The 72089-nt window shown below is 37.9% G+C and overlaps 1 non-coding gene across 1 annotated transcript; it reads right to left on the bottom strand.

Annotated features, from left to right (window-relative positions):
- Window positions 1–35472: 35472 nt before the first annotated feature.
- On the bottom strand, window positions 35473–35579 carry LOC133781041 (small nucleolar RNA R71). The gene has a single exon (XR_009869838.1). It is a non-coding gene; the product is annotated as a small nucleolar RNA R71 (small nucleolar RNA).
- Window positions 35580–72089: the final 36510 nt, after the last annotated feature.

A 72089-nucleotide genomic window follows, 5' to 3' on the forward strand; every position in this document is an offset into this window, starting at 1 on the left:
TAACCCATTTGGGGTCTTGTTAGTCATATGGGTCATATGCCCAAGCCTACAAACATACACATATATCATAACACTTTTAATAACATAAAACATATAGATAACATAATCACATAACATGTTGATTCTAGCCTATTTCCTTACCAAAGTTACCGAGATTATGGACTGAGTTGGGATTGTTGGAACACTCCTAAAACCATAAGAAAGAGTAAGTCTAAAGAAAGGAGATGAAATGAAAGAGATGGAAAGACTAAACCATAGAAAACATACTTACCGACTTATATGCTTAAAAGCTTGGATTCCCTAACCAAAATAAGAATAAGGTTAGGGGACTGAGTAGAAGGTTTTGAGAAAGGAAATAACATAAAAATACAGAAAAGAACTAGAGTTTTGGGTTTACCTCAAAGATTGCAAGATCAGTCTAACATCCACCGAAATACTATAGCACTCACTTACTTCCCAAAGTGTTTGATAAGCTTATGATGTTTAAGCTTATAGTTTTTCCCCAAACCAAGTGTTTACACTCTCACACTCACTTAACACTAGCAGCCTCTGAACTTAGAGCAAATGGTGAATAATGGCTGGGTACTAGGTCCTATTTATAGAGTTTGGGAATGAAAATATCTTGATTTTACTTGAATAAAAATAATGGCTTTTTAAGTGAAAATCATTTGAAAAATCGTTCAGCAGAGGCTGAAGACTCGTTCAGAAGATGCTGGACTGTTGAAGGAGTTTGAATGGCTGAAGGGAAAAGAATTCAAATGTATTTGAATTCATGCTGGTGGAGGCGATATATCGCCCCCTATAGGCGATATATCGCCTGGACCTTTGTTCCCGAGGCGACCGTGCATCGATTCGTGTTTTCCGTATCTACGTGCTGCGACATATCGCCCCCTATAGCTGCGATATATCGGCATACGCTGAATATTTAAACATGAATTTACACATTTTTAGCTGAGTTTGAATGGAGTAAACAGCCTTGACTAAGCCCTCAACGTGCTCAAAGCTGCTGACTGACCCTATACATTCAAACTTTTACCCTTATTTAATTTAATCCTCAAAAATACTTAATCCTTAATTACCATTCAAAACATGTGCTTAAAATCCTATTGGTTGATGTCTAAACCTTATAATATAATAATATAATCCTTAATATCAGACACATTAATCAAACCTTAGGTTATACTTAATATTCTTAAACTATAGGTTAAACTTAGAAAATCTATAAGTACTACTATGAGTGTCCAAATAACTCCCGGTCTGAACCAAAAATCCAAAGTAACAATGATAACACTAAACATACTATAATACTACTAAACAATTAGGTAAGTAAAGTTCTTGGACTCTACAATTCTCCCCTACTAAAAAGAATTTCGTCCTCGAAATTTACTTACCAAATAATTCCAGATACCGGCTCTGCATGTCCTCCTCCAACTCCCACGTTGCCTCGCATTCAGAACTATTGCTCCATAGGACTTTGACTATAGGAAAGCTCTTAGACCATAACTACTTCATCCCTCTATCTAGGATGCTAACTGGTCGTTCCTCGTAACTTAAGTCTTTCTGGAGCGCTATCGTATCGTACTTGAGGACGTGAGATGGATCTGACACATATTTGCGTAACATCGAGATGTGGAAGACGTTGTGACTATCGGCTAGTGCTGGCGGTAGGGCTAGTCTATACGCAACTGTTCCCACTTTGTCCAATATCTAAAAGGACCTATGAATCGGGGACTAAGCATGCCTTTCTTTCCGAACCGCTTGACACTTTTCATAGGAGATATCTTCATGAAGACTTGATCTCCAACTTGGAATTCCACATCGCGTCGCTTGGTATCCGCATATCTTTTCTGACGGCTTTGAGTAGCCAGCATACGCTGTCTAATAAGCGTTTCTGCTTCTTGAGCTTGTCTAACAGCTTCGGGCCTTAGAAGCTGCCTTTCTCCTACCTCGTCCTAGTGCAACGGTGATCGGTACCTTCGTCCATATAGCAACTCATAAGGTGCTATTCCGATCGTTGACTGGTAGCTGTTGTTGTACGAGAACTCGATCAGTGGTAAGTACTTGTTCCACGATCCTCCGAAATCAAGTATACACGCGCGTAGCATATCCTCTAAAATATGAATCGTACGCTCGGACTTCCCATCTGTCTGAGGATGGAAAGCTGTACTAAGGCTTAATTTAGTACCCATAGCTTGCTGTAAGCTTCTCCAAAATCTTGACGTAAATACTGATCCTCTATCTGACACTATCGTCTTGGGGATTCCATGCAATCGTACAATCTCTTGGATGTAGATGTCTGCATATTGGTCTGCCATATAAGAAGTCTTAATAGGCAGAAAATGAGCCGACTTGGTTAGTCTATCTATGACTATCCAAGCAAAATCATGCTGCTTATTCGTCCTTGGCAGACCCGTCACGAAGTCCATGGCTATATCGTCCCACTTCCATTCCGGTATGCTAAGGTTGCAATAATCCTGCAGGCCGCTGATGCTATGCTTTCACTTGCTGGCATACCAGACACTTAGATACATACTCCGCTATGTCCTTCTTCATCCCTGGCCGCCAATAGACTGCCTTGATGCCATGAGTCATCTTGGTAGACCCTGGATAAACTGAGTACGGGGTATTGTGCGCTTCTTCTAGGATCGTCTTCTTGATACTTTGATCATCTGGCTCGCATACCCGATCCTTATATCTCAATAAACCTTGACTGGATATTGAGAAATCTGTAGTCTTGCCTTTTCTGACTGCATCCATGTGTGGTGCTAGCGATTCCTCATGTCTCTGACCAATCCGTATGTCCTCTAGCAGATTTGATTGGATAGACAAGTTAGCCAGCTTGCCTACAACCACTTCTATTCTGGCACTGATAAGCTCCTGCTGTAGCGGCTTTTCTATTCCGGATAAGACTGCTAAGTTCCCATAGCTTTTCCTACTAAGCACATCGGCAACTACGTTCGCCTTCCCTGGGTGGTATAGGATTTCGCAGTCGTAATCCTTTACTAACTCCAACCACCGGCGCTGCCTCATGTTGATCTCCTTCTGCGTAAAGAAGTATTTTAAACTCTTGTGGTCCATATAAATCTCGCACCGTTCTCCGTAAAGATAATGGCGCCAGATTTGCAACGACCACCGCTGCCAACTCCATATCGTGAGTTGGATAGCGTTGTTCATACTCCTTCAACTGACGTGAGGCGTAAGCTATCACCTTGTCGTTTTTGCATCAACACGCATCCTAATCCTAGCTTTGATGCATCGCATTAGACAACGAACTTATCGTCGGGTGTTGGTACACTAAGTACTGATGTTGAGCAAGGCTTATCTTTAAGTAACTGGGAGCTTTCTTCACACTTATCGTTCCAGTTAAACTTTTGTTGCTTCCGGGTCAGGTTGGTGTGTGGAGTGGCTATCTTAGAAAAAGCCCTCTACAACTTTCTATAGTAACCTGCTAGCCCAAAGAAGCTTTTTACTTTAGATGCGTTCTTTGGTCTGGGCCAATCCTTCACGGCCTCTACCTTCGATGGATCTACTGCAACTTCGTCTTTTGATATGATGTGCCCGAGGAACGCCACTTGTGAGAGCCAAAACTCGCATTTCTCGCGTAGAGTTGGTGCTCCTTCAATCGTGTCAAAATCATCCGCAAGTGTTCCTCGTGCTCCACTTCATCCTTGGAGTAAATTAAAATGTCGTTGATGAACACAACGATGAATTTATCCAAGTAGTCCTTGAAGACCCTATTCATTAAGTCCATAAACGCGGCTGGCGCGTTAGTAAGACCAAAAGACATAACCAAGAACTCGTAATGTCCATAACGAGTCCTAAAGGCTGTCTTAGGGATATCTTCTTCCTTTACCTTGAGCTGATGATACCCAGACCGTAAATTGATCTTTGAAAATACAGTCGCGCCTCGGAGTTGATCAAACAAATCATTGATCCGAGGTAGTGGGTATTTGTCCTTAATCGTTACTTTGTTCAGCTCATGATAGTCTATGCATATCCGCATACTTCCGTCCTTCTTCTTCACAAATAGTACCGGAGCTCCCCCATGGTGAATGGCTTGGCCTAATAAAACCCAAGTCTAGGAGTTCTTGTTTAACTCCTTGAGTTCCGTAGGTGCCATCCGGTATGGTGCTTTAGAGATAGGCTCGATCCCCGGTACTAATTCTATCGTGAAGTCTATCTCTCGAGTTGGGGGCAATCCTGGCAAGTCATCGGGAAAAACTTCTGGAAATTCTTGTATAACTCGAACATCTCCATCCTTAAGTGGCGTCTCCTTTTCCACGTTCGTGCTGCTGGCTAAGAACGCTTGACATCCTTTCTCTATCCTTTGTTGAGCTTTGAGAGATGACACTAACGGGGTGCGTAATCCTGAAGCTTGTCCCATGAAGCATCGTCTCTGGCCATCAGGAGTCTCGAACATCACCTTCTTGCGTTTGCTGTCGATCGTTGCGCCATGCCGTGCTAGCCGATCCATGCCTAGTATTACATCGAAGTCCTTGATCACTAGCTCTATCAGGTCTCCTTCTAGTTCTATGTCCTTAATCTTGATCGGTACGCCTCGTACTATTCGTGATGATAGAACTACTTTGCCCGAAGGCAACTCGGTTACAAACCTAGTTCTAAATCTTTCACTAGGTTTGTCTAGTTTTTCTATCATTCCTAACGAGATCTACGAGTATACAGCTACCAATCAAGTGATACTAGAACATATACTATCGAGGATAGGATCTGACCTGTAAATCCTTGTTACTAGCATGGGTTCCTCCTTGGGTCAATGCAAAGACTTTGGTCTGGAACCATCGTTTAATCCTTCTTCTCCTCACTAACATTCATCAGAAACCTTTCTACTTCGATTGCCGTTTCTAGAACATTGGCATAGGTAGTGGTTCCCAGGTTTGCTAACTTAACCCCTAATTCCATCTTTGGTCTAAGTCCTCTGACGGACTTGGTCAACCTCGTAAAGTCGGTTGGGACCAACTCTGGTGCAAACTTGACTAATCTGATGAACTGACGAGCATATTCTTCTACCATTAGCGATGAATGCCGAGGTGTAATACTTCTTGTGGAATGGCTCCACAAATCTTGTCCATATCATGGTGGTGACATCGTTAGTCTGATGAACTAAGTCCCACCATACTCTGGCATTCTTCCTGAGTAATGACGAGACGCAGGACATGCGGTCCGTATTACTGAGGTTCATGTGCGTAAGAATTGGCTCCACATTCCTTAGCCACTCTTCTGCCTCAAAGGGGTCTATAGTCCCTTCGAAGTTTGGAGCGTGCTGCTTGCGGAACCTTTCATACACTGACTCCATATTCGTTACTGGATGTGGCGCGTAGTTCATCACTGGCCATCCCCCATATGGACCAACTTGTTGGGGTGCTAAGGCCATTTGTTGTAGCTGCGGCTGCGGTTGCGGCGGAGGCTGAGGCTGCGCCTGTTGACGTTGTTGCTGCAAGAGTTCCTCGACTTGTTGTCGCCGTCTAGCGATTTCCGCGGTGTTGTCAGCTGACGGTGTCGGCGCGTTGCGGCTAGTAGTAGCACGCACTCCTCTTCTGCGAACTGGAGGGCATCATTGGTCGTTGGAACAACGTTGGAGGCGTTTCCGTTGGTGCGTGCAGATCTTCGGAGCGACATCTTCACCAAAAGTTCTAACAGTCGAGAACTTGTTAGAACTTACCCTAATAGGCTCTAAGGCAAAAACTTATTCTAAAACAGACATATCTCGGACCTATTTATTATGACTTCTTATGAAAAATTATATAGGTCTTTATTTATTATTAGAGTGGGTTTCTATACTTAGAAAAACAAGTCATCTTTATTTTTCTAGGTGTGTTTCTAATCATCCTATATGACTTAATTCTCAGGCTCGAAACTTATCTTTGTTCCAAAGTTAACCTTATTGAGGGAGGGCTGGGATCAGTAAAATCGTTCCCACTACTAAGGCCCCCTAACTCTCAATAAGGAAACTTGGTTCATTGATTTGTATCCACCCTCACTGAACTTGGTCATTATTCATTTTATTTATTACTTATTATGATTGCGAAAATAAAATCAAACTCATACATGATAAAATAACATGAAATTAATTTGGAAAAAGATTTTCACTTATTACAATCATAAAATAAAGAAATAAACAAAACAAACAATGAAAAACTAGCTATTCTAAAAATCGGGATCTTCTACATCCGATCCTTCATCTAGCATATCATTATCTATCTCCTTATAATCATCATTGTCTTGAGCCTCAAAATTTCCTCGGGGAAGATTCAAGAAAATCCTATGTTGTTGCTCATTAGTGAATTGAAACTCTAAATCATAGGTGAACTTAAGTATGAGAGAATAATATCTTAGGGCTGCTTGTAAGTCATCATCATTATTTATATTCTCCCATATTTCTTCTAAAGTTAAAATTGCTGAAGGAAAATCTTTTAAAAGCCTAATTACTAGGACATATTGTTCTGCAGCTCTCATCATGATTTGCTTAGACTCTTGAAGGTGACCTATCTCTTTGTGGAACAAGATCAATCTTCGAGTGATCTTTTCTAGTACTCCTACGGTGTTTCTTGGCTCCCTTATTCTTTTTAAAGCCTTAATGGCTCGGATATCCTCATTGCTTAAAGCTCCATTCATTTTTAACTGAAACATAAACACTAAAGTTGTTAGCTATACACATAGACAAAGTAACTTGTAACTTGTAACTTAAACACTTACTTGGCGGTCCGATTCGGAGCTTTGAGCATGTGTATCGAGGAGAACTTCATGCGAAGGAACCGTTTGCTCTGATACCAACTGTAATGACCCACTAATCTAGACTAATTGGACCATTATCGAAACTATACATAAAACTTACATTTTTACGAAAATACCATAATTTATTGAGTAACTTGAAAATAAGAGTTATTTACAAATAAACAGAATACTAAGAAGGATTTTGGGATCCCATTGTCTTTAAAACAAAACAAGATTTAAAATAAAAGACATTACATAATAATGCGGAAAATACACATAAAAACCATAAAAACATAAAAGGAGACTATATCCTCGAATCGAATAACGCTCGGCCCCTTGACTCCATTCATCATCGATACACATTCTCCAAGCGTCACAAATCTTTCCGCCTCTAAACTTATTTTCCTGCACATAAACAGAAAGGAGTGAGCCTAATGCCCAGTAAGGAAAATCTAACACAAAGTCACATACATAATTTCATAAGAAAACATAAAGACTTAACATAACACATATAACATACACTTATTATAATGGCCATTATTACTTGGGGTCCCATAGGCTAAACAAGCATATGCCCATGGGGTTAATGGGGTCCTACTAGCTAAGTAGGTCATATGCCCATAACCCATTTAGGGTCTTGTTAGTCATATGGGTCATATGCCCAAGCCTACAAACATACACATATATCATAACACTTTTAATAACATAAAACATATAGATAACATAATCACATAACATGTTGATTCTAGCCTATTTCCTTACCAAAGTTACCGAGATTATGGACTGAGTTGGGATTGTTGGAACACTCCTAAAACCATAAGAAAGAGTAAGTCTAAAGAAAGGAGATGAAATGAAAGAGATGGAAAGACTAAACCATAGAAAACATACTTACCGACTTATATGCTTAAAAGCTTGGATTCCCTAACCAAAATAAGAATAAGGTTAGGGGACTGAGTAGAAGGTTTTGAGAAAGGAAATAACATAAAAATACAGAAAAGAACTAGAGTTTTGGGTTTACCTCAAAGATTGCAAGATCAGTCTAACATCCACCGAAATACTATAGCACTCACTTACTTCCCAAAGTGTTTGATAAGCTTATGATGTTTAAGCTTATAGTTTTTCCCCAAACCAAGTGTTTACACTCTCACACTCACTTAACACTAGCAGCCTCTGAACTTAGAGCAAATGGTGAATAATGGCTGGGTACTAGGTCCTATTTATAGAGTTTGGGAATGAAAATATCTTGATTTTACTTGAATAAAAATAATGGCTTTTTAAGTGAAAATCATTTGAATAATCGTTCAGCAGAGGCTGAAGACTCGTTCAGAAGATGCTGGACTGTTGAAGGAGTTTGAATGGCTGAAGGGAAAAGAATTCAAATGTATTTGAATTCATGCTGGTGGAGGCGATATATCGCCCCCTATAGGCGATATATCGCCTGGACCTTTGTTCCCGAGGCGACCGTGCATCGATTCGTGTTTTCCGTATCTACGTGCTGCGACATATCGCCCCCTATAGCTGCGATATATCGGCATACGCTGAATATTTAAACATGAATTTACACATTTTTAGCTGAGTTTGAATGGAGTAAACAGCCTTGACTAAGCCCTCAACGTGCTCAAAGCTGCTGACTGACCCTATACATTCAAACTTTTACCCTTATTTAATTTAATCCTCAAAAATACTTAATCCTTAATTACCATTCAAAACATGTGCTTAAAATCCTATTGGTTGATGTCTAAACCTTATAATATAATAATATAATCCTTAATATCAGACACATTAATCAAACCTTAGGTTATACTTAATATTCTTAAACTATAGGTTAAACTTAGAAAATCTATAAGTACTACTATGAGTGTCCAAATAACTCCCGGTCTGAACCAAAAATCCAAAGTAACAATGATAACACTAAACATACTATAATACTACTAAACAATTTGGTAAGTAAAGGTCTTGGACTCTACATTGGGCTTGCTCACGCTTCTCATCGACCATGTCTAGGGATTCCATCAGTAGTTGGTTGTTTGAGCCTTGATCGTACGTTATTCTGTGATGCGAAGGCGGATCTAACTCAATAGGCAACATAGCCTCATATCCATAAGCTAAAGTGAATGGAGTATGGCCTGTTGCTGTTCGGTGGGAAGTTCTGTATGACCAAAGGACTTCAAGCAATTGCTCTGGCCGTGCCCCCTTAGCTTCTTCTAGTCTTTTCTTCATAGTATCCTTTAGCATTTTGTTGACTGGTTTGACTTGTCCATTATCTTGGGGATGAGCGACTGAAGAAAAGCTTTTGATAATGCCATGTCGTTCGTAAAAATCTGTGAATAAATCCCAATCAAATTGAGTACTGTTATCCGAGACAATTTTCCTTGGCAGTCCATAGCGACAAACGATGTTTTTTATCACGAAATCCAGCACCTTCTTGGTTGTTATGGTTGCGAGCGGCTCGGGTTCGGCCCATTTATTGAAGTAGTCGACGGCAACTACAACATACTTGACGCCGCCCTTTCCTGTGGGCAAAGAGCCAATTAGATCTATGCCCCAAACTACAAACGGCCACGGACTTTGCATCTATTTAAGCTCATTAGGGGCTGCTCGTGGGATTTTGAAGAACCTCTAGCACTTGTCGCACCTCCGTACAAACTCCATCAAGTCTTCATTCATTGTTGGCCAGAAGTACCCTTGCCTCAGGATCTTTTTTGACAAGCTTTGCCCCCTAGTGTGGTCTCCGCAGAAGCCTTCGTGTACCTCTTTCATCAATTCTTTGGCCTTCTCTTTTAAAATAATCTGAGGAGTGGGATTGAGTATCCCCTTCGGTACAAGATTCCATCAACAAGGATATACCTAGCAGCATGCTGCTGAAGGGACCTAGCTTTGTTTCTGTCTGTTGGTAACACGCCTTGCGTCAGATACTCTATATATGTTACCATCCATGTATCCGCCATCTAGATTACCATAGTGGTCTCCTCTGCTCGGATGCTGGGCATAGACATCCACTCAACCGATACTATATTCAAAGTATCAGCATCCTTTGCACTTGCTAACTTGGCCAAAGCATCAGCATTGGAATTCTGGTCACGAGGTACTTGTTGGAGGGTGTATTTGTCGAACTGAGCCAATAGATCTTTTGTTTTGTTTTGTTGACGCCGTTTTTCGTCAACAGTGAATGAAGAGCATGAAAACAATAATTAGTTATGGCCAAATGAAATACGATAATACAAACGAGATTTTTTACGTGGTTCAGCAGTTAAACCTGTCTAGTCCACGAGTCTTTGCTATTAAACTTAAGATGATCTCTAAAAATTCTTCAATGATGAATTCTCCAGAGTTTTCTCTCAAGATCACAAAAATTCGGTCCCTTACAATGGTGCATGACCTCTCCATTTATAGAGAAGATTTCAGAATACTATCCCACATATTTTGGGAAGTTATTCTGTATATGCAAATAAATTAAATGGCATTAAAAGCCTATAATCCTATATACAAGGAAACGTCCCCTGAAGATCAGGGAGCGTATAACTGAACAAATAATATCCCTTGATTATAGGGGATTTATAGCAATCAATGTAGACCGCGTCTCTTATAAATGACTCATTAGGATATTCGAAGTTATTATCCTATATCACCAAGGCCCTATTCACCCAGGTTTCTTATTGACTTTCGAGCTATAGCATCTTCCCGAGGCTACATGACTTCGAGCTCATACACACGTCAGGCTCGGAGCCCTGATCCGAGGCCATCCCGAGAATAGACATACCTCGGGGTCTGTCTTTTGAGCTTGTGAGGATCTTCGAGGCTATCATCTTCGAAGTCGTCTCTGCTTCGCCGACTCGATGCTTAGATTTCGGACATGTTCCAAACTTTACGAGTTCATTTATTACGAATCCATCTTTCGAGGTCACAATCTTTATGGCTCGAAATCTGGGTGTAACATGCTTAAATAGGCAACCATCTTTAAACCTCGCGCATGGTATTCTCCCATGAATTGATTCACCACCAGCTAAGAATCACTGTAGATGTCGAGCACCTTTATATTCATGTCCCTGGCTAACCGCAACCCAGCGAGTAATGCTTCATACTCGGCTTCGTTGTTAGAAGCAATGAAGTCAAACCTGATTGCGCAGTGAAATTGATGCCCTTTCGGCGTTATCAATATCACTCCTGCTCTGGCGTGGTGCTCGTTAGAAGAACCATCTGTAAATAATTTCAACGAGGGAGCTTGGTTTTGAGACTCAGACTCATTAGGATCTTCAGTCTGCTTGCTATCTGTAAGTTCAGTGAATTCTGCAATATAGCCAGCCAGGGCTTGCCCTTTTATCGCTGCTCGCGGTAAGTAAGATATATCGAACTGCCCAAGTTCAACTACCCATTTTAACAATCTACCCGCAGCCTCTGGTTTTTGCAGGACTTGTCGTAGAGGCTGGTTGGTCAAAACTGCGATTGGGTGAGCCTAAAAGTAAGGCCGCAGCTTCCTGGAAGCCAAAATTAAGCAATATGTTAATTTTTCAATAGGTGGGTACCGCAGCTCTACTCCAATTAGCCTCTTGCTTACATAATAAACAGCCTTCTGCACACCTTCTTCCTCCCTTACTGAAACGACACTAGCAGCATATTCCGTGATCGCCAGGTAGATGAACAAAGTTTACTTATCAACCGGTTTCGATAGGACCGGTGGTTGCGCCATATGAGTCTTCAATGCTTGAAAAGCCTGCTCACACTCCTCCGTCCATTCAAACTTTTTGTTGCCTCTAAGTAGATTAAAAAATGGAACGCACTTATCTGTTGACTTCGAAATGAATCTACTAAGAGCGGCAATGCTTCCAGTTAAACTTTGAACATCCTTAATCTTCGCTGGCGATTTCATATCAATAGGGCTTTAATTTTCTTGGGATTGGCTTCAATTCCTCTCGAGTTAACTATAAATCCCAAGAACTTCCCTGATCCTACTCTGAAGGATCATTTAAGGGGATTCAACTTCATTTGATATTTGTTCAAGACGTTGAAGCACTCATGCAAATCCTTTATATGTCCTTCTACCTTCTTCGACTTGACCAGTATGTCATTGACGTAGACCTCCATGTTTGTGCCAATCAGTTCTTTAAACATGTGGTTGACTAATCGCTGGTAAGTCGCACCAGCATTTTTCAAATCGAAAGGCATTACTTTGTAACAGTAAAGCCTTGTATCAGTCCGAAAGCTAGTGTGATCCTCATCAAGGAGATGCATACTAATTTTATTATACCCAGAGTATGCATCCATGAATGAGAGAATCTCATGCCCTGCAGTGGCATCGACCAGCTGGTCGATTCTTGGGAGTGGGAAACAATCTTTGGGGCAGGCTTTATTAAGGTTTGTGAAATCCACGCACGTGCGCCACTTGCCATTTGGTTTAGGAACTAGCATGGGATTAGAGACCCACGATGGATAAAATGCCACCCTGATGAATCCATTCTCCTTCAGATTTTCGACTTCTTCTTTTAAGATTTTTTATCTATCTTTGTCGAGCAGCCTTCTTTTTTGTTGCACCGATGGAAAACTCTTGTCAATGTTCAGGACATGGCTAATGACGGCAGGGTCTATTCCGACCATGTCTTTGTGCGACCAGGCAAAGACTTCTTGGTTCCTCCTTAAAAACTCCACCAGTGCTGGTTTTGTTGTTGTCTCTATGTTTTTACCGACTTTCACAACCCTAGTCGGATTTTCTTCATCGAGTTGGACCTCTTCAATGTAATGCCCCGGATTCCCTAATGTGGTTTAATGGCTGGATTAGTAGGCCGGGAGGGCCATAATTGTTTAATTATGCCATTAAATGTGTTTATGTATGTTTATGAGAATTATATTATAATATAATGTTAATTGTATGCATGTCGATGATATGTGTTGAGACCGCATTATGATGTGGGTTTGTTCGAGCTATTCGACATGAGACGATCTTAGAATATTGATTAGCGGTTTAGTCACAACAGGTTTAAGTGTCGGGACTTGGGTTGAGTCTCGGGGTGATTTTGATGATTAGAGTGTTACCGGGTATTAAAGGGTAACGGGTTGTGAATTATTGGTGTTTGAGATTATTGAGAATAGCGGGAATTGGAGAGCGTTAATTATGATTAACGAGATAGGAGGGAGGTACCAATTATGCCCTTGGGAGTCTTTAGAAACTATTAATTGACCTAAGGGTAAAATGGACATTTCACCACTAGGATAGATATAACCTTTGACAGCTGAAGAAGAAAGTGGAAAAACAGAGTATGCAAAAGAGTTCTCCCGTACCTTCTTCTCTTCACCTTTCTTTGTGGTTTTTGAACCAATTTTGAGGATTCAAGCTTGGGAAGCAAGCCTTGGGAGTTTGGGGGTGTGTTCCACCATTGAAGACCATCATAAGCCGAGCTTTGGGTAAGTTTCTAACCGTGGTTTTCTCTGCTTTGCCCTGTTCTAGTTTTATTTTGCAGCTGAGATTTCTAGGGTGAATTCATGGTTTTGTTGGGAGTTTTGGCTAGGGTTCCCATGCTTGTGATGTTTGGGGTGTGTTAGAATGGTTTTTGGGATCATTTGGCATCAAGAATAGGATTTGGAAGCTTGGAAATCGAGTTAGAATCGAAGGAGTTGAAGAAGGTCGTTCAGGGGAGATTGGGTCTGGAGGTAGCGCTGTAGCGCCCACCTTAGGGCGCTACAGCGCTCCTCAGAAGGCTTTCTGGCACTTGGGTGGTTCTGAGTGTAGCGCTGGAGCGCTAGGGGTTGAGCGCTGTAGCGCTACCCTGTTCCTTCTAAGTCCCGTTTTGAGTGTTTTTAAGGGTTTTTGACTTGGGGTTTCAATCCTTAAGGCCCGGGATCGAATCTACTCACCGTGTGGGCATGTTTCGAGGTCCCGAGGGTGGTGCTTAGGTTAAGACCCTATTATTATGGATTCTCAGTAATGGAGGTTATATTTGGTTGTGACTAGGTAACTGCTAAGGAGCTAAAAGATTGATCGTTCTCAGGGGTCGTTCTTATAATAACTTTCACTCGAACCAGAGGTAAGAAAACAGTGTATGAATATAGTTGCACCCTGTATACATATATGACATGCATGGTTTGATACTGAAGCATGTTGGTTGATATATGTGGACATGGATTGCCTATTAAATGCTAGTGGACGCTGATTACCTGTTTATGGCACTGACTAGTCAGGGACCGACTCTAAAGTCGATGAACACGCATTGAATGGCTCTATGGCATTAATGTGGGACCGACCCTAAGATCGAAGAACTTATAAGTGCTTGCCTGGTCTAAGACCAGATGTTCATAGCCAAGGTGTATGACCCCGGTGACTGTTTGTCACATGGCTAGGGGAGGTTGTCCGTAGTTACGACTCTAGAGTCGGGAGGAAGGTTATGTTGGTGACCAATCACCATGCACCTGTCCTGATCAAACTTATGAAAGAACCACTTATCAGTTAAGCCCTGGTGACCCTATCGTCACATGGCTAGAGGGAGTTGTACCCATCTTTGTGACTTTTGCTATTGTCACCCATCTGTATTAGACTGTTGGTCTTGAATGGTTATTATGATCATTGTTGATATTATGTCATGCTTTATTGTGTTTTCTTGCTGGGCCTTGGCTCATGGGTGCTGTGTGGTGTAGGTAAAGGAAAAGAGAAGCTCACCCAACCCTGAGTGGAGAGCTTGGGCGATGTTGTGTACATATTGAGTCGCTTGACCACCACGGTCGAGGAGTTCTCAGAGGGACTAGGGGTTTACCCTATTTTTGCCGCTTAGGCTGGCGGGGATTATATATTTGAAATAGTAGCGACCATTTTGTATTATGAATAGCTTGTAAACATTTTGAAAGGCTCATGAGCAGTTTATTTACTTAATGAAATGCATCCTTTCCTTTTTACTAGTTTTCCACCTTAACCCAATAATAACACTTAGATCACGTTTTTAACCAAAGGACTCGGGTAGCGAGTCAAATTTCCGGTTCACTATTCACCGTAACTGTTCTGGGGTAGCCAGGGCGTTACATTCAAGGACCTCGATGGGTCCAATTTCTTCCTCAAAATCCCCAATGCGAGGATCCAGGTCTCTATCCTCACTTGGGCAACGCCCTATTTGGTGACATTATCACCTGAGTGGGCCTGAGCATCAATTGCCACTTGCAACTCTTTTCCGGGAACATCTCTCGATACACCCTTCTTTGCCTTGGTGATCGAGGCATTGTAGCACTCCCTTGCTTCCCGCTAATTCCCCAATACGCAACCTACCCCTGCGTCTGTCGGGAATTTCATGGCAAGGTTCCATATTGAAGTGACGGCCCGTAGGTCGACCAGAATTGGTCTCCCAATTACAACATTGTATGTTGAAGGACAATCAACTACTATGAAAGTAGTGAGTAATGTCCTATTAGCAGGTGCAGTACCTGCTGTAACTGGAAGCCTAATCGACCATGTTGGGGCGAGCCCTTCACTGGAAAAACCATAAATGGTTTGGTTGCATGGCTCCAGGTCTTTGACGGACAGCTTCATTCTTTCCAGCGAAGACTTGTACAGGATGTTGACCGAACTTCCTGTGTCGACCAACACCCTCTTTACCATCATGTTGGAAATTTGTACGTATACGACCAACGGATCGGAGTGTGGGAATCACATGTGTCGGGCATCGTCTTCAAAGAAGGTTATCAATTCCTCCTCTGTTCAAGCCTTTTACGGTGCTCGATCCTCCACATTCATCATCTTGATGTCCTAGTCGTGGCGTAGGGTTCGAGCGTATCGTTCCCTTGCCTTCCCACTTTCTCCTACAAGATGTGGGCCTCCACAGATGGTGAGTAAAGTGCCTGCCACAGAAGCTGGCTGTAGAGGTGGTGAGCGTTAGCATGCAGGTGCCTGCTCGTTCCCACCTTGAGCCTCTCACTGAGACCCTCCTGTGACTCGCACATATCTTCTTAAATGTCCCTGTCTGATCAGGAACTCAATCTCGTCTTTCAACTGGTTACATTCATGGGTGTCGTGCCCGTAGTCGTTGTGAAAACGACAGAACTTTGTCGTATCTCTCTTGGAGATATCTTTCCTTATAGCTGCGGGTCATTTGTAAGGCATGCTTGAGCTAGTCGCCTGGTAGACTTCAGCTCGGCTTTCGACAAGGGTCGTGTAGTTGGTGAATCTCGGCTCGTTTCGATTGCCTTTCGGGCGTTTACTCTCAGAAGCTGAGGGTTCATTGTTTGTTCGTTTTCCACCGTTCCTATCATTGTCCTTCCCGTTGCCCTTGCTGTTGCCATTGGGATTTTCGACCTGTTGGCGGCTTTGGCGAGTTCTTCCTTGGGCCCCTTGTCTTTTGTTGGCGATTTCCCTTCATTGGCAATCGCGTCTTGGAGCTTGATATATCGATCAGCCCGATCCAAAAACTCTTAAGTACTTCTTACCCCATTCTTTCTGAGGCTACTCCAGAGGGGTGAATGGCGCCTAACCCCAGCAGTTAGAGCCATAATCTTACCCTCATCGCCCACTGTCTTGGCTCCAGCTGCTGCTCGCATGAAGTGTTGGACATATTCTTTCAAGGGCTCTCCCTCTTTCTAGTGTATCTCGACCAGCTAGTTGGCCTCTGTGGGGTGTACGCAACCCACTTAGAACTGTCCATAAAATTCATTTACGAACATTTCCCATGATACTATACTAGCAGGAGGGAACTTAAAGAACCACTCCTAGGCAGTGTCAGACAGTGTCCCAGGGAAGATCCGGCAGCGGGTGTCTTCCGACACTTTCTGTATATCCATTTGTATCTCAAACTTATTAACGTGACATACTGGGTCTCCGTACCCGTCAAAATTGGCATCTTGAACTTACTGGGGGTCTCACCCGTAGCAATCCTTTGTACAAAGGGAGTGCCCCTCCTATCGTACTCGATATGGGATGTCCGTCCCCCGACCAGTTGCTATACCGCCTGGTTCAGAGCATCAATCTGAGCCTGAACAGCTTTTGGGACTGCTGGGGCCACCGGTGCTGGGGGAGCGTACTCATCGTGCCTCTCACAGCGGTCGTTAAGTACTTCCCTTAAATCATTGTCTCTATGTCTCTGCTCACTAGCTCCTAGCCGACTAAAGACGTTCTGTTGTCTGGGTTGCCCCGCAGCGTTGTGGCTAGCTGGCCTATTTTCTCTAGGTGGGGGGCTTCTGCCTCCACCTATTTCCTCATTTCTCTGGCCAGCATTTCGTCTGCCGGAATCAGCTTCATTATAGTCATGGCCATCTCTGAATTATGGCTGACTACGGCGTGACCGGTTGTTCACGCTATTTCCTCCTCGGGCTGGCATTTCCCAAGCGTCAGGGGGAGGCCTGCGCTGGTCGTTGGGTCCCCATGCATTGTTATGCCATGGGGGGTCCCTGACCGTAGAGCCTGACTCGGCGTTCCTCCTGTTGGCAGGAGGACGCTGCCCCCTGCTAGGTAGATTTGGCTCTTCATCCCCGGGGCATCTAGGGCTATGAGGCGGTTGCCCGGCCCTATTCTGCCTCGAGCGCTGGGGATTTCCTCGACCAGCTTGAGATGGAGGCTGCTGCTCAGGATCCCTCGGTATGACATCATCTTGAGCCATACGTTGCTGCTTCGGCCTTTGAGGGTTTGCCGGCTAGAGCAGAGGGCTTGGATTGGGACCTCTTTGAGGTGGTGCTTTTGGTGGCTGATCTGGCTGGGAGGTTGGCACAGCCTGACTCCTAGCCAGTTGAATGGCTACTTCAAGGGCGGCCATGGCATCTCTCTACCGCGATCCATTTCCGCCTGCCGCTCACTCAGCTCCTGGCCCTAGGGTTCTATTTCTCTTTGCTGCTGCGCCATTGTCTCTGCACCATTCTCCTGATTGGCCCTCAGATTAGCCAACTCATCCTGAAACACTCCTAGCGTTGCCCTCAGTGTTTCATAATATAACTCCTCCTCATCAAACTCCAAATGTGGTTCATTCTCAACCACATTTGGGGGAGGAGGTTGGGATGGTGCAGCGCCAGCAGCCTGTCCAGTCTTCTTGGATGTTTTTTCCATTAGATTTTCTCACAGTTTTTTGTCAAACTCTCAATGAAAGCACCAGAATATTGACCAATGATTTGGCCAACGGCACGAAGTCAAATGTATGACAGAAGATAAAATGACAATTAAGAATATAATCCAATGGAAAAGAAGAAAACACCAAGGATTTATAGTGGTTCGGCCCCAAAGAATGGTAATGACCTACGTCCACTTAGAGTTATTATTGATATTGAATCTCAAAGCCGTGATCAAAAAACTAGGGTTCTTGAGTCTCACAAACCTTAGAAGAAATACAATGAAATGATGGATAATCGCACTATATCTCTCTTTCTCTCTCTATCTTAGCAAAAAGATTCATGCCAAAAAAGTCCCTTCCTTGAGCTATTTCATGCATATTTATAGGCTCAAGGAGGGTTACATGGGCCAACGGGTCGTATCTTTCCTTAATAACCGCTTATCAAGGTAATAATGAGGAAATATTCAATGCAATTATTATAAGATTACAACTTAGAAGGAAACAAATCAAATTATACAACCAGCCTGGTCGTATCTAAAAGTTAAGCCTAACGAAGTGATGTGCTTCTAGTCGATAGTCGAATGGTACTTCTGCCACGTGTCAACCACGTGTGAGAAATCCCTGCCACGTCATCAGCAGCCGCTTTTTTTGGGTAAACAAATGACCGCTCTGGTACCAATTGTTGGTAAATGATTTACCATGTGCACAGCGAAATGCACAGGGTGGTGGGCCTAGAGATTTCAAAAAAAATATATATTTAAACAATCTTTAAATAATCAAATCCATTAATATTCAAAATATTAATCAAAGATATAGAAAAATATGAGGATTTACCAGTTGTAGACCAATCAAGAATCCTTGTTATCTTTTTGTAACTCCTACGAACATCCAATCCAAAGCAGCTTCCAAATACTCATACCACGATCTTCCAAGATGTGTCTCTACACCTCAAGACACGTGTGAGCACGTAGAGTTATGGTGTTAAATTTTCTTATTTACAAGATGTTCTCAACTCATGACATCTTTGAATTTCAGGTTTGAGATAGTTTTCAGGGATAGGAAAATATTACGATATATTTTTCTCTCTCTGAAAAGCTTAGAATTTTCTCTCTAGAATATTCTCTCACTTTAGCATATCCTGAAACAATTTCTCTCTGATAGATTTATAAAAGAATTAATTAAATTTAAAATTCAAATTATAAAATAATTATTAAATGAATAATTAAATAAATAAAAGAAATAACCAAGATCCAATCTTGGACCTTGTTACACGCCAATCGTAGTGTAAGCACTGTAGTTGGCATGTAACATGTTCATGTTTTCAGGGATAAGTTTCAACCACTTTTATTTAATTATTATCTAATAATTATTTATTCTAAAATTTATAACTTATCTTATCATATCAATTAATGAATAAATATCAATTCAATTTGAAATATCATAAATATTTTTTCACATTATTTAAATAAATAAAACTTATTAATTCAAAATTAATTATCTTAAATATTTAAATGACATTTTCAAAAATACCAATTTTAATTAAGAAAATAATTTTATAAAATTACATTAATTAACTTATTAATTTTGAAAATTAATATGTTAATTAATTAATTAGCCTCAATTCCATATTTGACCTTGAAGAATAATTTTCTACCAAATATGCAATTTTCCTAATTTTTCCCAATTTCAACTATTACCTTGAATTGTGTTGATAGAGCCACCTCGGGTACCTATAGACCTATATTTTCAAGCTCCAATAAATTTAGATTATTAATTAAAACTCTTTAATTTAATAGCCTTAATTTATTAATCTCAATATTATTCCACTAAAAATATGAGACTACACTCTTGTAATTATATACATTTTTTTATTGAGTACTTTTTAAATATAAAAAGTATCCATCAATTTAATCACTACATAAAATTCAATCCTCTATTAATGGTTCATATTTAAAGTAGAAATAAGATATCGTTTTACCTCTTTAATTATATCTTATTTCCTTAAGTACCTTAAACTTTACTAGTGAAGGTTAATTCACAAACTGATTTATGAATTTGAGCTCAATAACCTTTCAATTCCAAAAAAGAACCCTTAAGAGAACAATTAGTCAATTCCTCTCGGAAATGTATAGATTCAATATTTGTATATTATGTCCCCAGCCATTTGCACCAATGAATTCCCAAAATAAAAGTTTTCAGCATGATCATTTTGACAAACCACAACGAATGAATCAAAGAACTCAAATGACATAAATAGGTTCATAATAACTTTAGGATTAAGATCAATTTGTATATGATCATCTTATTGATATGTTTGATTAATACTTATAAAAAAACAGTATTTAGTTAAGTATTTATAACATATCGGGTCATGTTCTTGTATAACAACTTTATACAAAGTACATCTACTAAGATGTCCTACTCCACCTGTAACGCCCTGGATAGCCAAGACCGCTACACTGTGTACTTATAAAGGTGCAAGACTTGCTAATCAAGTAATTAGTTTAAAAACGTGTCACTAAACATGTATGAGTTATGGTTAAAAAGGTTTTGGTCTCAAAAGTTTCATTTTATATAGTTAAACTGTTATTTACATGGGATCCCAAAAGAAATAGAGTTAAAAGTTGGTTTACAGACTTCCAAAGGTACGTAAACAATTATTAGCCATACTAAGGCAAAATAGACAATCTTTGGGTCTCGCGTCCCTGCTTAAACCTCAACCGTGGTGGCTGAGCAGCTGTCCATGTACATTCCGCTCACAGAGCTCTTCAATTAAGACTGATCAAGCTTGCCCTTGCCTTTACCTGCACCACATAGCACCCGTGAGCCAAGGCCCAGCAAGAAAACATGTGCAACACAAATAGTAATAACAGATATCAAACTCACTAAGCATGAACTCTCATCAAGTAATCCACATTAACCATTTAGCATATATTCAAAATCATGGATGCAATCAAACACCTATAACATTCATATCACATAATAATCAGGGCCGACAACTTAGGCCGATCCTCTGTTTATCCCACTGACTCCGGCCCGCTTAAACCGAGCTCAGTGCATACTAAGCTGTCCTTGGCTACCAGTGGCCAAGCCGCGCCTTGTGCGCTAGTGTAACACTTGGCACCCTTAGATCGTTGGTTCACTAATTAGCTTGCATGGCATAATACCATCTTTTCAAGCATTTACAATAGGGAGCCCTTAGTCCCGTTATAGATATCCAACCAGGTGCAGTTTTCTTACCTTTAATCTTTACGGTTTCGGATTACGAGCGTTGCTCCTCAGGCACGATCCATTTCCGAGCCTAAGCCTTTATCACCGAGTCACAACCAAGGCAAAGGATACCATCAACAAACTTATATGAGCTTCTGGACAAAGTTTTAATCTCCGGAACATTGAATTTCACCAAACATGGTAAAAGATTCAATCCCAAGCACCCTAGGTTAAATTCCCAAGCCTAGAATCTCAAAATTCCAAAATCCCTTAAGGGTCGCGGCATTAGTCAACCATGCCATGGGACGGCCCTAATCAGAGACCACCCAATGCCCAAAAATAGGTAAGGGTCGCGGCATTGCTTAGACCATGCCGCGGCCCGCCCTCCTTCATCAGCATCCATCAGCTTCGAAGGGCCGCGGCTCACCAAGAACTATGTCGCGGCCCGACCCCTTCGAACCTAGAAAAATCACCATTTTTAACTCCCAAACCTCATGCAAACTCACTCAAAACCTCCCCAAATCCACAACTCAACTATCCACAAACTTCCCACAAGATTACAACAACACAACCCAGCTGAATCCTAGGCTAGAAACCCATCAAAAACCTGTTGGAAAAGCTTATACAAGATCTTTATTTATTTTCATGTATATCTAATATTAAACAAATTAATACGAGATAGCCTAAAACATGTTTCTAAAATTGAATTCAAAGAGAAACAAATAATATAATACTTACATTATATGCAGCGGAATTAAGAGTCCTTCCTTCAGTTTCTCTAACTCTTGTATCCTTTCTGTCGCAAAGTATTATTAAGAAACTGAACCGATCTTCTATTTTCTTCACGATCTTCCAATGTATCCTTAGAACCACCTAGACTAGTGTGGGAAATTCTCAACACATGAGATAGATATAGAGAGAAGAAGAGAAAATAACAAAGTGGCTTAGAAAAGGACTTGTGTTTAGAGAGAATATAAAACTATCAGAAAATTTGACTTGTGACTTATCTGTCGTCTCTTAAATCTTCTCTCTAAGCACTCCTTTTATAGACTCAATTAGGCCATTTAATTTAATTAAAAAATCAATAAAATAACAGCCATTTTAAAGCCCTAGGTCGAAATTATCATGGGCTATAGGCCCGTGAAATTTCTCATTTGATTATAAGCCCATTGGACTTAAAATCAAGGCCTGTATTATTTTCTATTGATTTAATTAATTAAATAATTATTTAAATCCTTTATCAAATTAATTATTTATAATTTGAACCTTGATTTAAATTTATTTATTAATTTAGATACCAATTTATCTTAATTAATAAATCTGCCATAATTTTTCATTTCTTCTCAAAATTACACAACTCTGTGAAACTATCCAAAATTGACCTGGTCAACTTTGATAATTCTAATTGATGATTAAATCAATTAATTGAGACTATCTAGGTGATTTTATCCAAGGTACAATGGGGACCATGGGCCTATGAAATCAAGCTCCAATAAGTTATCATAAATTTAACAAATAAATTTACTAACTTATTAATTCCTCGTGACTCCACTATAGACTTGGAATTACACTCTTGAATTCATAGAACGCTCTATAACAAATATAGATACGCTATTAATTATCCATTGTTACAACCATAATTTTCACTCAATCCTCTATAGACGGTCTACAATGAGATAGGACTAAAATACCGTTTTACCCCTCATTGTATTTTATCCTTAAAACACTTAGTTCCTTGTAAATGATATTTCAGTAAACTAATTTAATTACTGAAATGAGATCTCTATCATTTAACACCTTGAACCAAACTAAAAGGAAACCATCATTTAACTTCTTCATCAGAAGCTATAGATGTTCATATCTATGATTAACACTCCCACTCAATTGTACTACCGAGTTCCCAAGATGTAAGTATGGGCTAGTCCGTAGGGTAAGCAGGTAACGAACAAGTCAAAGAACTCAAATAATAAAATCAGTTAGAATACTAACCACTCAGAATTGAGATTGAATTGACCTATGGTCAACTATATGATATGACTAGAATAGATAATAACGGTATGTTTACTTATCTTATCAACTGTCAATATCGATCCTGTCCGATGTAACAAATACATCTGATCTTATCTACTTTGCTAATGTTCTGGAAAGAACATAACACTGTAATGTGTAAGTAGATCATATCGTAGATTGGCAAGTCAGTGTAAATCCGGTGCACTGACTAATCTTAGGACTAACTTATTTTTGAACATATAATCATATTTATATTCCACTGTGATTACGTCACTATAAATAAGATTAGCTATATGCTCGGGATTTAATAGAAGTTTATATTAAAAAATAATCATGAAAATAAAACATGTGAGCAAAGTGATTGACCAAGTCAAAAAATGATTTCTATTCTTTTATTGATAATAAAATGAGATTACAAAGAATTTGGGTTTTAATTAGGGCATAAAACCCCAACAAACTCCCACTTGCACTAATTGAAACTAATGCCTTAATTCTACTAATCCCATCTCCTTGATATGCTTATCAAATGTAGCTTCTGGTAGTGTCTTTGTAAACGGATCCGCAAGATTGTCTTCAGTTGCAATCTTCATAACCTTCACATCTCCCCTGGCCACATATTCTCGAATAATGTGATACATCATTTCTATATGCTTACTTCTCTTGTGACTTCGAGGATCTTTCAAGTTGGCTATCACTCATGTATTGTCACAAAACAACACAAGCGGTTTATCCATTTCTAGAATAACTCCAAGATCCGATAGAACTTCTTTAGCCAAACTATTTCCATAGCTCCTTCTGACACAGCTATGTACTCAGCCTCCATGGTGGAATCTGAGATTACAGACTGCTTTACGCTTCTCCAAATCACAGCTCCACCCCCAAGAGTAAACACCATTCCAGAGGTAGACTTTCTGTCATCGACATCAGTCTGAAAATCTGAATCGGTGTAGCCTACAGGGTTCAGAACACCACCCTTGTAGCCTAACATATAATCCCTAGTCCGTCTCAAATACTTCAGGATATGCTTAATTGCTATCCAATGTTTCGGTCCTGGGTTTGACTGATACCTGCTCACTACTCCCATTGCATAGCAGATATCTGGTCTAGTACACAACATGGCATACATTAGACTTCCAACTGCAGATGCGTAAGGAACTTTTCTCATTGCATCTTCCTCTTCAGGAGTCTGGGGAGACTGCTTATTTGAAAGATGAATTCCATGGCGGGACGGTAGACGCCCTTTCTTGGAATTTTTCATTGAGAAACGTTCAAGCACTTTATCAATGTAAGCTGCTTGAGATAGAGCTAAAAGTTTGTTATTTCTATCCCTGATGATTTGGATACCTAGAACATAACTTGCTTCACCCAAATCCTTCATCTGGAATTGAGTGCTCAGCCAATTCTTCACATCTGATAATTTCTTAACATTGTTTCCAATGAGTAAGATATCATCTACATAAAGAACCAGGAATACCACTATTTGATTTGCCTTCAGTTGGTAAACACAGGGCTCATCAATAATTTGTTCAAAGCCATAGGTTTTGATTATTTCATCAAACCTAAGATTCCAGGAACGAGAAGCTTGCTTAAGTCCATAGATGGACCTATTTAACTTACAAACTTTTCCTTCTTGTCCAGATACTTTAAATCCTTCTGGCTGATCCATATAAATGACCTCGTCAAGCTTTCCATTAAGAAAAGCTGTCTGGACGTCCAATTGCCAAATCTCATAGTCGAGAGCGGCTGCTATGGATAGGAGGATGCGAATGGATTTGAGCATGGCTACCGGACTAAAAGTTTCCTCATAGTCCACGCCTTCTCTTTGGGTATAACCCTTTGCCACTAATCGAGCTTTATAAGTCTCGATATTTCCATCAACACCTCGTTTCTTCTTGTAGATCCACTTGCACCCAATGGCCCTAAAGTCACTAGGTGCTTCCACAAGATCCTAGACGGAATTTGAGTACATAGACTCCATTTCCTGTTTAATGGCTTCGAGCCATAGTTCCTTTTCAGGGCTAGCCATTGCCTGTTTCAAAGAGAATGGATCATCATCACTAGTGTCACCAACAACCATATTGGTTTCACCATCCAAACCATAGCGAATTAGGTTTCTAGAAACCCTCCCACTACGACGAGGCTCCGTGACTGTTTGCTCAGGAACAGTGGTACTTTCTTCATTTAAATCGACTTGCGTCGGTTGTACATGAAGAGTGGGAATTTCATCATCAACTCGCGTTGATGACGATGAACATTGGTTGGATTCAATTCTTTAACCATCTCCTCTAAAACTGCTTTGCTGCGAGGTTTAAAGTTCCGGACATAGTCATTTTCCAGAAAAGTAGCATTTGTAGAAGTAAACACTTTCTTTTCTGAATGACTATAGAAAAGTCCACCCCGATTACCTTTAGGATAGCCAACAAACATGCAAACTTCAGTTCGCGATTCTAGCTTTCCCTTCTTTTTCCTCAGGACGTGAGCGGGACACCCCCAGATTCTATAATGGCGTAAACTAGGTTCACGACCATTCCAGCGTTCTAAAGGTGTTTTGGGGATTGATTTTGATGGCACGACATTGAGAATGTCATTTGCGGTTTCAATTGCATCTCCCCAGAACAAAGTTGGTAAAGTTGAGTAACTAAGCATGCATCTAACCATTTCCAATAAAGTTCTGTTTCGGCGTTCCGCTACACCATTTTGTTGTGGAGTACCTGGGGCAGTAAGTTGTGATAAAATCCCAAGTTCAGTTAAATGATCTTGGAACTGCATATCCAAATATTCTCCACCCCTATCAGATCGCAAGATCTTTAACCTTTTACCTAATTGGTTCTGAGCCATTGCAAGGAATTCCTGAAACTTTGAAAATGTTTCTGATTTCCTATGCATTAGGTAAAGACATGAGTATCTAGAGTAATCGTCAATGAAAGTGACGAAATACTCAAAACCACCCCTGGCTTGTATATTCAAAATTCCACAAACATCTGAATGCGCAAGACCAAGTGGTTCTTTGGCCCTATCACCTTTTGCAGAGAATGGACGCTTGGTCAGTTTGCCTTCTAGACAAGATTCACAGACAGGTAATTCACCTAAGGTGAGTTCCCTCAAAGTTCTGTCCTTTGTAAGTCTTTGAATCCTATCATAGCCAATGTGACCTAGTCTCAAGTGCCATAAATACGTCATATTATTGTTATCGGTCTTTTGACGTTTATTGGTCCTAGGTTTAGCTACTTTGAATAAACATTATTAAGAGCGAGGGGTTCGTTAGGTCGCAGAATATAAAGCTTATTTTCCAAACATGCAATACACAATTGTGATCCATTGAAAGAAATAGATATATTAAAAACTTGTGAAAGTCATAACAAATCGTTCTAATTGCAACATGGAAACTGAAATTAAATTTCTACTAAAATCCGGAATAAAAAATACATCTTTTAAAATTAAAAATTTATTTCCGAACTACAGACGAGCTCTTCCTCTAGCTTGGACCGCAACAAACGCTCCGTTCCCAACTCTAAGCTTTAAGCTGCCTTCGTTCACTTCCTCCCACGATTCAAGAAGCTTTGTTTTTTGCTGCTAGAAACTTAGGGTAATCTCATTTCCAATGCCCCTTCTCTTTGCAGTGAAAGCACTTATCTTTACCTTTCTTGTTTTTCTTGTTCTTCCCCTTAGGCGTCTGTGCACTTGGTTGTGCACTCGTCTTTGCAGCCTTTGCAGGCTTGGGGTTGTTTATTTTTCCACCTTTCCTCTTGTTTCCAGCTTTCGAAGACAAATCTTGGTTAGCTTCAGCCTTAGCTAGATGTGCAGCAACATCAGTAGTCTTATTTTCACCTCCTTTACTAGGTCCACCCATGACAGGTTCAATAATCTGAAGCTCTTTCATGAGCTGCGTCAGACCATAGTTGAGTTGATCACAAACGTGCAAACACGGTGCCATCCGAGAATTCACGGTGCCATAACTTACGTTCGGAGACGGTGTTATCCAAGCATTTACGGTGCTATTAAGAACATGCGGAGACGATGCTCGTTCTAGGGATTCCTCAATCATGAAGAACTCGGAGTTGTCACCAATCAACTTTATGTTGATATTCTGCTTCCAATTAAGGAAGTTTTTTCTAGTGAGTTTCTCCATCGAAAGTTGAGAAAGGATGGGAGTATACACAGACACTACTTAACTTAAAACTACAAATTACCAATAAAATAGAAATCAATCACATTTGCTCAATAAAACTTCTATTCACACAAATTTCAAAAAATAGCACAACATATACGAAAAATATGTAAGATATGAGAAAAAAATACCAAAAACAATCATATCTCTATTTCTTTAGGTTTTTAACTAATCTATGATATCCTTGTCCCGGTTGGCGAGAGTAAAAAATACCACTAGTTAAATAGAGTTGTAAACTCATTTAATAATGGACACCACTATTAACAACCTACTATTCGATCAAAATAAGAAAACAAAATCTCTTATTTTATGAGCTAGACCCACAGTTTCAATAATCATAGATTTAGTCCTAGTAGTCACCGTAGGGGTGAGTCTAGTAGAATTTGACCTATAATTATCTATCTTTCGAAATCTAACCTTGTCAAAATAACTAATGAACACCTTCCGTAGGGGGACGAATCAAAGTGCCTCGAGGCCCCATTAAGCTATTGACTATGTTAAACCAACGGTGGAGATCGAATAAAATTATTAAAATAAGTTCATTATAAAATTAAAAATAGTATTTGTATTATTTATTTTTAGAAAATTAATGACTATGGTTTCCCCAAAAAAATTAAACAGATTAAAAAAATTTAAAACCAAAGTCCTATAATTTCTTATTAATTCTAAAGTGTCACATTGAAACAAATTCAATTAATTTAGAATTAATTTGTTGCTAATCAATATTTAGGTTTAACTAATATAATGAACCTATACAATTAAGTCCAACTCAGGTAAATGGGCCTTAACAATTGGGCTTGTATGGAGGAGGGCTGGGTCCAGTATGTCGTTCCCACTACAAAGGCCCCCTATCTTCCATACAAGGTCCAAAAGACAGGAATTTAAACCTTCATTTTATTAATTGTTATTAATTGATTAGGCCCACTATAGTCATGCAAAGCAAATGGGCCTTCACAAGTGGAATCACCCACAAGAGAGGAATTTAAACTTTACATTTTCTAATGGGCCCAAATAAAACCTATCATTTTATGAATATTTTATTTGGCAAAATACCATATATCTAACAAACATATGGGCCACTATATGCATCTAAGCCCAATTGCAAAAATACCACATATAGTGCAAACAGACATGTTATAATTGGATGGGCCTAATCATGTTACTATATGAGCAATTCTATGAATTTATGCAAAAATACCACAATTTATTTCATTTGCAAAAATAACACAATTAATTATCTAGAATTTATCAAAAAAAATTCAAATTAGTTAAATTTTTACAAAAAATAAGTCAATTTAAATGAAATTTATCAACAATTAACAATAGTTAATTTAAATTTCATTTATCAACAATCAACTTGGTTTTAGGTTAATTTAAAAAAAATATTAATTTAATTTAAATAGGATTTATCAACAATTAACCAAAGTTAATTTAAATCCCATTTATTAAAAAAATATTTTATTAATTGGCTGGAAAAAATGATATTTTTCAAAATTTAACCAATTTTAAATTTTAAAAACAATATCTAAACTATTTTAAAAAAATATCTTGTGTTGTTACAACTATTATCTAATATTTTAACCATTTAAAAATAATAAAATACAAATAGTTATAACAAGCCTAAAATATCTCAAATAGTTAAACAAATTCAAATATCCATAAAAATATCTAACTAACAATGTTCAAATTTCAAATAATTTAAATATTAAAAAACTATAGAATAAAAAGATATTTATATTTTCAAATAAAGATTTAATAAAACAAAATCAAGAATTTAAATGAAAATATCTTAAATATTTGATATCATAATTCTAATATTTAATATATTAAACGATTTAAAATTGCCCACACTAGTCTAGGTGGTTCTAAGGATACATTGGAAGATCGTGAAGAAAATAGAAGATCGGTTCAGTTTCTTGATAATACTCTGCGACAGAAAGGATACAAGAGTTAGAGAAACTAAAGGAAGGACTCTTAATTTCGCTGCGTATACTGTAAGTATTATATTATTTTTTTCTCTTTGAATTCAATTTTAGAAACATGTTTTAGGCTATCTCGTATTAATTTGTTTAATATTAGATATACATGAAAATAAATAAAGATCCTGTCTAAGCTTTTCCAACAACTGGTATCAGAGCAAGTCAAAGAACTCAAATAATAAAATCAGTTAGAATACTAACCACTCAGAATTGAGATTGAATTGACCTATGGTCAACTATATGATATGACTAGAATAGATAATAACGGTATGTTTACTTATCTTATCAACTGTCAATATCGGTCCTGTCCGATGTAACAAATACATCTGATCTTATATACTTTGCTATTGTTCTGGAAAGAACATAACACTGTAATGTGTAAGTAGATCATATCGTAGATTGGAAAGTCAGTGTAAATCCGGTGCACTGACTAATCTTAGGACTAACTTATTTTTTAACATATAATCATATTTATATTCCACTGTGATTACGTCACTATAAATAAGATTTGCTATATGCTCGGGATTTAATAGAAGTTTATATTAAACAAATAATCAGGAAAATAAAACATGTGAGCAAAGTGATTGACCAAGTCAAAAAATGATTTCTATTCTTTTATTGATAATAAAATGATATTACAAAGAATTTGGGTTTTAATTAGGGCATAAAACCCCAACAAAACCCATTTCAATCACTGAAACTTTCTAACTTAAAAACACAAAACCCAGCCATGAAAACACCATAACTCAGCCTTTAAACCTTAAATTAAAGCTTACCTTAGTTGCAGAACCAATCTTCCAAGAGTTCTCTGACCTAACTTCCAAGGTTCCAGCCTCAAATTCAACCTTTAATGCCAAAACCCATAAACACTTAGAACTCAGCTGTATGCACATAATTTAACCACCAAAAATGAAACTCAGAACTTACCTTAACTCTTGATCAAATCCTTTAGCTAACCCTGAGCTAATCCCCCAAAGCCTCGGCTCAATTTCTTTGAATTTCCCAGCCAATTCCCTCTTGCTTCTGTAATTCCTTTGAGAGAGAAAGAGAGAGAGAAGGAAGAAGGTCAGTCTAATATTTGTTCTACTATTTTCCTTAAGTTTCTGTCTATTCTTATCCCATTGAGTCAATCCAGAGGCTCGGGGTGCCGGAAACGTCCCTGAGGGCAAAACGGTAAAATCACCCAATATTCCCGCCTAGACTTCCTAACCTAAAATATATCTCCATATATTTATTTTTATAACCCGATAGTCTAAAGAACTACCCGATACCTAAAATACCCCTGACTTATCCAAAGTCAACTATTAAGCCACGTTGTGACTTTTCCCGCTATCTAGCTCCCTAGGATCGCCTCAGGTCGCATGCTGCAGATTTACCCACATAATAATGTGGTTCTCACATTTATAACATTTAATCACAATTCAACATTCATATAATCACACAGGCGTTCTTAACATATAATCATGTTTTAAATCAATAAATTCACACATAAACCAATTATGCCCTTCCGGCACACTAATCAAGGCCCTTAAGCCATATTAGTGATTTTGGGTCGTTACAACACCAGTAATCCGAATCTAGATTACATGTATTCGTAATACTAGGGAACCGTACTTACAGTATTAATCCAAAGATTCCATATAACTTTGTTTTACTGTGGCCTATTTAAATTCGTTCCATACAATCTTAATCTTCTCATACCAATACAAGATTATAGTCACAATAATGAATTTGGGAATTTTCTAATATTCATAAAATATTATTCTATTAATAATAATAAACAATCAATATATGCAAAATTTTATATTAATTATTTATTTCATAAAACATTGTTCAACACATATGATTTAAAGGGCACAATTCCCAACACTAACTGTAACGTCCCAAATTACCTAATAAGGCTTAGGGTCTTGATTAGGGGGCCAGGATGGAAAATTATGGAAATTGTGTGATTATGTGACATATATGTGTATCATTATATGAATATGTGCGTTATATTATAATATGACTTGATATGCATGTTTCGGTGCATTAAATATGCATGTGGGCCCATTTCTGATTAAAAAGTAAATTTTTTGTAATTTGGTCCATTATGAGTATATTTGACATATATGTAATATATGTGTGGAACCACATCATTATGTGGACATATTTGGATTATTCGACACAAGACAATCCTAGCAAGAAAAGTAGCAGTTTAGTCACAACAGGGTCAATTACCGAGCTCGGCTTGAGCCTAGGGGTAATTTGGTAATTAGTACATTGCAGGGATTGGGTAATGGGGAAATTATTTGATAATTATTTGAGTATATTGGAAGTAATGGGAATTGTGAGGCGTTAATTATGATTATCGGGATAAGTGAAAAATGACAAATTTACCCTTGATGGCTTAAGTGGGCAAGCCTTAGGCTAAGGGGCATTATGGTCATTTTGTGCCAAATTAGTGACTTAGTCACTCTTCCCTTCAGTAAGAGGAAACCCCAAAAATAGAGCATCAACCTCAAGAAACTCTCTCTCTCTTTCTCTCACTCGATTCCTCTCTTCTCTCTTATACCTTGGGGATTTTGGATTTTTGAGGAGAGTTGGCTGGGATTTGGAGGCTTGAAGCTGGGTTTTAGTTAAGGAAAACTTAAAGCTTGAACTTCATCATTGAGGTAAGCCATAAACCCTATTTTGATTCAGAGTTGTTTTGAGTTTAAAGGTGTTCTTGAGCTTCAAAGCTCAAGTATGGATTTTTGAGTTTTGATGGGTTAGAGATCAAGTTTAAGGGTGGGTTTTGAGGAGGTTGGTGTATTGATGAGGTTTTGAGGTTAAATTTTAAGTTTGGGTTGTGTTTAGATGTGATCGTGATAGCTTGAATTCAGGGGAAAACACAGGGATGGCGCCCTAGCGCTAGGCAGGGGAAATCAGATGTGGCCCTCTGACTTGGATGGTGCCCCTATGCTAGTCCAGTTTCAGCAAAGCTCATTTTTATGGCTTGGGAGGACTTTGGGGGCTCGGGGGATGGTTCCACCGCCCCATTGGGTGGGATTGGAAGTCTCGAGAGCACGAGAGTGGTCCCAAAGTTTATTTTTAAGGATTGAATCTTATGAGATTATTATTTTATGGTTGTGACTAGGTTATTGCTAGGTCTCGGGACAAGATCATGCTCGAGGGTAATTCATATTTAACTGGTGTTGGGACCAAATGTAAGAAAACTGCACCTAGTATGTGGTATATGTGATTATGGCTTGGGTCGAATTATTAAATAGAAACATGAATAAGGCATGGACGCCTGTGAATGTGCATGATTATAATTATGTTTGTCATTGTCGATTACGCATCCTGGATGCTTTATATTTGGATATTTGACATAGGATATATGCTTGTTTGCATTATCTTATTGAGAAATGCTTGACTTATCAGTCAAAGACGGCAATAGCACTGAGCACTGGTCATAAAGAATTGACTTATCAGTCAAGGATGGCAATAGCGTTGAACGCTGGTCATAAAGCATTGACTTATCAATCAAGGATGGCAATAATGCTGGTCTTAAAGCATTGAATTATCAATCAAGGACGACAATAGCGATGGTCGTGAAGCATTGACTTATCAGTCAAGGGCAGCAATAGCGTGCTGAGCACTGGTCAATATGGTTATGCTTAACCAGGAATGCATCATATGCTTGATCGACCTATTGGTCATGGGAAAACTTAACGCCAAGTACGCTAGGCTAGCTATAAGGCTGGTTATAGAGAGGATAGGGCAATCAACCCTGGGGTGACTTATTAGTCCCATATCCTAGGCTAGGGTTGGGCCCCAGACTTGACTTATGAGTCAAGAACAACATTAGCACGTTGAGTTATGGTCGAAAAGCATTGACTTATGAGTCATGGATGGCCTTAGCATGCTAAGTGCTGGTCGAAAAACATTGACTTATGAGTCAAAGATGACAATAGCGCATTGAGCTCTAGTCGTTATGGTTATGCCTGACTAGGAGCGCATCATATGCTTGGCAGACCTATTGGTCGTGAGAAAACTAAAGTGTCAGGTACGTTGGGCTACTTCCAAGGCTTGTTATACAGAGGATAGGGTAAAGGGCCCCGGGGTGACTAATTAGTCCCATATCATAGGAAGTCAAACCTCAGTATGACATATTATTCATGAATTAGGGCACTGAGCCCCAATATGATTCCATAATCATGTATTTTGGGCATTGGACCCCGATATGATTCATTGGTCGTTTATCTTGGGCGACTGGGCCCATATGACATTATAGTCATTTATATGAATGGTATGTATGCATGAGGAGGGTTATTACTTCTAGGCATGCTTATTATGATTTTGTAACTGATAATTTCATTTTAAGGTCATTTTAGAATGTGTTTCTATGGTAATCTTGAGTCTTTATGTGTGTTTTGTGCAAGATTACGCTTTTGTTTGTCTTTGTTGTAGGATGGTGCGATCAATCACGAGAATAATTTAAAAATAAGTGAAAATGGTTGAAAAATGAGGCTCTTGCCAGTTGTTGGACTCAAAATGATGGTAAGGATGATTAAAAGACGAGTTTTGATGAAGAGATGAGTTGAAGACCTAATCTGTGAAAAAATTGAATTAGGGTTGCGACTTGGGCTTATAAGTTGCGACTGAAGGTGAAGTCAGAGACGCATAGCTGCTGGATGGAATTAGTGTTGCGACCTGGACTTACAAGTCACGACTCAAGAGGAAAACAGAGGCTCAACTAAGGGAAAAATTGGACACGGGCCGCGACTTCATGATGTTTAAGTCACGGCGCCTGAGGATTTACACGGAAGCAAAAGGCTAAAAAACAGACACGGGCCGCAACCCAGAGAAGGCCAAGTCGCAGCCCCCATATGAAAAACACTGCTGATGTAATTTTTTTAACTATAAATTCGTATTTAGGGTTTAATTAAGTCATGAGGTCAGCTTTTATTTAAGTTTTTAGAGACTAATTGTGATTCTTAGGCTAGTTATTCTACAGTTTTATATTTTTCTTTCTTCTTTAAGTTTATGAATCTTATGTTTTTGAATTATTATTTTGTTGATTTAGTCATGTCTGATATGAACTAAAAAAAATTTATCTAGGGTTTAATGTAGTCACTTGGATTTCTTTCTAATTTAATTATGATGTTCTGTTGATTTTTCTTCTCTATTCTAATCTATATAATGTGGGTTTAATGCTAGTAAATACTTGATCAATATTTACTTGATTTTATGATTTTGATTCAAAATTCAAAAGATGAGAATTGAATATGCTATCATTATATAGACATAGGTTGCATATTGAATGAAAGTACCTGTATGACTTGTGTAGTAATTAGGCTTCCATGCTTAATGTCTTCTTTATGTTTAAGTTTATCACAGAGATGTAGAAAACCTACGTATAGATTGAGTTCTTATATCTTGAAAAATAATAGGAATCAATTTAGGTTAACCTGCTATTAGAATAGGAAGAAAGAAATCTAGAATTGATTAATAAAATTAATAGAACGAAAAGTTGATGAAATTAACACCCTAGGTCTTTTTAATAGTGATTTCAAATCTTTTAATTAGCTGTTTTTGTTCAAAGTTATTTTCAATTTTAAAATTAAATTCAAAAATAAAAATTTTAGTTGCCAAATAGAAATTAAAAAAATAATTGTTTGTAATTGGAAAACAGTCTATGTGGGAACGATACTCTACTTATCATATATTACTTGAATCGATTGCGTGCACTTGCGTATATATATATATATTTTCGCGATCAAGATTTTGGCGTCGTTGCCGGGAACTTGATTTCCAATATCATGGTTAATTGTTATTTGTTTTAATTTGTTATTTTTATTGTTTAACATTTATTTGGATCAAGGCTATATTGTGTTTTAGGAATTATTGGTATATGTGAGGAAGTAGAAAAAATGAAATCATACAAATAGATCTTGAAATAGAGAGAACATGCAGACATATCTGAAAGATAAAGAAAAAGTTGGATTTTGCCATGGCTGAGAACGCAAATAACATTGTCAACAATGCAAATATGGGGATACACCCTCTTGTTACGGGGATACATTTAAGCATTCTTCCTCCCACTGTTGAGGAAAATTATTTTGAAATTAAACCCTCAATTATTCAGATGCTGCAAAACTGTGTACAATTTGGGGGGTTACCAAATGAGGATCCAAATCTACATATCACAAACTTTTCGGAGTTATGTGCGACATTCAAAATGAATGGGGTCAGTAATGATGCTATAAGATTAAGACTATTTCCATTTTCACAAAGGGACAGAGCTAAGAGTTGGTTGAATTCTTTACAAGCCAACTCTATACTTACTTGGGAAGTTTTGGCTCAGAAATTCCTTAGTAAATATTTTCCTCCTGCCAAGTCAGCCAGAATAAGAGGAGAGATTAAAAACTTCCATCAACTAGATGGGGAGTCTATGTATGATGCATGGGAACAATTTAAAGAGTTGCGAAGGAAATGCCCACATCATGGAATAGAGAAGTGGCAGCTAGTTCATACTTTTTACAATGGTTTGGGGGCAATACAAGGACAATTAAAGATGCAGCATCTGGAGAAGCGTTTATGAGAAAAAGTGCCAATGAAGCATATGAGCTATTGGAAGAATGGCTATGAATAATTATAGTTGGCCTATTGAGCATGAGAATAAGAAAGTAGCAGGAGTCTTAGAAGTTGATCCAATAGCGCTATTGACCGGTCAAGTAGCATCTCTAACCAAACAATTGCAGTAAACTAATCTCGCCGCACAAACAACGCAAGTTCAAAATGTTGTGAGTTGTGAGATTTTTGCAGGACCTCATTCTTATGAACAATTGTAATGACTTGGCTATTTCTAAGACTTCAGACCATTAAAATCTACTAAGACATAGCTACTAATTTGAATACATACATAAGAAACAACATATCTTTATTTAAAACTCAAAATATTGTGAAAAATACAAAGTAAGTATGAAATATAAAATATGGTATGGGTGCCCATTGTTTAGTACATAAAAACATAAATAAAACATCATAACTTTAATCAAATGTTTAAAAAAACTAAGTGCGGAAATACATAAAGACATAAAACAAAAGACTTCATCCTTGATCTTCCAGTAGTACACTCAGTCCATTCATCCTCAAAACACATTCCAAGCTGCTACGAATCCTTCCTGCCTTCCATATTCATTTTCCTGCATCATTCTAAAAAGAAAGGAATAAGCCTAATGCCCAGCAAGGAAAATCTACTAAAAACATACATGTCATAAATCATAAAACATAAGACTATATCATAAAGCATATACTATAAAAACATATGACAATAAAAACGTATATCATATAGGACTACAATATTATTGGCCATTAACTCATTAACATGGTATGTGATAAAACCATCTTGGTCCTCTGTCTACTAATCGAGGTAGGTTATATCACAACTATAGTATATGATAACTCATCTAGGTCCTCTGTCTACTAATCAAGGCAGGGTAAATCATAACTCTAAATCATGAAAATGATAAAAAAAAAAATTGGGGTTTGCTATCTAAGCAACTATAAGCCCCAAGTGACTACAAAACACATTTATACATACATATATATAACACATATCATAGCATAATACACATCAAAACATATAAACACATATAATCTAACCTATTTTCCTTACCAAAACCGACATATGGAGACAAGAACAGGATTTTGGAACACTCCTAAAACCAACAGTAAGAATCGTGAACTTCTAAAGGAAAAGAGATGAAAAAAAGAACTAAACAACCCAAGTAAAAACTTACCGAAAACCTTAATGTTCAAGGAACTTAAACACCTAACCAAGAATCATAAACAAGAGTTAGGATCTGAAAGAAAAATGAATAAAAGAACTATGAAGAACTGAACTTAAGGATAGGAATACCTTGAATGATCTTGTGACTTGATATATACCTCGATAGCAAAATAACTCTATATCTTACTTCCCAAGTGTTTAGAAAAGCTTAGATTTGAAAAGCTTTTATCCCAAAACCCAAGTGTTTCTCTCTATAGTAATCTTAGAAGCTTGGAGGCTCTGAACAATGCTTGAATGATTAATGAAATGGTTGAGTACTAGGTCCTATTTATAAAGTTTAAGGAGTGAAACTAACTCCTTTTTAATTTGAATATAAAATGAAAAAAATTTGAATTTTTGTTTAGCAGATACCCAGAACTCGGTCAAAATCGTTCAAGGGCAGGTCCAAGTGGTTAAGGCTGTTTTTAAAATTAAATCCTCAAGTTTAAAAAATTCACTCCTAGGGGCGATATATTTCCTACCCTGGGTGATATATCGCCTAGACCTATATCCCGAGCCCCGTTCGTTAGTGCGAAGTTGATGTGTTTTCCATATCTACCGTAGGCAATATATCGGCCCCTATAGCTGCGATATATCGGCATACGTTGATATATCAAACACATATTTGCACTTTTTGAGCATATTTTGAATTGATTAAACAGCTTTGACTGGGTCAAAACGTGATCCTAACAGATGCTAGAAGGTTCTAGAGCTTCTAGATCGTTCTTTTACTTAAACTATTCATCAAAAATACTTAAATCCTTTATAAACATGATTATGACAAGTGTAACATTCTTAATAATTCTATCTAAACCTTATGTTATAATAAATAATATTTCTAAGACCAGCAATATTAATCAAACCTTAATCCATGAAATCCATGAAAACTAATATACTACAAACTATTACTAACTACTACTACTATCTAGTTAAGTAAAAATTCTGGGACACTAAAATTCTCCCCTAAAGTTTACTTACCAAACAATTCCGGGTACCGTGCTAACATGTTTTCCTCCAACTCCCACGTTGCCTCTCGTTCTTAACTATTACTCCATTGGACCTTGACTATCAGAATACTCTTAGACCATAATTCCTTCATCCCTCTATCTAGGATGCTAACCGGTTGTTCCTCGTAACTCAAGTCTTTCTGGAGTGCTATCGTATCGTACTTGAGGATGTGAGATGGGTCTGACACATATCTATGCAACATCGAGATGTGAAACACATTGTGGCTATCTACTAGAGCTGGCGGTAGGGCTAATCTATATGCAAATGTTCCCACCCTGTCCAATATCTCGAAAGAACCTATAAACCGGGGACTAAGTTTGCCTTTCTTCCTAAACTGCTTAACACCTTCCATAGGAGATATCTTTAAGAAGTTGATCTCCGACTTTGAATTCCACATCACGCCGCTTGGCATCCACATAACTTTTGTGTTAGCTCTGAGCAGCCAGCATATGCTTTCTTATCAGTGATATTCCATCCTGAGCCTCTCTAATAGCTTCGGTTCCAAGAAGTTTCCTTTCTCCTACATCGTCCCAATGTAACGGTGATTGACACCTTCTTTCATAAAGTAACTCATAGGGTGCCATCCTGATCTTTGATTGGTATCTATTTTTGTAGGAGAATTCTATCAGTGGCAAATACTTACTCCATGATCCTCTGAAGTCAAGTACACAAGCACGCAACATATCCTCTCAAATCTGTATGGTACGCTCGGATTGACCATCGGCTTGAGGATGAAATGTCTTACTAAAACTTAACTTGGTACCCATGGCTTGCTGCAAGATTCCTCCAAATCTGTATGTAAACACCGATCCTCTATCAGATACTATGGTTTTATGGATTCCATGCAGTCGTACTATCTCTCGGACATAAATGTCTGCGTACTGGTTCGTTGTGTATGTAGTCTTGATAGGCTGGAAGTAAGCTGACTTAGTTATTCTATCTACTACTACCTAAGCCGAGTTGTGCTGCTTGTTTGTTCGTGGCAATCCTATCACAAAGTCCATGGCTATGTCTTCCCACTTCCATTCTGTAATACTAAGCGGTACAATAAGCCTGCAGGCCACTGATGTTCTGCTTTCACTTGCTGGCATACTAAGCATTTAGACACATATTCTGCTATGTCTTTCTTCATTCCTGGCCACCAATAAATCTCCTTAAGATCGTGAGTCATCTTGGTCGACCTTGGGTGAACTGAGTATGGAGTATTGTGTGCCTCTTCTAAAATCTTCATCTTAATTCCATAGTCATTCGGCATGCATACCCAACAATTATATCTCAAGAACCCTTGTCCCGATAAAGAGAAATATGTGGCCTTGCCTTCTTTGATTGCAGTTGTGTGAGATACTAATGTGTCATCATGCCCTTGCCCGATCCATATTTCTTCTAACAGACTTGACTAGATGGAGAAGTGAGCCAGTTTACCAATGACTACTTTTATTCCAGCATTGATCAGCTCTTGCTAAAGTGACTTTTCTATTTTGGATATTGCTGCTAGATTCCTGTAACTCTTTCCACTTAGCGCATTAGCAACTACGTTTGCTTTTCCTGGGTAGTATAGGATTTCACAGTCATAATCCTTTACTAGTTCTAACCACCTGCGCTGCCTCATGTTAAGCTCTTTTTGTGTGAAGAAATACTTTATGCACTTATGGTCTGTATAAATCTCACACTATTCTCCATAAAGATAGTGACGCCATATTTTTAATGTGAAGACCACCGCTTCCAACTCCATATCATGTGTTGGATAGCGTTTCTCATATTCCTTTAACTGCCTTAAGGTGTAGGCTATCACTTTGTCATTCTACATTAGCACACAACCTAGACCTTGCTTCGACACGTCGCAGTATACTACAAACTTTTCATTGGGGATCGGTTCACAAAGTACTGGTGCTGAGCATAGCTTATCCTTGAGCAACTAGAAGCTTTCTTCACATTTATCCGTCTAGTTGAACTTTTGTTGTTTCTGGTTCAGGTTGGTAAGCGGAGTGGCTATCTTAGAAAAGCCTTCTACAAATCTCCAATAATAGCCTGCTAACCCCAGAAAACTTCTAACCTCTGGCACATTCTTAGGTCTTGGCCAATCCTTCACAGCCTCTACCTTAGCTAGGTCTACAGCAACTCCGTCCTTGGATACTATGTGGTCAAGGAACGCTACTTGCGAAAGCCAAAAATTGAACTTCTTGAAATTGGCGTAAAGTTGATTCTCCTTCAGTCGCAACATGTTCATTCTTAAATTTTCCTCATGCTCAACTTCGTCCTTGGAGTACACCAAAATATCGTTGATGTACACTATGACGAATTTGTCCAAATAATTCTTGAAGACCTGATTCATTAAATCCATAAATGTGGCTGGAGCATTGGTAAGACCAAAAGATATAACTAAAAACTCGTAATGTCCATATCAAGTTCTAAAAGCTGTCTTAGGAATATCCTCTTCCCGTACCTTGAGCTGGTGATACCAAGATCGTACATCAATCTTTGAAAACACGGTCGCTCCTCGGAGTTGATCAAACAAGTCATCGATCCAGGGTAGCAGGTACTTATTCTTAATTGTCACCTTATTCAGCTCGCGGTAATCTATACACATCTGCATGCTTCCATCCTTTTTCTTCACAAATAGAACCGATGCTCCCCATGGCTAATGGCTTGGTCTAATGAAACCCAAGTTTAAGAGTTCTTGTAGTTGCATCTTTAACTCCTTAAGTTCGGTAGGTGCCATCCGGTATGGTGCCTTTAAGATAGGTTCGGTTCCTAGTACTAGTTTTATTGTGAAGTCAATTTCTTGAGTAGGTGGCAACCCTGGTAAGTCGTCAGGAAATACTTCTGGGAATTCCTTTATAATGCGAACGTCTCCAACCTTTAGTGTTGTTTCCTTTACCACATCCGTGACACTAGCTAAGAATGTGTGACATCCTTTGTCAATCTTCCTCTGACCTTTGAGAGATGAAATAAGCAGTGTCTGTAGTCCTGAAACTTTTCCCATAAAACATAGTCTCTAACCGTCAGGATTCTCGAACGTCACTAGCTTACGTCTACAGTCGATGATTGCATCGTGCCTTGCTAGCCAATCCATGCCCAGTATTATGTCGAAGTCTTTGATCTCTAGCTCTATCAGGTCTCCTTCTAGTTCTACGTCCTCAATATTGATCAGTACACCTCGTACTATCCATGATGATAGGAGTACTTTGCTCGAAGGCAATTATGTCACAAACCTAGTTCTAAATCTTTCGCAAGGTTTGCCTAATTTCTCTATCATTCCTAATGAAATATACGAGTGTGTTGCTCCCAAATCAAATAATACTGAACATATATTATCGAGGATAGGAATCTGACCTGTGACCACTATGTTACTAGCTTCAGCTTCTCCCTGGGTCAAGGTAAAGACTCTGGCGGGAACCATCTTATTGTCCCTTTTCTCTTCTTGCCTGAGTTATGGATATTCCTTCTTTCGATGACCTTCCTGGCCACAATTGTAACATCCTTTAGTGTTTGCACGACACTCCCCAAGATGTTTCTTTTGGCATTTGGAGCACTGCGGGTATTCTACATAACCCAACCTATTACTTCCATTTTTTGTCTGTGCTCTTCTGTCATTGTCGGACTGCTTATTGTCAGAATGTCTTTTCTTCTGGCCATTATTGTTGTTATGTTGATGGTTGTTGTTATGGTTCTGACCATTCTGAGGTTGATTCTGCTGTTTAGGTTCAGGCTTACTGGCCTCCTCCTTACAAACATTCGCCTGAAGCCTTTCCACCTCTATAGTCGTTTCTAGAGCATCGGCGTAAGAAGTGGTTCCAGGGTTTGTTAGCTTGACTCCTAGCTCAATTTTGGGTCTGAGTCCCCTAATGAACTTGGTAACCCTCAGGAAATCAGTTGGGACCAACTCTGGTTCAAACTTGGATAGTCGATCGAACTGTCAAGCATACTCTGCTACCATTAAGTAGCCCTACTTTAGACTAGTGAACTCTTCTACCCTCGTAGGGATGACTGTCGAGTTATAATATTTCTTGTGAAAGAGCTCCACAAATCTAGTCCATGTCATGGTGGCGACGACGTGAGTCTATTGTACTAAATCCCACCATATTCTAGCATCCTTTTTTAGAAGAGAAGAAATGCATGATATACGATCTGCGTTGCCGAGGCTCATGTGTGTAGGATTGGCTCTACATTCCTGAGGCATTCTTCCACCTCGAAGGGGTCGGTTGACCCTTCAAAGTTTGGAGTGTGTTGCTTACAAAATCGTTCATAGACTGGGTCTATGTACTGAGCTGGGTAAGGCGCATAGTTTGCCATTGGCCATCCCCCATAAGGACTTACTTCCTGGGGTGCTTGAGCCATTTGCTGAGGCTGCGGTTGCGACTGAGGCTGAGGCTGTAGCTGAGTCTATTGTCATTGTTGCTGCAGCAATTCTTCCACTTGTTTCCATAGCTGGACAATTTCAGTGGTGTTGTTAACCAGAGGCGGTGCACTTCTAATAGCAGCAATATTGGTAGCACGTGTTCCCCTTCTTCGAACTGGAGGGGCTTCATTAGTCTCGTTGACGGCACTGGAGGCATTGCCAGCTGTGAGTACAGACCTTCTGAGTGACATCTTCAGCAAAGTTCTAACAGTCGAGAAAAACATGTTAGAACTTATCCTAATAGGCTCTAAGGCAAAACTTAATTTAAGCAAACATAACTCGGACCTATTTGTTATGATTTCTTATGAAGAATTTTGTAAGCCTTCTATATAATTAGGGTATATTTCTATACTTAGAAAATCAGCCATCTTTATTATTTCTAATCATCCAATATGATTTAATTTTCAGGCTCGAAACTCGTCGTTGTTCCAACGTTAACCATATTGAGGGAGGGCTAGGATCAGTAACATCATTCCCACTACTATGGCCCCCTAAACTCTCAATATAGAACTCAGTCCAATGATTTGTGTCCACCCTCACTAAACTTGGTCATTATTTATTAAATTTATTATGATTGTAAAAAAATAATCAAATCAAACTTATACATGTCATTCAAAAATAAAAATAATATTCATTTGGAAAAAGATTTTCACTAAGTACAATCATAAATGCAAAAATAATAAATAAATAAACTAAACTAACATAACTAGGGTAAATCTAAAAATTAGGATCTTCTATGTCTGATCCTTCATCTAACATTTCATCATCTATTTCTTCATAATAATCATTATCTTGAGCCTCAAAATTACCTCGGGGAAGATGCATAAAGATTTTATGCTTTTGTTCATTAGTGAATTGAAATTCCAACTTAGAGGTGAACCTAAGGATGAGAAAATAGTATCTCATGGCTACTGGTAAATCATCATCATCTTCTATAGTCTCTTGTATATCTTCTAATGTTGAAATTACAGAAGGAAAATCTTTTAAAAGCCTAATTACTAGGACATATTGCTCTGTAGTTCTCATCATAATTCGCTTAGTAGTCTAAAGATGAACTATCTCCTTATGGAATAAGAATAATCTCTTAGTGATTCTTTCTAAAACTCCTACTATATTTCTTGGCTCTCTAATCCTTTTCAATGCCTTAATGGCACGGATATCCTGATAGGTTATGGCTCCATCCATTCTTAACTGAAACCATAATGGCTAAAACGTTAACTAATAACATAAACATAAGCATAATAAACATAAACACTTACATTGGCGATTAGATTCGGAGCTTGTGCGTGTGTATCAAGGAGAACTGCATGCATATGAACTGTGGCTCTGATACCAACTGTAATGACCCGACTATTTCTAAGACTTCAGACCATTAAAATCTACTAAGACATAGCTACTAATTTGAATACATACATAAGAAATAACATATCTTTATTTAAAACCCAAAATATTGTGCAAAATACAAAGTAAGTATGAATTATAAAATACGGTATGGGTACCCATTGTTTAGTACATAAAAACATAAATAAAACATCATAACTTTAATCAAATGTTTAAAAAAACTAAGTGCAGAAATACATAAAGACATAAAACAAAAGACTTCATCCTTGATCTTCCAGCAATCCACTCAGTCCATTCATCCTCAACACACATGCCAAGCTGTCACGAATCCTTCCCGCCTTCCATATTCATTTTCCTGCATCATTCTAAAAAGAAAGGAATGAGCCTAATGCCCAGCAAGGAAAATCTACTAAAAACATACTTGTCATGAATCATAAAACATAAGACTATATCATAAAGCATATACCATAAAACATATGACTATAAAAATGTATATCATATAGGACTACAATATTAATGGCCATTAACTCATTAGCTTGGTATGTGATAAAACCATCTAGGTCCTCTGTCTACTAATCGAGGTAGGTTAGATAACAACTATAGTATATGATAACCTGTCTAGGTCCTCCATCTACTAATCGAGGTAGGGTAAATCATAACTCTAAACCATGAAAATGATTAAAATTCTTGGGGTTTGCTATCTAAGCAACTATAAGCCCCAAGTGACTACAAATCACATTTATACATATATATAGCACATATCATAGCATAATACACATCGAAACATATAAACACATATAATCTAACCTATTTTCCTTACCAAAAGTCAGGATATGGAGACAAGAACGGGATTTTGGAACACTCCTAAAACCAACAGTAAGAATCGTGAGCTTCTAAAGGAAAAGAGAATACCTTGAATGATCTTATGACTTGATATATACCTCGATAGCAAAATAACTCTATATCTTACTTCCCAAGTGTTTAGAAAAGCTTAGATTGGAAAAGCTTTTATCCCAAAACCCAAGTGTTTCTCTCTATAGTAATCCTAGCAACTTGGAGGCTCTGAACAATGCTTGAGTAATGAATGAAATGGCTGAGTAATAGGTCCTATTTATAGAGTTCAAGGAGTGAAACTAACCCTTTTTAATTTGAATAAATAAATTGATTCAAAATGAAAAAGATTTGAATTTTTGCTCAACAGATGCCCATAACTTGGTCAAAATTGTTCAAGGGCAGGTCCAAGTGGTTAAGGCTGTCTTTAAAACTAAATCCTCAAGTTTCAAACATTCACTCCCAGGGGCGATATATCACCTACCCTGGGTGATATATCGCATAGACCTATATTGCGAACCCCGTTCATTCATTCGTGCAAAGTCGATGTGTTTTCCGTATCTCTCGTAGGCAATATATCAACCCCTATTGCTGTGATATATCGGCATATGTTGATATATCAAACACATATTTTCACTTTTTCAGCATATTTTGAATTGATTAAACAGCTTTGACTGAGTCAAAACGTGATCCTAATAGCTGCTGGAAGGTTCTAGAGCTTCTAGATCTTTCTTTTATTTAAACTATTCATCAAAAATACTTAAATCCTTAATAAACATAATTATGACAAGTGTAACATTCTTAATAATTGTATCTAAACCTTAGGTTATAATAAATAATATTTCTAAGACTAGCAATATTAATCAAACCTTAAATTATAATTAATATTTCTATAGTATAGGTTAAACTTATAAAATGCATAGTTGTTGCTATGAGTTTCCAACTAACCAACATCCACGGAAACTAACATACTACAAACTATTACTATCTAGCTAAGTAAAAATTCTGGGACACTACAACATTGCCCAAGCACAGTTAGTTGCGCAACTGATGTGAATAATATGCTATTGGAACAAGCACAGGTTATAGGTAATTTTTCAAGACCTGCACCCAACACTTACTCAAATTCCTATACGCCTGCTTGGAAAAATCACCCTTATCTGTCTTGGAAAAATAATCAAGGGTTACAACCACAATATCCAAAGTACCCACCTCAACAACCCCCTCATCAACCAAATTATGGATTACATTCGAGACCATATTATGATCCAAATCCACGTATCTCATCCACCGCCACATCCTCAAATGAACCCGCCCACAATTCAGCCAGACCAATTAAGTCAATTTATGACAGAGATAAGGTCTTCAATCAGAAGTTTGGAGACACAAATAGGTCAATTGGCTCAAATGTTTTCTAATAGACAGCAAGGGAATTTGCCTAGTTCCACAGAGGTAAATCCTAAATAACAATGTCAAGCTGTCACTTTGAGGAGTGGGACTAAGTATGATGGACCTATAGTGGGTGAAAAAGGGAAGAATCTAGAGAATCAACAAGTTACTATTCCAATACAAGAGGAGGTTACTGAAGACCTTCAAAAAACAGAAAAACAAAAATACACTGAGCCTACACCAAAGATTCCATATCCTTAACAGTTTCGAAAGGCTAATCTTAACAATTCTCCAAATTCCTTGAAGTATTTAAGAAACTTCACATTAACATCCCTTTTACAAAGGCTTTAGAAAAAATGTCCAGTTATGTGAAGTTTATGAAAGAGATATAGTCTAATAAGAGAAAAATAGAGGATTATGAAACTGTTGCATAACCTAAAGAGTGTAGTGCAATTATTCAAAAGAAGCTTCCTCAAAAGTTAAGAGATCCGGGCAACTTTACTATGCCTTGCACTATTGGGAACTTTCATTGTGAGAGAGCTTTATGTGATTTGGGTGCAAGAATAAATTTAATGTCATTGTCTATATTTAAAAGACTTAGTTTGGGGGAAACTATACCCACTACTATTACTCTTCAATTGGATGATCGTTCGTTAACACATCCCAAAGGTATTATAGAGAACATTCTAGTAAAGGTTGATAAGTTCATTTTCCCAGCAGATTTCATTGTATTAGATATTGAGGAAGATAAGGACGTGCCTGTTATATATGAGGACAACAATTTTTGGCCACGGGGTAAGCATTGATAGACGTTCAGAAAGGAGAATTAAGGCTTAGAGTACAAGGAGATGAGGTTGTTTTCAATGCTTTGAAATATCCCTCAGCTAGTGATAGTTGCTTTTGTGTTAGTGTATTGGAGGAACCAAGTAAAGGGGTCCAGTCTGTTAAGGATCCATTGGAGTTGACTTTGATTGCAAGTCCTGAAGAGTGTGTTGGTACTGAAGCCAATGAGTATATTAAGTGGTTGAATTCATCAAGGCAAATCTATAAAAAGAAATATGAGGAATTAGGGCAAGAGCTTAAGAGACCTCTTCCATCCATTGAGAAGCCACCAGCTCTTGAGTTAACAACCTTACCTACTCATCTTAAATATGCTTATTTGGGTAAGAATGACACTCTCCCAGTTATTATTTCAGCTTCTTTATCATAGACTGAAGAAGAGAAACTTCTTAGGGTATTAAGGGCTCACAAACTAGCAATTGGATGGACTTTGGCGGATATTAAGGGTATTATTTCTTCAACAGTGACGTATCGTATATTAATGGAGGAGGATAGTAAGCCTAGTATTGATGCTCAAAGGAGGTTCAATCCTTCAATGAAAGAAGTGGTAAGGAAAGAAATTCTTAATTGGTTGGATGCAGGGGTAATTTACCCAATATCTGACAGTGCTTGGGTTAGTCCTGTCCAGGTAGTTCTAAAGAAAGGTGGCATGATGGTGGTTAAAAATAATAATAATGAACTTATTCCAACTCGTACGGTGATGGGTTGGAGAATTTGTATTGATTATTGTAAACTAAATAAAGCCACCAGGAAAGACCATTTTCCTTTACCTTTTGTCGATCAAATGCTAGATAGATTGGCATGTCATTCTTATTACTGTTTCTTGGATGGATATTCAGAATACAAGACTACCTTCGCATGACCTTATGGAACATTTTCCTTTAGGAGGATGCCATTTGGGTTATGTAATGCTCCTGCCACCTTTCAAAGATGTATGATGTCAATTTTTTCAAATATGGTGGAAAAAGGTATTGAAATTTTTATGGATGACTTTTCAGTCTTTGGACCCTCTTTTGATGGATGTTAACTTAATTTAGAAAGGGTTTTGAAATGATGTGAGGAGTCAAACTTAATAATAAATTGAGATAAATGTCACTTTATGGTGACAGAAGGAATAGTCTTAGGCCACAAGATTTCACGTCATGGAATTGAGGTAGACAGGGCCAAGATATCAACAATAAAAAATTTACCTCCTCCAGTGTCTGTTAAAGGGGTTCGAAGCTTCTTAGGCCATGCTGGATTTTATAGGAGGTTCATAAAGGATTTTTCAAAAATTTCAAAGCCCTTATCGACCTTACTTATGAATGGCGCGGTATTCGATTTTGATTTTGATTGTTTAAAGGCATTTAACACACTGAAGGAAAAATTAATAAGATCTCCAATTATTGTATCACCAAATTGGGAAATCCTTTTGAATTAATGTGCGATGCTAGTGATTATGTAGTAGGAGCAGTTCTTGGACAGTTATTTGACAAGGTATTCATAATAATTTATTATGCTAGTTGAACCTTGAATTATGCTCAATCAAATATTGCAACTAGTGAGAAGGAATTACTTGCAATAGTCTTTGCATTTGACAAGTTTAGGCCATATTTAATTGGTAATAAGGTGATAGTTTACACAGATCATTCAGCTAATAAGTATCTTATGACTAAAAAGGATGTTAAACCTCGCCTGATTCGATGGGTCTTATTATTGCAAGAGTTTGATATGGAGATTCGAGATAAGAAGGGGACAAAAAATATAGTTGCTGATCATTTATCTAGATTGGAAAAAGAAGAAGAGCATAGTGTGAAAGAGGAGCCAATTGATGAAAATTTTCCAGATGAACAATTATTTTCAATTGAATGTAAAGAGAAGATACCATGGTTTGCATATTATGTTTACTATTTGGTAGCTAAAGTTATGCCTCCGGACATGTCAAGGCAGCAACTAAAAAAGTTATATTCGGAAGTGAAGCATTATTATTGGGATGAACCCATTATTTTTTGCCATTGTGCTGATCAAGTGATTAGAAGATGTGTCCCAGAAGAGGAAATGATTTCCATACTTACTCACTGCCATACTTTACATTGTGGTGGTCACTTTGGGGGAACAAGGACAGCAACAAAAGTTTTGCAATGTGGGTTTTATTAGCCAACATTATTTAAAGATGCTAATGCCTTTGTTAAGAGTTGTGATCGTTGCCAAAGGACCGGTAATATATCCAGAAGAGACCAAATGCCAATGACTGTAATTCTGGAGGTTGAGCTGTTCGATGTGTGGGGAATAGATTTCATGGGACCTTTCCCATCATCTTATAATAATAAGTACATTTTGTTGGCAATAGATTATGTTTCTAAATGGGTAGAAGCTACAACAACTCCTACTTGTGATGGTAAGGAGGTACTTAAATTTCTTCATAAGAATATTTTTACTCGGTTTGGTACTCCAAGAGCAATTATTAGTGATAGAGGCATCCATTTCTGTAATAAATCATTCACAACTCTATGTGCTCATTATGGAGTTCATCATAGAAAGGCTCTGTTTTATCATCCACTTGCTAATGGTCAAGTTGAGGTGTCAAACTGAGAAATTAAAAGTATTTTAGATAAAACTATAAACACATCAAGGAAAGATTAGTCGAAAAAACTTGATGATTCTCTGTCCTTTAAGACTCCGATTAGTATGTCCCCATATCGGTTGGTATTCAGGAAGGCATGTCATTTACCAATTGAACTTGAGAATCGAGCTTATTGGGCGGTGAAAAAGTTGAATGTTGACTTATTCATGGCGGGGTAGACTAGGCTTCTAGAGTTGAATGAGCTTGATGAATTCAGAAACGAAGCTTATGAAAATGAAAAGATTTATAAAGAAAAGTCTAATTATTTTCATGATAAACGGATCATTGGAAAGGATTTCCAACCGGGAGATAAAGTTATGTTATTTAATTCTAGATTGAAACTATTTCAAGAAAACTAAAGTTTAGATGGTCGAGACCCTTCACAGTTGTGATCTCATTACCTTATGGAGCAGTACTGATTCATAGAAAGAAAACAAGGAATTTTAAAGTAAATGGTTAGAGGTTAAAGCATTATCTAGAAGGACCAGTGGAAAAGTGCAAATCAGTGATGGTTTTGGAACCCCTTTAAATGGGGTATTCAGCGTCCGGCTAAATGACGTTAACGATAGTGCTATAAGAGGCATTCCAATATTTTATTTTGTTTTTATTTTTAATTAGTGGACAATTTTATTTTGGATTTGTAAAGTTTATTTAATTTTAGTATAAATTTTGAAAAAGAAAATCGTGAGGATCGTGAAAAAAAATTGTGTTTCAATTAGTCTTTGGGCCAAGTCATGACTTGAACTATCAAGTCGCGACATTACACAAGTCAGAGATCTATTAGAATTTGAAGGAGGGGCGGGTCGTGACTTGGGCTTATAAGTCGCGACCCTAGGCTGAAACAGAGAAAAAGAAGCTCTTATAAATAAGGGCGAGTCGCGACTGAAAGAGGTTGAGTCGCGACGCCTGGAGAGAGCATTTTGAAAAAAATTGAGGCAAGTCGCAACTTGCCTTATCAGGGTCGCGGCGCGCCTATGTCAGACAGAGGAGAAGGGGTTTAAATTTGTTTTTTTTGCATACCTCTCATATTTTTCATTTCCTATCATCCCAAATAATTTTTTTTTAAGAAAGAAAACCTCTCAAATTTTTCCCTTTATCCTTCTATTTCAAATTCCCTTAAGCTATCTTCCTAATGTTCTAATTCCTATTCCAAATTAATTTCTTTCTTCTTTCGTTTTCACTAACCTTAATTTTTGTTTCTATTGGTGCTATTTGAAGAATTGAAGGAAGATTCAAGATTGGGAAGTTTTTCAGATTTAAGGGCTTGTAAGTCTTCTCTTTTTGCAGTTTTCATTGTAGTGAATTTATATTAAGGGATTGCATTGGTTTGTTGAACTACTTGTTAGTATATTTGGTGTTTTTGGGTGAAATTTTTGGGAAGTATTCAGTGAGGAAATTACAGAAATTTAGGGGAAGTGTTGCCAAAATTTTTGTGCCATTCTTGATCAATTGTGTGAGTATGGGACCAAGGAAACAACCAACTAGGGCTGCCTCTTCTAAGAACACTAGTCGCCCTTCATCATCCCGCCCCCAACCACCCCAAACTCAGTCAACCCTGCCAACACCTCAACCAAATTTATAGTATGATCCCACACGATTCATAAAAAGGATGCCCATGATCATTATCAAAGGCTATCCCAGTGTCCAGTCATTCAAGAGCACAGGATGGAAATTAAAGAAGAACCGTACCCTAATGAAACTTATAATATTATTAGGGATGAGATTATACGTTATGTTTGGCAAATGTTTGTGGACGATAAGATGCCAAAGGATAATTTCTCACTGGTTTATGATTTTTACACCAACTTTCTTGGGGCTGCTAATAAAAAGGTGTTTGTTAGAGGGGTTTCAGTTGAGTGTGCCATTGATAATATTGATGCACTATTTAGATTACCCAAGTTGTTTCCAGAAGAATATGAATATTATCAATTGGCATATCATAGTGAAATAAATTGGACTGAGGTGGCAGAAACTTTAGGAATTCCTAGTGCTTCTTTTGTTATGCAAAATGGGGAACTGAAACACTTAAGAAGATATCACATGAATTGTGTGGCCAAAGCCTGGACTCTTTTTTTGAGTGCGTGGCTTATGCCCAACACCCATTTTTCTAAGGTGGGGACTGATAGGTGTCTTCTAGTGTATGAAATTATGAAGGGACTCTCTATTGATATTGGCCGAGTTATTGGCCAAAGCATTAGGGATTTATGTAGATTGACTGCTACTGCCGGGTTGGGACATGGATCCATGATAATTGATTTGTGTGAAGTCTGGGAGGTACCTAAATATCCCAGTGATCTTTATAGGAAGGCTATGGGGCCTATTTCTCATGCTATAGTGAATAAATTTAATGCTCCATCCTTAGAGCCATCACTACCGCTACCCCGAAATGTAAGAGTTGAAAGGGATAGAGAAGAAGCTGAGGAGCCCATACTAGCTAATGATCAACAAGATAGATCGAGGGCAACTGAGGAGGAGTGGAGAGAAGAACATCCTCAATATTTGGCGCTTAAGGCTCCACTAGATCCGCACTTGGCTAGATTATATTATATCATTCGGTAGAACTAGCATACTCACGATTATTTGGGAAAGCTTCATGATTTTCATAGAGCTCAGGTTGATAGACAGAATATGTTGGTTTACCGATGGCCAAACCAAGAGGCGGACCGCTAGTACTTCCCTTATCCACCACCTTGGCATCAATTTCCAGATCCACCACCATTTTAGAAGTGATTCGCACCAGGTAAGTTTTCTTTCTTTACTTATTTTTAAACATTGGGGACAATGTTTACTTTAAGTTTGGGGGAGGGGGCTTTTTTTTTCTATTAGTTTTGTTTTGTGTGATTTGTTTAGTTTTTGTTAGTGTTTAGAGTTTTATTTTAGTGTGTTTAGTTTCAACATGAATAATGGTTGACAATAATTATCGATGAGAATAAAATGATAATATCAGTATAATTCAAAGACAATGAAATCTGAAAACAAAATCTGTGTGCTTGATTGAACACTACGATAGTTCATTTTAGTTTAGATAACATTTGTTGAATATCATGTCATGATGTTAAATTTATGTTTTTGATATTGATTATGCTTGCTAAAATTGGTTAGTGGAATGAGGAATGGAAAGTGAAAATTATTTTCTAAAATTCTAGAACTTGCTTACTTGTTATTTGAAGCGAAATAATATATCATGTATGCTTAGGAATGTGATTTAGGTTATCATTTGGATTGTTTGATCTTTTCTTTCCAACCTTAAGTTACTTAATCCTTTGTTTGCCCCTTTTGAGCCTAATCTTGTATTTTTTTTTGTTCTAAACCATCATTTAAGCCTAATACTTGAAACTTGGTTATATATCTGTCCCTGATATATTATGAGCATATGATTGAGAAATTTTTTTGGGATTGATGTGTAATGGGGTTTATTTGTGATTTGAGTGAGTTTAGAAAATAAAAAGTGAAAAAAAAAGAATGAGCGAGAGTAATATTGAAAAAATACATAAATAAATATTTCAATACACTCCCAATATGAATATATCGAAGAAAAAAAATCAAGTTTGGGGGAGTGTAGTTATTATTGACAAAAAAAAGAAAAATATATATCTCTAAAGAAAGAAAGAAAAAACAAGAAAATGGATTATGGGATTGTATTATTATGGAAGTAAAGTTGGTGAGTTTTTTCATGTGCTTATAGTAAAGTGAGCTTAAAAATTACTTTGTCAACTACCTTTAGCTAAGCCATCTTTACAAGCCTATAAAAGTCCTATTGATTCTTATGCATATCATGATTTATATTAATGGAGAATTACAAGTAAGTGAGCTTATGAAATTACTTGGTTTAAATGGATCGATTGGAAAGAAATTTGGTGAGCATAATTGATTTCGAATATGTTTATTTAATGATCATGAGTTGATAATCCAAAATGTTAGTAGACTACGGTGTGTTGATGGAGTGTTTTGATCAAAATTCTAGATTGAATAAACTGTTGAGTAGTTTTCTGAGAATTATATGAATAAAATTCATGATTTTGAGGCATAATTATTGTTGCTAGTATAATTCATGTTGTTCGAGTTTAGGTTTTTTTGAGTCCTTTGTTCGAGGGCCAACAAAGAGTAAGTTTGGGGGAGTTTGATAACTTCATTTTAACGTCATTTTAGAATGTGTTTTTGTGGTAATCTTGAGTCTTTATGTGTGTTTTGTGCAAGATTACGCTTTTGTTTGTCTTTATTGTAGGATGGTGCGATGAATCATGAGAATAATGTAAAAAGAAGTGAAAATGGTGGAAAAATGAGGCTCTTGGCAGTTGTTGGACTCAAAATAATGCTAAGGATGATTAAAAGACGGGTTTTGATGAAGAGATGAGTTGAAAGATCTAATCTGAGAAAAAATTGAATTATGGTCGCGACTTGGGCTTATAAGTCGCGACTCAAGGTGAAGTCAGAGACACATAGCTGCTGGATGGAATTAGTGTCACGACTTGGACTTACAAGTCGCGACTCAAGAGGAAAAGAGAGGATCAGCTAAGGGAAAAATTGGACACGGGCTGCGACTTCATGATGTTTAAGTCACGGCACCTGAGGATTTACACGGAAGCAAAAGGCCAAAAAAACAGACACGGGTCGCGACCCAGAGAAGGCCAAGTCACGGCCCGCATATGAAAATCACTGTTGATGTAATTTTTTTTACTATAAATTCATATTTAGGGTTAAATTAAGTCATGACGTTAATTTTTAATTACATTTTTAGAGACTAATTATTATTCTTAGGCTAGTTATTCTACAGTTTTATATTTTTCTTTCTTCTTTAAGTTTATGAATCTTATGTTTTTGAATTATTATTTTGTTGATTTAGTCATGTTTGATATGAACTAAACAATTTTTATCTAGGATTTAATGTAGTCACTTGGATTTCTATCTAATTTAATTATGATGTTTAATTGATTTTCTTCTCTATTCTAATCTATATAATGTGTGTTTAATGCTAGTAAATATTTGATCAATATTTGCTTGATTTTATGATTTTGATTCAAAATTTGAAAGATGAGAATTGAATATGCTATCATTATATAGACATAGGTTGCATATTGGATGAATGTACCTGTATGACTTGTGTAGTAATTAGGTTTCCATGTGTAATGCCTTCTATATATTTAAGTTTATCACAGAGATCTAGAAAACCTGCATATAGGTTGAGATCTTATATCTTGAAAAAGAATAGGAATCGATTTAGGTTAACCTGATATCATAATAAGAAGAAAGAAATCTAGAATTGATTAATAAAAGTAGTAGAATGAAAAGTTGATGAAATTAACACCCTATGTCTTTTTAATAGCGATTTTAAATCTTTTAATTATTTGTTTTTGTTCAATGTTATTTTCAATTTTAAAATTATATTCAAAAATCAAAATTTTAAATTTCCAAATAGAACTTAAAAAATAATTGTTGGTAATTGGAAAATAATCTTCGTGGGAACGATATTGTACTCATCATATATTACATGAATCGATTGCGTGCACTTGGGTATATATATATATTTTCGCGATCAGTAACATGTTATTAACTGCTTATGAGCATGTTTAAATTTTCTTGCTGAGCCTTGGCTCACAAGTGCTTTGTGGTGCAAGTAAGGGGAAAACAAAGTTGGACCATCCATGAGTTTGAGAGCTTAGGTGACGATGTGTACTTATGCGGCTGCTCGACCACCACGGCCAAGGGTGTAAAGAGGAACAAAGGTCAAACCCTATTTTTCCGCTTAGGTCGGCTGATTGTAACTTTTCCATTGTAGTTAACCTTTTTAAATGTATTTTAGGATCCCATGTATGAAGTAAACATTTTAATGAAACGGATGTACCTTTCTCCAAAAATGTTAGCCCTAAACTGTTAATCATGTTTGGTTACACGGTTATGGTCAAATGACTTGTTTAGCGAGTTTAGCACTATTTAAAATACACAATGTAACGGTCCCTAAATAGTAGGGCGTTAGAACTTGGTATCAGAGCGTGCCAAGGTTAAGGGTTCCTGAAGACAAGCTGGGAATGTACACTCGTCACTAAAGACAAGCTCCACTCATGGTGACTATTTATGTGATTATGTGTTTAACTGCTTAAATAGGATATAAATGCTTTACCTGCATGATTTATTAAGGAGCATGAGATATTTTGATAGGGCCTGGCCCTTGACTGTTGACATGATTATATATTTACCTGCTTCGTGGATATATGAATGTATTATCTGCATGCTAGAGTTAAGACCTTGAGATTATGTTGAAAGAGCAGGGGTTATTGACTGATGCATGAATGTTATGGGCATGTATTTTAGCACTACAGTGATATGTGAATGTGGTGTTATTTGGTTTCCATGGGAAGGCTTGTGAATGTGCTCATCATGCTTAATGGGTCAAGTTATTGACTACAGATGAACTTAGAGGTTATGTACCCAAGGAAATTAATGGGCCCCGGTGGTGTTTATTTTGAGGCTGGGAATTAAAGCCAAGGCCTAAGCCCTCCACCTTCCCCTCAGAATTGGCAGCAGGTGTTTGTAGATATGCAAGCAAAACTGCAGAGGCAAGAAGAAGAGATCAGGTTTTAAAACAGCAGGTTCTGTCAGGGAACACCTCTTCCTTTTTTAAGCCAAGAGTGGCACCAGTTTTGGCTCAGTCTAGGATTGAGAACAAGTGGGAATTTTATATGAGAGATTTCAGGAATATTACCCTATAGTATTTTAGAGAGGCCTAGATCCATTCAGAGCTGAATAATGGATTGGCATGATGAGCTCCATCCTCGACAGTATGGGGGTGGTGGGTCATGATAAGGTGATCTGTGCTATATATGTGTTACGGGAAGATGCCCGAACGTGGTGGGAAGTGGTATCCTAGACACAAAATACAGTTGCGATGAATTGGGAAGAATTTAGGCAGTTGTTTAATGAGAGATATTACTGTGATGCAGTTAAGACTGCAAAGACAAATAAATTTATGAACCTAATTCAGGGAAATACGACAATAACAGAGTATGTTAACAAATTCGATGGGTTGGCCAAGTTTGCTTTTGATATGGTACCCACAGATGTTGCTTGGAAGGAGAAATTTCTCCAAGGATTGAATTCTAGGATAGCTCGGGGCATTAGAATCTCCCCAGTACATGAGATCTCTACCTATGCTCGGGTGGTAGGGAGGGCTCTTATTGTTAAGAGCACAAGAAATGAGATATGGAGGGAGAGTTCCGGAGAGCGCGGGGCTCAAGCAGTGATACCTCTATTTATTGGATAAGGCAAGGGTGAAAACCCCAGTGATCTAGAAAGAAAAGTTATCAATGTAGCCAATAGTCCTGGACTAGAAAAGGGATTCCAGAATATCTAGATAGGCCATCAGGGCGAGGATGAGTACTGGAAACTCTACCCGGAATGCGCTCGGTGTAAGAGACGCCATCTGGGGGAATGCAAAGCAAAGGCATGTTTCTTATGTGGGGTGGATGGGCACCTCAGGAGGGATTGCCCAGGGCTAAGGAAGGATGAACAAAAGGGGGCAGACAGCTTGACTCCATCTCGAGTGTTCACTCTGATGCAGTCAGAGGCTGAGACTAAGGCTGGTCCTTCAGTAGTGGTAGGTCAGCTTCCTAGTTTTGATTCTTATATTGTCCTGATTGGTTCTGGTGCCATGTTTTCTTTGTTTTGGTTGTATCTAGTAAAGGTGCATACTTGGTATGTAGATTGCATGATTATGCTATGATGGGAATTTGGTACCCTATTGGTAACTCTTAAGAGATGGGTTAGATTATTGTGGGAAAAGATTCATTAGTTGGCTTAGTAGAGTTGGTTATGACCGATTTTGATATGATCCTGGATATGGATTAGTTAACCAAGTATGGGGGAATGATAGATTTCAAAGAAAATACAGTAACCCTTGGGCTTGATGGTGAGAAACCCTTTGTGTTGAGATTTGTGCCCTTAAAACATATTTCTGTATGAACGATTACTGTTAATTAAATAAAGTTAATATTTTGCACTCATATTTGTATTCAATTATACATGCAATTTATCATCAAGATCCAATATTATAGATGTGGCCTTGAATTAAGTATATGTATAACGATATATATAAGAGGATTTAATTAAAGATAATAATATAAAAATTATTTGTAATCGCTAAATAAAGTGGGAGTTTTATTTAATAAAGAATATGACTACGGTCTATCTTCTGTTTAAGATGAAACAGTTTATCCAGATTGTTAAGTGTAGCGGCACAAACAGATAGAGGTATCGTATACAATATAGATTGTATTAGACAGGGACACACTACTACAAAATTGACATGGGACGATGGTTTTAAACCGTCGTATGGACTCTCGTACGTCGGTTCTAATACTGCCGTCCCATGCCATGTAAAGCATGAAACGACGATTTAAATAAAAGTGTCATTACTTGTTGTACACGAGACGATGGTTCCTATACAAATTGTAACGACTCGAATTCACTAATAAGGCTTAAGGGCCTTGATTAGTGTGCCAGGATGGCGTGTTGGGATTTATGTGTGATTTTATGAGTTAAATGCATGGTTATAATTTAAAGCGTGTTATGTGACTATTTGATTATTTGAGATGCATGACTATGTATATTAGTATGCATGTAGGCCCGGATTGTGTTAGAAGGGCATAATTGTAATTTTGGCCATGTTGGGCCTAACTGTATTAATATGTGATGATTGTTGAGACCACAGTGGTATGTGGGTATATCCGTGATTGGTAACTTTCGGCACGAGGCGATCCTAGAGCTGGATAGCGGGGAAAAGTCACAACGGGGCATTATAATTGACTTTGGGCAAGTCAAGGAGTATTTTTGATATTGGGTTATGAAAATAAATAATTTGAGATATATTTGAGGTTAGGATGCCTAGGCGGGAATATTGGGGGATTTTACCATTTTTGCCTCGGGGATATTTTGGTACCCCGAACCTTGAGGTAACCAGCTTAAGTTATAAAAACAAAGCAAATAAACCATTTGGAGACTTAGAGAAACCGACCCAGCCTCCACCCTCTCCTCTTCTTCTTTCTTTCCTCTTTCTTTCATGAAATCCACAGAAATCTTAGGAGAAATCAAGCTTGAATTTCTGAATATTGATGGTGGGATTTGGAGGTTTAGCTCAAGAGTTAATCAAGAACAAATCAGGATAAAGGTAAGCAATTAATTCTTATTTTTCTCAAGTAAAATTCTGAGATTTTTTTGGGTTGTGAATGTTTATGGATTTTGATAGTCAAGGTGGAGTTTGAGGCTTGAAACTTTGAAGATAGGTCATGGGATCCTTTGGGAAACGATTCTACAACTGAGGTAAGGTTTAAATTAAAGTTTGATGGTTGAAATTGAGAATTTCATGGTTGGTTTTGAGTTTTAGGTTTGAAATTTCAGAAATTTGGAATTGGGATTTTGGTGAGTATTAGGTTGGATTTTTGGTGGAATTGTGTTGTTTAAACCATCCTAATGTTGTGATTATTAATTGGTTTTGAATTGGGAACTTTGGGATGGCTTAAGGTGAGGTTTTAAGCTTGAAAATGGTGGGTTTTCTGGGTTCGAAGGGTCGGGCCGCGGCATGGTTCTTGGAGGGCCGCAGCCCTTGTAGGCTAAGATGCGCTGAGGATGGAGGGCGGGCCGCGGCATGGTCCTTGTAGGGCCGCGGCCCTTACCTGTTTCTGGGCATTTTTGTGGCCCTGTTTGGGGGCCATGCCGCGACGCTTAAGGAATTTTGGGATTTTTAGAATTTAGGCTTGGGAATTTAACCACGGGTGCTCGGGATTGAATCTTTTTATTTTTTTGGTGAAGTTCAATGTTCCGGGGACTAGAACTTGGTTTAGAAACTCATTTGAGATTTATCTTTTTGGTATCCATTATCTTGGTTGTGACTAGGTGTTAAGCTAGAGCTCGGGAAGTGGATCGTGCTCGGGGGCCGTCATTTTTTCTATTTAAAGCATTTGGAATTAAGGTAAGAAAACTATAACACCCGTAGGATGGGGCATGGGTCCATAGTGTGATTGCAGGGCATGGCCCTATATTGCATGTTGCATGATGAAATGATTGCAGGGCACGGCCCTATAGTGCATTACATGTTAGGGTGCAGATTTAAATGAATTTATATTTGTTTGATTGTTGTTTGATTTATGCTATATATGATTATAGTGAAATGAACGGCTATGGCCGAGGGCGGCAAGGCCGAGAACGGCCGCGGGGCCGGAAGTAACACCTAGCACATGGGATGCTATGGTCAGGGTAGGACCCAGGGGATACGGGTGGTATCCCTACGGTGAAGACCGAGACCCCAGGCTTCGGTAAGGCTTCGGGGGCGGCATGGCCGTGTTTGCTTAGTCTAATGGTTGACTTGTTTATATGTGGATTATCTGTTATGATAAAGTGTATAAATTGCATATGTTATGTTCTGCATGAGTTTTCTTGCTGGGCTTCGGCTCACGGGTGCTCTGTGTTGCAGGTAAGGGCAATGACTGAGTCAACCAACCATGAGTACGGAGAGCGTGAAGCGACGCGTACATGTTCGGCCTGCCCGACTGCTTTGGTTGGGGGTTTATTCGAAAATGGTTGTAATAATCTATGATTTTATGATTTCTCAACTGTAACCTTATTTCAAAAATGTAATTAGTTTTCAAACCTTATTTTGGGATCCCAAATGTTTAATAATAGAAGTTTTAATGAAACGACGCATTTTCAAAGATTACAGCCTTAACTTTTAATTAGTCACACTTTTGTTTCAAAACCTCGGTTAGCGAGTTCATTGCACACTGTTTTGTCTTAAAAAACTCACTTGGTAACGGCTCTAAGGAAGTAGGTCGTTACAACTTGGTATCAGAGCGAGCCAAGGTTTATTGGTTCTGGAGATCGACCGAACATGTACGCTCGCTGTCAGTGACAAGCTCGACTCAGGGTTGGTTGGTATGAATGATTAATATGCTTGAATATATGTTTGATTACCCTGTTTGCCTGCTTATCTATATGGAGCATGAGAAATGAGTTGACATATGCAGGAGATACTGTTGGGCTGGGCCCTTGACTATTGCATGTTGAGATTGATGCGTGCTGAATAACATTATTATGCATATGAATTAATATTGGCATAATGGTTCGCATATTGAGTTATGTGGTTGATTGTTTAAATTGAATTCGTATGTTATATCCGTTTATTTGCTTGTATGAAGCATGTTGAGACCTGGGTATACTTGGTGACGTTATATCTGGTAGCTAAAATGTATATCATTGTGGATTTGGCCTAAATATGCTTGTGTGTGCATGACATCTGTGGATATTTGGATCTAGATGCGGTTTGGTTCAGAGTAGGAACCACAGAGTTCAGGAGTTTGGTCAGCTTTGACAGATGAACTCGAGTTGTTGGTCCCTAGAAGGGTTGGGGATCTGATATTGTGTTAAAAAGGGGGTTCTAGATATAAGTTGGAGTGGAGATCTCCAGTTATCCCTGGAAGCAGCAACAGAGGGTCACTAGTGTGTGGGTAAGCTGTGGAGTTTGTTAGTCGAGATGGGATAAGTGAACAGCGGATTTCTCTGGGGAAATAGCTGATTTCGATGTTTTAACAGTAAGGTTACCAGTGTTGGTTTACTGTGAAGTATGGACAGATAAGGGTACTATATGAAAGGCGTTTAGGGTGTTATCCTCTAGTGTTGAGGAAGGTACGAGTTGACAAGGAATTTATCAATAGATGAGCAGAGTTAATTCCACCCTTGGTTAAGAGGACGAGAGATACTGATTAGGGGGTCATGTTAAATGTTGAGGCAGAGGGATGCCTGGAATTGGTACTCGGGCTGAGGTACTGGCTTAATGGGTTGGAAAGAACCTAGATGATGAATGGTTAGAAGAGATTTTAAAGACATGATTTGAACTGTGGAGACTGGTGGACTTATAAGTTTGGTTTGGACTGTTGGGGGTAACAACAGCGTAGATCAATGGGTTTGGTGAATTGGATAGTTCATTCTGGGAATTTTTACTGATGGATGTATCTGGAATTGATGGCGACCCATTTAAGGATTTGAGATTTGGAATAGTCTAAGGAGTTTGGGCTGTTCTGATGTAAGGATTTATCGTCTGTATGTGGATGGCAGAGAGAGCCATGTTGTTCGAGGAACTGATGGTTGATGATTAGAGCATGAGTGCTAGAGCCGAAGGGGCAGTGTTTCCTTTGATGGAATTAGTAAAGAGAGAATTGTGATAATCGAGTTGAAAAGACCCTGGATAGTGTTGTGGCCTCTGGATTCGCCAAGAAGGGCGGAAAGGTCTGATTGATAAGATGGTACTTTTATTGCTAGAACGCAGCAAGGTTGGATTCTCAATTGTTGAGGTAGAAAGATCCCAGACAGTGCTTGGGCACCAAATTTGAGTTTGGAAAGAAACCTGAGTGAGAAGCTAGTTATCAAGATGGCGATAGGAACCAGGGAGGTTATTGGTATGCATGAGGGAGAGGATGCCACCTGAGAGGAGGTCAGGCGAGGGCATGACGTCTACATGGAATGACTCGGTATGATAGGATGGATTTCCCATGGTGAGGGAACGGAGAACTTGAATGCCTCGCTACATTCGTAGTTCGAGGACGATTCCTCGAGGATGAGTATTTGACAGAATGGTTTATGCTTTGGTCGTGTAACGAACTGGAAGGACTCGGTGTTGAGAATGTCCCGAGAGGGTGTTGGACATAGAGAGGTTGCCTCAAAGGTGCCATTTGAGAGGATGAGGACGGTAATACTTATTGAGAAGGAATTAGAAACTCTGGTAGATGGATTGTTGAGGATATCATCTGGAGTATGTAAAGGAGTACTTTAAGGTCAGACTACAGATAGGATTGGTATAAGGAATGTTGTAAAAGGAGGTTTTGGCTGACAGAAAGTCTATTGAAGCGATCGAAGGAATTTGACCCTAGAGAAGCCAGAGTGTTGTACTGCGGGGATTGTTAGCATCGTCGGGTTAGAATGAGAAGTACAATGCTGGATTCGAGATGGGACGATGTCTCCAAGAGCCAATCTACGACCTGGTTATTATCAGCTGGAAACCAAGGATAGAGACATTCGGGAAATTGTCTAGTTTGCACCGGGTAGGGTGTGAGGAGTTGGTAACAAAGATTCTAGATTGGTTCAAGCTATAGCAGCACAGGTAAGTTCTTTAGATAGAGAATGCATGAATGGTATGGACAAGTCCCCTTAAGCTCACGAGCAGTGCGTGTGGATTACTCCCAGACGGAAATGGTGAGCAAATGACTATGCGGAAGACGTTTGTACCCAGAAGGCAGAGTCTCAGGTAAGGTTCTACGGGATGTCAGTTTGGGTTTCATTAGGAATACTCAAGTAGAGCTACAAGAAGAAAAGACAGGTATGAGAAGATTCGATCTGAAGCCACAAAGAAGCTAATGAAGATTTTTTGAAGAATTGAAAGCATAACAGAATGGGCAAGCGCGTCATCTATTACATAAGTATCTTCGCAGGAAGCTATACCAAAGACAGGAAGAACAGTAAAACTTGAGGTTAGACGGACTGAGTGGTGTCACATCAGAAAGAAATTCAGAAGACAAGGTAGGATTTGATTGGTTACGGACGATGATGGAATTTGCGTGTGTTTGGCTTAAGTAAAGAGTGATTGCATAAAGGACCTGATCTATGGTAGGGTTATGGAAATATGGGAGTGTACCACAATTGGGCACGCCCAGGAATAAATTGACGCGAGAATGGATCGAACCTTGCGGGAGAAGAAAGAATGAACACGGTTGATATACTTGGAGCACTAAGTTGACAGTTATGGATATCATAAGATGCTTGAGTATTGGGTATTAGTAAGAAAGATAATGTTGAGACCCAGATGTGGTGAAAAACGACTGACGGATGATCAGTGTTAGGAATCCTTGAATTAGCGAAGGGGAATTTAATTGGAGGCGGAACTCCTAGTTTGGAGGCGTGTTCCAGCCAAGAATTACGCTGTAAATTGTAATAGAATGGACAAGGAAACGACTGAGATTGGCATAACGTTAGTAGGTAATGATTAGCTGGTGAGTGTCATTGATCTATGGAATTCAAAGTGTTGGCTTGAGTTGAAATAGGGAAGGACCCTGTTATGGTGGTAAAAGTAGGATACCAGGATCGAGTGAAGGATCCAGTTAGGCTTTGGTGCTTGAATGAGAATTCTGAATGGATATCATTCCACCTCCTAGGGTACGTCGTACCGGGAGGGTCGAGCAGGTGGCAGAATCTAGTGTTTTCCTTTGGACCGTGAGGGGTTAAGTGATGTGGTAGTGTATGATGGAAATAGACCACTCTAGACCTTGAGTAAGATGTTTGTACATGAAAAGTTTTAACTCAATTGATGGAATTAATGTGGTTGGGTCAAGTGAACTGGTTTCAGGATGGAGCGTCGATGATATCGAATTGAGACCCTATAGTATTTTAAATTTTGGAATGGATTTAGAGAACGAAAAGAACAGAGTGGGAATTTGGGATTATCAGTTGATTGCAAGTGAAGTGGCAGTCTGAAAGCTTATCGGATATCTTAAGGAATTAAGCGCTGAGTAGGCGAATACTTGAGGTATTAAGGGAAGTGTAATCCCTGTTGAGTTGGCCGTGGTGGCAAATGCTGGCGTCTTGTTAAAGTAACACGACATAGGACATGGTAAGAGGTGAAGGATAGTGAATACTACGATTTGGCATTGGTTCAGAGAGAACGTCGAAAAGGTTGTTGGAACTCTTAAGGCAGGAGTGTCTGCCTATTTGAAAGCATAAGAGCTGGTAAATTGTTAAATTACGAGGAAATAAAGCTCCGGAAGGAAAGAGTTGCATCTCTGCGTAATAACAGACGAGGATCTGTAAGGTGTTCAGAGAAAGAAGGGAGAGTTCTGACTCTTGATTCAACATAAAATTCTGAAGTTGTACTAAGGGTTAGGCCAGCGGGGCCTACAAGTTGATCCCACCTGGTAGAGGTGATGACTTTTGAGTATCTCTGGAATCAGGAATAAGACAATGAATTGGTCATTGTAATCTAGGCAGACCCTGAGGCTTCAGCAGGGTTGCGGTGTAACGAGAGGTTATAGAGTGTATGGCCGTTAGACAAGATCTTATGGGGCAAGATTGTTGCGCCTGAAAGAGAGTAGTTGGGAACTAAAGTAAAGGCGGTGGACCTTGGGATTCAGGGTCAGAGTTGCGGGTTTACTGACTGATGTGTTTGGATAAATTTCGAGGATGAAATTTTTATGAGGAGGGGATAGTTGTAACGACCCGAATTCACTAATAAGGCTTAAGGGCCTTGATTAGTGTGCCAGGATGGCGTGTTGGGATTTATGTGTGATTTTATGAGTTAAATGCATGGTTATAATTTAAAGCATGTTATGTGACTATTTGATTATTTGAGATGCATGACTATGTATATTAGTATGCATGTAGGCCCGGATTGTGTTAGAAGGGCATAATTGTAATTTTGGCCATGTTGGGCCTAACTGTATTAATATGTGATGATTGTTGAGACCACAGTGGTATGTGGGTATATCCGTGATTGGTAACTTTCGGCACGAGGCGATTCTAGAGCTAGATAGCGGGGAAAAGTCACAACGGGGCATTATAATTGACTTTGGGAAAGTCAAGGAGTATTTTTGATATTGGGTTATGAAAATAAATAATTGGAGATATATTTGAGGTTAGGATGCCTAGGCGGGAATACTGAGGGATTTTACCATTTTTGCCTCGGGGATATTTTGGTACCCCGAACCTTGAGGTAACCAGCTTAAGTTATAAAAACAAATCAAATAAACCATTTGGAGACTTAGAGAAACCGACCCAGCCTCCACCCTCTCTTCTTCTTCTTTCTTTCCTCTTTCTTTCATGAAATCCACAGAAATCTTAGGAGAAATCAAGCTTGAATTTCTGAATATTGATGGTGGGATTTGGAGGTTTAGCTCAAGAGTTAATCAAGAACAAATCAGGATAAAGGTAAGCAATTAATTCTTTTTTTTCTCAAGTTAAATTCTGAGATTTTTTTGGGTTGTGAATGTTTATGGATTTTGATAGTCAAGGTGGAGTTTGAGGCTTGAAACTTTGAAGATAGGTCATGGGATCCTTTGGGAAACGATTCTACAACTGAGGTAAGGTTTAAATTAAAGTTTGATGGTTGAAATTGAGAATTTCATGGTTGGTTTTGAGTTTTAGGTTTGAAATTTCAGAAATTTGGAATTGGGATTTTGGTGAGTATTAGGTTGGATTTTTGGTGGAATTGTGTTGTTTAAACCATCCTAATGTTGTGATTATTAATTGGTTTTGAATTGGGAACTTTGGGATGGCTTAAGGTGAGGTTTTAAGCTTGAAAATGGTGGGTTTTCTGAGTTCGAAGGGTTGGGCCGCGGCATGGTTCTTGGAGGGCCGCGGCCCTTGTAGGCTAAGATGCATTGAGGATGGAGGGCTGGCCGCGGCATGGTCCTTGTAGGGCCGCGACCCTTACCTGTTTCTGGGCATTTTTGTGGCCCTGTTTGGGGGCCATGCCGCGGCGCTTAAGGAATTTTTGGATTTTGAGAATTTAGGCTTGGGAATTTAACCACGGGTGCTCGGGATTGAATCTTTTTATTTTTTTGGTGAAGTTCAATGTTCCGGGGACTAGAACTTGGTTTAGAAACTCATTTGAGATTTATCTTTTTGGTATCCATTATCTTGGTTGTGACTAGGTGTTAAGCTAGAGCTCGGGAAGTGGATCGTGCTCGGGGGTCGTCATTTTTTCTATTTAAAGCATTTGGAATTAAGGTAAGAAAACTATAACACCCGTAGGATGGGGCATGGGCCCATAGTGTGATTGCAGGGCATGGCCCTATATTGCATGTTGCATGATGAAATGATTGCAGGGCACGGCCCTATAGTGCATTACATGTTAGGGTGCAGATTTAAATGAATTTATATTTGTTTGATTGTTGTTTGATTTATGCTATATATGATTATAGTGAAATGAACGGCTATGGCCGAGGGCGGCAAGGCCGAGAACGGCCGCGGGGCCGGAAGTAACACCTAGCACATGGGATGCTATGGTCAGGGTAGGACCCAGGGGATACGGGTGGTATCCCTACGGTGAAGACCGAGACCCTAGGCTTCGGTAAGGCTTCGGGGGCGGCATGGGCGTGTTTGCTTAGTCTAATGGTTGACTTGTTTATATGTGGATTATCTGTTATGATAAAGTGTATAAATTGCATATGTTATGTTCTGCATGAGTTTTCTTGCTGGGCTTCGGCTCACGGGTGCTCTGTGTTGCAGGTAAGGGCAATGACTGAGTCAACCAACCATGAGTACGGAGAGCGTGAAGTGACGCGTACATGTTCGGCCTGCCCGACTGCTTTGGTTGGGGGTTTATTCGAAAATGGCTGTAATAATCTATGATTTTATGATTTCTCAACTGTAACCTTATTTCAAAAATGTAATTAGTTTTCAAATCTTATTTTGGGATCCCAAATGTTTAATAATAGAAGTTTTAATGAAACGACGCATTTTCAAAGATTACAGCCTTAACTTTTAATTAGTCACACTTTTGTTTCAAAACCTCGGTTAGCGAGTTCATTGCACACTGTTTTGTCTTAAAAAACTCACTTGGTAACGGCTCTAAGGAAGTAGGGCGTTACACAAATGTTGTCTCTTGTGATACATGATACGACAGTTTTGTGCAAGCATCATCCACTGCAGTAAATAAGACGACAGTTCCTACTCAGGCGTCATCCTCCTACAATACATGAGATGACTATTTATGTGCAAGCATCGTCCCATGCCATATATAAGACGACAGTTTTGTGGAGACTGACGTCTCATGTAGAATATGCGAATTTTTTTATTTCTCTATTTTCTACCACTATATTCATTAATAATTTCCTATGTAATTACAACATAATTTAGACAGAATTAACAAGCAGACAAAATCAATAGAACTCAGTATGTTCCAAATCTAAAAATTACAAGACCAAAATATACACTTGCAATAACTATGTAAGTGCTAACTAAAAACTACAATTAATATATTTTTTAATTCTCATTTCAAAAGTTACTCTAGCTATGACTCATCCGCTCAAGAAGCTTGGCTACCCATTCATTTGAGTTTCATTAATTTTGCTAAGTGTATATGTATTCTTCCCACCACACTACAAAACACAAAATAAAAAACTAAGTCCGAAATTAAATTCAATAGAATTGTAGTTCAATAATTATAAATACATTTACATTACTAGTTAGTCATCGCATGGGTGTCTCATTCAAGCAATAGTCCTTCATCGTTCTTATAATATAAAAGTCGCACTCTATTGACGATGTTTGACGAGGGCAATTGTCTATTTTCCACTTGTAATGTTTTTCATTCCTTCCTGTCTTTCGCTTAATGTGTGAAGAGACACTATATATACATCAATATTAAGAGCATATTAATTTTTTATTTCCATATTAAATAACCATATTATATTCTAAAATGAGTTTCAAATGTATTACCTATTCATAAGGTTCTTCAAATCATTTGGTGGAGATTTTCTAAGTGGATCAAGATAGTAACAAGTATGGTAATCTGGATCAATGATCACTAACATCCAGAAACGTCTGCATTTCAAACCAAGTTATTAAATTAAACATCACAAGGTATAAGTAAAATTAATATTAAATGAAATTTTACTTACAAGAAATGTTATGTCATTGACCAAGTTTGACCCATCACTGTGTTATTGATACACTCTGAGATAATTTCAGCTCGATTATCCATATTTGCCCCAATTCTCGATGACCATGATGGCTCAATGAAACCAAAAATGTGTGATATCTCTCTATCAGACAACTCGGAATATATGATACTACATACATGAAAGTTAATGATGTTATATTTATACTTAAAAAGAAACATTTATATGATGTTTATTAATTTAAAATTTACCTGATATAGAATGAAATGCAAGACGCGTCGATTTCTTCCATAAGTCCAAAGTGTACTATATCCTCATGTGAGATATATAAGGTCTATTGTCCGCCCATAATATATATAAGCGTTTTACCGGAAAATTTACAACATTACCATTGTTCTTGTGGTAAGACTGAGGAAAAAGAAAGAAAATTTAAGATGGCATTATTGTGTAATCTGTATACGAGCACAAAATGAAACAATGTCTGTAATTTCAAAGCATGTACAATTTGCAAACAAGCGAATTTGCAATAACAACAACGAGAATAGAATACACAACCAATCACATAATATTTTACAAACACATAGGCATAGCTTACGTGGAGAAAATAAATTATTATCAGTAACAGCAAATACAATCCCATGGGCAAACATTGGGATATTTAAAATGACAAAAACAATCATAAATTAATTCGTAAGGTCACAAATGTCACGCTCACTCCAACTATGTAAAGAACCACGTGGTCTTCAAATTAAGAATTCTAGCAAATCAAAAAGTGAGAGATATCCGGATAGAATTGCAACTAAACTAGAGTTGTGTAATTTTGTCCTTCAAATATGTTAAGACAGCCTTGGTTCCTCTAAGATTGTCCTTCAGATGCTAAAAAATAGATCAATATAATAATGAAAAATGAATCATGGCAGCCTCACCCCACATGCAAAAAGTACACAAATAATTATATCTTCTATCAAATCTTTATTGTTTAATAATCATATTAAGTAATATAGTTAAAATCATAATCTAAACCATATACATTAATAGCAATTTTCTATTAATCGTCTTCAAGAAATTTATAAGCTACCAAGTGAAAACCATCAAAGTCTTCACACATGATATATATATAGTTATAAATGTTTTAATAAGATTGCTAGTTTTGCTTCCTTACGATTTTCCCAACAAAGTGAATAATGTAGGGTTGGACTTCTAATTCTCTATCTCCACAGTTATTATTTTTATTTTCTTGGACCTCCCTATCAATATACAAGGACTCATTTTGAAATATGCAGTTACCTCAAAGCTTGTAGACCAAGCCCCGTATACAAGTTTGAGATTTGGCAAAAATAACTCATACAGACATGCACAAGTGAATCAATAAAAAATGAAGTCACTTAAAGAAAATGCTAAGAAATTTTTCAACTAACATCAACAGGATTAAGAACATGCTTCTCACAGAAGCTTGAAGATATAAAAGGAAAATGTAGCATACGCTCTCAACGAATTTCCATCAAGTCTTAAGACCTACAAGATGGGTTCAAGCAAACCATGAAAAGAAACTTACTAGCTTAGAATAATGTAACTAATCAGATCTGGACAAATATGATATGGTTTACATGACAACTCCAGTCGGCACATGCATAAGGGATGAATATGCATATAGAAGTTATTACTAGTTAACTTTACAAAGTTTCATTTTACTACGAAAAACATGAAACAAAATGTAATTTCATAATTCTTGCAAATACTCTCTATCACATGCAATAAGTATCATTTGCGATAATGTACATATACATAGGCCTCTTGTAGTAGTTTGTAGCAGGAGCAAAAGTTTGGTTTTCTTATAGCATTGTGAAAGACACACGCAATAACTTCACAAAGCAATAGACAAGACACATAAAATTGCAAGAAAAATTATTTCAAACTTGTTGATGTTACTATACTATGCTTCCAATACACAAATCCTGAAAGGTATCTTATACTTACCAACTCTGGGGAAGTGTTGATATGTTATTGTCAGATAGATCAAGCTTAGTGAGAGAAGTAAGATTTTTGAATCCCTGCCATTGATGTATCAAACATCAGAAACGGCGGTCTTTCAACAGACAAGATCTATCAACTCAGAATTAACCCAATTAACAATATATTTCAGATTGTGGGATTTTTCTATTCTAACCACCAAAGTCAAGGAAAAAGGTTAAAGGTTTTTAAAAGAAAATTTTATTGACCTCCCAAGAAAATACCCAACTACATAAATATGAAAAATGTGCTACAAGATACGATTAAATTGTGATCCCTTCCTTTCCTATTTCATCACAACTCATTCTCTCTACTTATAGCTCGGGGAAAGTAGAGAGACTCTTTTGAAGCACGAGAAAAACCAATAATATCACTGCCCTGTTTAGGTGTAAGATTATGCTATAATATCAAACTTTCTTAGATTCCTTTCATAAATTACAAAAAGCCACTCAATAATGAAATGTAAAGAGAAACTACCAGTACTTGATCAAAAGTGCATTGAAATATGAAATCACTCAATTTCACAATAACGAAAAACAGAGAAAATCATTTTAAAAATAAAATCTAAGAAAAAATTGGGATAATTTCTTTTATAACTAGCTTAATTGCAACAACCTTTAAAGTGTTCTATGGCATTAGTTCTACTTTAGGGTTGTGAAAGGGATTTTTTAGCAATTTCATTTTGAGGTAGAAAACCTAGTATCATATATATCAACTATAAGTTACATTCACACTCACACATTAAAATGTGCACTGAACTCTTAGTAAGCTAACAAAAGAAACTTAATTATACTTGTAGAAGATAACATAAAATTACTTGAAACAAATAGTTTAAGAGTCACTGAAACATATTCCACACATAAATATATGCATTATATGAATTATTCTACACCAAGAATATAGGCGTATTGAACCTTTTCCATTCTCTATTTGTTCTAGCTCACCTTCTAATATAACAAATAGGATTAGAGTGGGCAAGAAAGATATGCAGTGGGGAAATTAATCAAGACCTTATATATATATATATATATCTTACTTGAACACTAAAAATGACAAGAAAATAACAGTTGTGATCTTGTGCCCACTTAAACATAACCAAATATAGCAGCAAGTGTAAACATATAAACATGGCTGAAAAGAAAGTTGAGGATAAAGATCCAATAAATGGCAAAGACAATATTGAACTTACCTAAAAAATAGTGACATGAAAGCTAGAAATTGACAACCATTAAGCATTAGCCCCTTTGGTGATTGTGAGTTCAAGAGTCCAAACAAGCTAAACATATAAACATGGCTGAAAAACATAGAAAATGAAAAGAGGCTATGAACTCTGTTTCCTTCAGAAAAAATTCATGGCTTCAAAACCACAAGTTGAACCACATATTTTTTTTTTTTTTGTAGTTAATTGCTTTTTCCATAAAAAAATTTAATGACTGCCAAAGACAAATGTTAGAAACATGGTGAAGTACAACTAAACAATTGAAATTTGTAGGAACTTGTTTTGTTAAACTATGGTACCATTTTGAATATCTTCATCTACCTTATCCCACAAAGACTGCTTGAATACGTTATCATTTGGCAGTTAAAGCCCTTATTAAAAATTTCACAGACCATAACACTTTCGATCTATTTCTCACATCTTTTTTTCTTCATTTTTGAGAAAAAACATGGTCATCTACAATCTACTTATATTTGTGCTGGAAAGTAAATATAAATAATGAGCACATCAAATAGAGTGAGATTCAAATCATTAATAAACATTAAGTCCTAACGTATGTCTTAAATACCAATTCCATCACATCTGAAACTAATGTTTTTTTCAATGGAGTATAGGTTGAATACAAAATAAATCACTAGAAAATGCATCCTAGTTTGAAACTTTTACATATAAAAGTCTTGTTATAATAAAATCGTAAATAATCTGCTTATGAGGGTTTGGAAACTTTTTCAGAAACATTCCAATTTATACTAAAAATATCAAAGAAATTACAACAAAAAAAATACATTTTCACTATTTCTACTTGTAATATGAATTATATAACTAATACATATTTAAACTAATTTCTCAGATTCAAAGATTAGAAAATACAATCCTAAACCTAACACAAGAGAATAGAAG

The sequence above is a fragment of the Humulus lupulus genome, chromosome 5, assembly GCF_963169125.1.
Source record: "Humulus lupulus chromosome 5, drHumLupu1.1, whole genome shotgun sequence".
NCBI classification, from domain to species: Eukaryota; Viridiplantae; Streptophyta; class Magnoliopsida; order Rosales; family Cannabaceae; genus Humulus; species Humulus lupulus.